We start from the raw sequence: 60,166 nt of genomic DNA on the forward strand, positions 1-60,166 counted from the left end.
CAGCATTAAACTGCATCTGCCAATCCTTTGACCATTTCAAAACCCTATCTAGATCAACTTGAAGTGATAGTGAGTCCTCCTCCGAATTAATTTCCCTACCGATTTTCGTATCATCGGCAAATTTGCAAATGTTGCTACTCAAACCTGAATCTAAATCATTTATATATATTATAAACAACAGAGGTCCCAGGACAGAGCCTTGAGGCACTCCACTTACAACATTTTCCCACTCTGACTTGATTCCATTTATACTAACTCTCTGTTTCCTTTGGTATAGCCATGCCCTAATCCAGCTTAATATAGCACCCCCAATACCATGAGACTCTATCTTTTTAATCAGTCTTTCATGTGGCACTGTATCAAAAGCTTTGCTAAAGTCAAGGTATACAACATCGCAATCCTTACCACTATCAACTGCCTCAACAATGCTAGAATAAAAAGATAACAAATTTGTTAAACATGAACGGCCATTTATAAAACCATGTTGCGACTCAATTATTAATTTATGTTTTTCAAGATGAAGACGAATTTTATTTGCTATTATAGATTGTGTGTGGGAAAAATTTGAGTAGTCGTAGCAGTCTAAATGATCACATGTTAATGCATACTGGAGAAAAACCTTTCAAGTGTGATGAGTGTGGAAAAAGTTTCAGGTATCGTAGCCATATAGTTAGGCACATGATAGAGCATTCTGGTGAGAAACCTTACGAGTGTCTAGAGTGTTGTAAAAAATTCTTTCGAAATGAACATTTGAAGAGCCACCGAATAGTGCATACTAGAGAAAAATGTCAGACTGAGAAAAAGATTCATTCAACTTGGAGCTATGAAAACACACAGGATTATGCATACAAGTTTGGTCAGTTTATGATAAGATTTCTCTTAATTTCGAGTGAAATAGATTTTCATTTTATTGCACAATATGTTTATAATTACTAGATCATAATATGTATTTTATTGGTGTAAGTAATAATTTTTTTATCCCACTATCAAAGCTTCTTTTTTCTTCCTACTCTTGGTGATATTGTTTCTATGAAAACAGGTTAAATTTAAGACTTAAAATATAGGTCCTTAAATTTAACCTTAATTTAGGTTAAATATTGCTAAGGAAATTTAATCCTCAAAATTAAGCATTCAAAATGGATTTTATGATGACTTACCTTTTAACTGCCAAAAAATACTGTTACAAAATTAAGAGAAAACTAATAAAATCATATGAAACTTCAAGTGAACTATTTGGATAGAACTTGATCTCTCAAATGCCAGAGATAGGGGGAACAAGTTAAGTGTTTGCTATCCAGGAGCTTGAATTGGTGATATTGTTAACAATATCACCAATCCCGTGGATGAATGTAGAAAATAGAGAACTATTAGCTGAATATCAAATAAATGGATTTAAACTATTTCACACAGATAGATATATTAGATGAGGAGGTGGAGTAGCCATATATGTTAGGGACAATTTGAAATGTAATCTCAAAGAGGGAATCAAAATTGAGCCACACACAGAAACTATTGATATTGTTAACAATATCACCCTCCCGCCTCCCACCCCACACACAAAACACATAATATGCTACCAAAACACATAACGTATTACGCACCCGCCGCGAATAACCCGGAAAATACAAAAACAAAAACTGCAAAACATCACCCCGACAACCCGGACCACAAAACACCTCCAGGACATCCCGAAACCAGTCCACCAACCCCAGCAACCGGACACAAAAAAAATACATGCACCTGCGATTCACTTAAACCCTCACAATGAACACATGCCTCAGAATCACGCAAGCCAAGAATACACAACCGCTCATTCGTTGCCAGCGACAAATGCAGAAACTGAAAAAGCAATTCACGCTGCTGAGGCGCCAAGAACCGTTCCCCCAAACACTACCAGATACCACCCCAATCCCAACACGGGTATAAGCCATCCACTCGAGGCCGCACCCAGGGCAATAACACCCCATACACAGCCTTGCACGAGATTGACAGAAACCCAGGATGGCGGCAGAGCTCCCGAAGAATCCCCACGGCCGAAGAACAACCAGGGGGGAGGGGGGGTAAACAAGGCCACCTCCCGACAAACCCCCAAATCAACCAAATAAGTGAAGTGAAGTGAGCAGAAAAAAAACAGCCAGTGTATTCAACCCCCCGCAGAGAACCAGCCCCTGATGCAACGAGACCCAGAAGAGGGCCTTGGCCTTCGTGAAGACGTCAAGAATGCCAACACCCCCCCTCTCTCACCAACGTCGAACGGCACACCGGTTGTTAACGCCCACACCATACATATATGTACACCATATACTCAAAATCCAAGGCCTTCCGACGATCCAACGGGAAACATCGAGCCACAAACCAGACACACGACAAGACCTTACATGCAACAAGCAGTCCCCGCTGATAAATCGTCAAAGGACGATGCGACAAGAGGCCAACCGCAACCCCCAACCGACCGAGAGACAGCACCCCAATTCCACTCCAAGAAGTGGTCATAGGAGGCAAACCAAGTAACCCCAAGAACCCGAATCGAGGAGACCACCGGAAACCACGACCTATCCCACACCAAGCGGGAGGCCCACACACCGATCCCCATCAACCCCGACTTCGCCAGATTAAGAACGGCCCCCGTGGCGGACTCAAACCGCAGGAGAACGTCCTTGACAGCTCCAACAGAACCCTCCGAAGCTACAAACAGAACGGTGTCGTCAGCATACCCACAAATGCTGAGGGTATGCAGACAAGGAGGCACAATCAAGGAACACGCTTTCACCGCCCGAAAGAGAGGTTCCTGAAAAATCACATACAAAAGCATTAACAAGGGACACCCCTGACGAACGGAACGACAAATAGGAAAAAATGAACTAAAAAACCCATTCACACAAACGCGACTGCGACTCCGGACGTACAACAAATGGACCCAACCCACAAACACCGCCGGAAACCCTAGCTGCTCCATAGCACTAAAAACAAACTCCAAAGACACCCGATGAAAGGCCTTTGACCAGTCCAAGCTGATCGTAGCTGCCGAAAGCCCATACTCGGACGCATAGAGAAGCACGTCACGAAATAAAGCATTGCAATGCATAGGGCACGGCCAGGCACACCACATAACTGCTCCATAGAGACCACCGACACAACGACACCGCAACAGCGACGCGCTAAAACTTAGACAGAATTTTATAGTCAACATTCAAGAGCGTAATAGGCCTCCAATTCGAAAACAACTGCAAATCGCCCGGATTTGGGAGCAGCCGTACGATCCCGTCTCAAAAGGAATGAGAATCGAAGCGAATTTTGGTTGTGTACCCAGGTCAGGTATTTAGACAGAACGTTTTGTGCCAGAGATAGGGGGAACAGATTAAGGGTTTGCTATCCGGGAGCTGGAATTGGTGATATTGTTGGAAACATGAATGATATTATGACGGGAAATGGGAACAAACCCATTATTTGTATTAGTGCAGGGGGTAATGATGTTGGGCGAGTTAGGAGTGAGGAACTAATACAGAGACTTAGGACAGCCATTGAATTAGTTAGGAGCAAGGGAGGAATCCTGATCATATGTGGCATTCTTCCAAGAAAGGGAGTGGGAAATGAATGGATGTCGAGGGCACTTGGTGTCAATTGCCGGCTGGAAAGATATTGCAAATCAAATGCAATATCTTTCATAGACAACTGGGAACACTTCTATGGAAGAAATGAAATGTATGCTCGTGATGGGGTGCATCTATCGAGGGCTGGGGTTGTTGCTGTTGTGAACTCGTTGGAAGAAGTGGTTAGAGGTGTTTGTTTGGGTTTAAACTGTTAGTAGATAGTGGTATGGGAATTGATTTGGAGGAAGGAGGTAATAAAAGTATGTGTTCGTGGGAGAAAAGAACTGGCAAAATGATCAGGGAAAGAAAAGGGCCTCAAAATAACAATTCTTCTTCTTCTTGATAGTAGGTGCAGTTTGCATGAAGGGTTTGTCCTCCCGATGACTGCACCAGTACAGATGTTGGTAGAGGCGTTTATGTTGAAGATGATAAGAGTTTCAAAAGTGCTTGTTGCGTTGTGCTGTAGACAGAGGAGCGGCGACTAAAACAGAGGTGGATGTTAGAGGGAGACTTGCCGCACCGTAGGGCGGTGTGTTGTGTTTATGGCGTCAGCTGATCCTTGGTGTTGCGACGAAACATTTGTTTTCTGTGTTTAGCTGTTGGTGGCGCCAGGTATAAATGTGGCGCGGGTCAGATGTGACCCAATTTGTTGGTCGATTGGAGATATTTAGCCAGTGCTTTGACTATTTGGTATTTTTCTTGTAACGAGTGGTCACCGCCTCCTAATATATGCTCGATGGTAAAGGGTATTTTAAGTGAGATAAGTTCTTGTTTGAAATTTACTCTGGCACTATAGTGTCGGAAGCAATGTAGGAGATAGTGTTCGATTGTTTCAGGCACCTGACAGTGGATGCAGAGTTCGTTGATGTCTGTTCTGTACTTAGAGCTTTGTGCTGCTAGTTTGGTGTGTCCCAGCCTTAATCTGGTCATCGCTATATCAATTTCTCTGCTTTTATATCTGACATGTTTCCAAGTTTCCCATTTCTTTTTAATGGACCCATAGTACAAAGGTGAGCATGACGTTTTCCATTTCGTCGCAAAATCTTGGGTGATGGTATTTTTGAAGGCTCCTTTACGTGCAACATGGGGAATTGGATGACGGGTAATGTGAGGTGTGTTGTGCATTGCTTTGGCTAGTTGATCTACTAGTTCATTATGGAGAATACCACAATGCGCTGGGACCCATTGGATAGAGGTATCATAACCGTTCAATCGATGTTCATGAAGAAGTTGAAGACATGGGTAAACAAACTCCTTGCACGTTTTTGAAGAGTACGTAATTGCTTGAATCGCACTCTTGGAGTCACTGCAGATTGTATATGTCCCGACTGGTAATGTTGTGATTATTTGGAGAGCTTGATATAAGGCATATAATTCAGCTGTGAAAACAGATAGTTGGTTTGGTAACCGCCATCCCTGCTTGAGATGGTATTCCGGTATCCATACAGCGCTAGTGACCGAGGGTACGTTGTTCTTGATGATGCGAGATCCATCTGTATAAATCGCTGTGGTATTTGGGTAGCAATTTTTCATTGTTGAGAGAAAGACTGAGGCTATGGCTGAGTTTGGTGCAGACTTTGGAATGTTGTCTTCGAGTTGTATTGCTGTATTAGGAGTTGTATAAAGCCAGGGTGGAATAGGGGGAACAGTAAGTTGGGTTTCCGAGTTTTGGAGTAGAGAGAGGTCTATATTGAGGTTATTTGTAGCCCGTGTGAGGAAAGGTTGTGAGTGATTGGTTGGGAAGCGGGGGTTATGTGGGTTAACTGTTGGGTTAATTTTTGATCTGTATGGGTGTGTCTGGTGAGCAGTGGTACAGAGTGACAGATAGTTGGCACACATTATGTCTCGTCTGGTGGCTAGGCTTGTGAGGCCCGTTTCCCTGTAAAGTCCGAGGATAGGAGTGGAACGCATTGCGCCACATATAAGTCGCATGGCATTGTTTTGGATGACCTCTAGGCTCTGTAGGTTAGTAGGCGCAGCCGATGCATATGCTTGGCAACAATAGTCTATTTGGCTGCGAATGTAGGTTGTATAGAAACGGAGCAGGATTTTATGGTGTGCTCCCCAGGTGGTGCCAGTGAGGGCTTTCAGTATGGCGAGTCGGGGTTGTGTCGTCTGTTTAAGGTGTTGAATGTGTGCTGTCCAGGTAAGTGAGGGCGAGTCTAAGTGCATGCCAAGGTATTTATGTTCTCGTACGTGTTGGATGGGAGTGTTGTGTATTGTGAGGGTGGGTAGATGAACGAGTCTTTTTTTAGTGAAAATTTGATAATAGGTTTTGGTAGTACTAACTTGAAGGCCCCATTGTTGTGTCCAATCTATGAGGTGATCAAGTGCTGTTTGCATTGTTGAGACTGTATTAGGTAAGGCGTTGTCTGAATAATACAGTGTTAAGTCGTCGGCGTACGCCGAGAGGTTAACAGGATGGGTGTTAGGCAAATCTGCTAAGAATGCAGCAAAAAGGGTTGGGCTTAATATGGAGCCTTGTGGGACACCCGTTTGTACTGGGATGTCATCGGAAAACTCGCCTTGTATATAGACTTTAGAGGTCCTGTTCGTAAGATAAGATTTTAACCATAAAAGTAATCTTCCCTGTACGCCTAAACGCGCAAGCTTTGCGAGGAGGCAAGTATGAGGAATGCTATCAAAAGCTCCTTTGAGGTCTAGGTAGACAACAAGACAATATTTACTGCTTCTGAGAGAGGTGCGGATTTCATGTTCAAGGCAGAGTATCTGATCGAGTGTGGAGCATTGCGGTCGAAATCCAGCTTGGAGTGACGGTATAATATTATTATATTCTAGATACCATTGGAGGCGAGTATGTACTAGTCTTTCCATGACTTTACTGAGGCATGATAGTAGGGAAATAGGCCTATATGACGCAGGTTGGGATGGGTCTTTTCCTGGTTTAAGGAACAGAAGAATAATACTGGTCTGCCATTGTGAGGGAATATTTCCGTGAGTCCAGCATAGGTTGTAATAGTTTAGGAGAGTACTATGTGCAGTTGATGGGAGATGTTTTATGAGTTCATATGGAATTCCATCCTCTCCAGGTGCCTTGCCAAGAGGTAGGCGGGTTAAGGCTAATTGTAGCTCGCTTAAGGTGTATATGTTGTCGACGCCAGGCATGGGTAGCAGTATGGCACGGTCAATTTCTTGTCTAAGGGGGAGTTCTTGGGCATGAAAGAAGGGTGTTGAGAGGGTAACTTTAAGACATTCAGCAAGAACATTTGCACGCTCCTGAGGTGTTTGACAGAGTGAACCGTTGATCGTCAGGGGGAACGAAGGGAATGTTGGGTGACCATTAATGCTGTTAAATGTAGCCCAGACTTTTGAATGTGGCGTAGTGGGTGTGAGGCTATCACAAAATTTTGCCCATGATGCTCGCTTTGCTGACAGTATGGTTTTTTTGGCTTCTGCTGTAGCCCGCCGGAGATTAACCCAGTTCTGTAGGGAGGGTTGACGTCTTTGTTTTTGTATGGCTCGTCGGCGTAAAGCGACTGTTCGTGCACATTCCGCGTTCCACCACGGTTTAAGTGGTTTGTTGGACCTATGTCCTGAAGTTTTCTTGAGCATTTGGGTGGCTGCACAATTTATGGCCGAGGTGATTGTGGACAGTCGCGTGTTGGGGTCTACATCGTCTGTATCTGGGAGACAGACAGTATCAGCCCATTTTTTCTTATCTAGTTTCTTAATGTTCCACTTGGGGAGCGTTAGGGGGTGGGTTGGTGGCTGAAAGTTAGTAAATTTTATAATGAGGGGTTTGTGGTCACTTCCAATATCTGGTCCAGTATGAAACTGTAGTTCTTGTTGAAAGTGTGCAGAGCCAAAGCAGATGTCCAATGAGGCTTCATAATTGGTTCTGTAGTTAAAGTAGGTTGCAAGGTAGGGCGGCGAAAGAAGAATATATGGTGTAGTGTCTAAGTAGTTATATAAATCGGTGCCTGCAGTATTTTGGGTACCTCTACTCCATGTGGGGTGGTTTGCATTGAGATCACCTGTAACAATGATCGGTTGCCGTAGTTGGTTTAGATAGAATTCTAGTTCATTTAAATTTATTGTGCCACCAGGGTTGTATATACCCAGAAAGGATATGTGTGTACCATTGTAGGGTATTAGGCATGCTAAAATTTCTAGCTTACCATTTACAAAATGTGTAAGCGTTACAGGTTTACATGTCATGTTACTCCGTGTTAGGAGGAAAATACCACCACCCATACGGTTTGGTCTGTCCAGTCTCTGCATCTGAAAGTTTTTAAAAATAGGATTTTGTTTAGGGGTGAGCCAGGATTCGGTTATGAAAGCTAAGTCCGGTTTGGATGAGTAAAGGAATTGTTTAAGTTCTGTGAGAGATGTTTTAATGCTTTTTGCGTTCCAAGTCATGAATGTTAGGGGAGCCATTTAGGATGTGTGGGTTATGGATGTGTCTGTTTTCCTTGGCATGCCAGTAGTAGTACGTGTTGGATACCTAGATGTGGATGTGGGCTGTGCCTTACTCTTGGTACTGGCGGTTTGGGTTTGTGGCAAGTCAGCCTGTGGAATGATTTTGGTAAGGCGTGCTAGGGAGTTATTTATTAGTTTTTCTATCATCTGTTCAAACAATGTGTGTCCAGCAATGGTGGCTTTGTTTGGGCGGATGTCAGTGTCTGTAGCTGTTGATGGGATGTCTTTTGGGTCAGCCTCAGGAGTGGGTTGTGTTACTTGTGTAAAGAATTTAGTTAGCAGTCGGTCCAGCGTCTTTTCTAGTGCATTTTCAATGCGCGTGACAACAGTTTCAACAAGATCATTTTCAATGCGAGTGACAAGAGTTTCAACAAGATCAGGATTCAGTTGTGCACTTTGTGAGGGATGGTTGGACCCTGGGGTTGTGGGAGTGTCGGTGACAGATATATCAGGTACAGGCAAAGGCTGTGTTTGAGTGTGAGGTAGTGTTTGATGATGGGCTGTGTTTGGTTGTTTCAGTGCACTACTGTATAGCAGGTTGTTGGTAGGGAGAACCTTAGTTTTTGCTGCTGCTGCTATGTATGAGGGACATTGTTTGAATGTAATGTCGTGGTCGCCACCACAGTTTGAGCAGGTAAGTGTATCTGATGTACAATCTTGCGTGTAATGGGAACCAGAGCATTTCCCACATTTAATGTCTTTGGTGCAGCCTTTCCAGGTATGGTTAAAACCTTTACATTTAAAACACTGAGTGGGACGTGGTATATACACCTCTAGTTTATGGAGGAAGCCATTTAACCAAATCCTCTCAGGGGGGATGTAGTCTAGAAAGGTGAGCAGAGCAGTGCCTGTATCACTCAGTTCTCCGTCTGTTCTTCGCATAAATTTTTTTATTCCATGGATCGGGATGTCATGTGTCTCAAGTTGTGCTTTGATGTCGTCTACACTGATGTCTACCACATGTCGGATTACATATTTTGTTAATCGGTCCCCAAGTGGTTTGTAGCACTTGACTTTGTGGCCACAGATGTCAGTAATGTCTGAAAGCTTTAGTTCTTTGCCATGTTTGTGGTCCACTGCGATCAGGTTTTTCTGTTTATTTGGTCTCATATTGTGCACATCGATCCCGAATATCTTGGGAATGGCATTATATAAGATACTTTGTGCTCGGCTATTTCTGAACACATTTTCCTCTTCGCCATCAAAGGCAATGATGAAAGTTTGCAAATAAGAAGAACTTAGCCTACCTTGGTTGAGCTGTGGAGGTTGATACTGAGGCCGCGTGGTGCCGGCATGGTCTCTGTTTACCTCTGTAAGTTGGCGGCGTTTCGCCTCCAATCTGTTTGCCTTGCTGTGATGTTTGCTGTCTAGGAAAACTCCATCTAGATCCTCTTCTAAGACCGGGTGATGTTCATGATCTAAATGTGTGGTATGCAACAGTGGTTCCCCAGTGTCCTCTAAGGTATCGACAATATTTGCAGGAGAGACGCTGCGCGAACCTCCACCAGACGCCATGACGCTCACCTCAAATAACAATTCACTTAGGATATATTACACTAACAGTAAAAGTCTAAAAAATAAAATTAATGAATTAAATGCTCTTGTCTGCACAGAAAAAATAGATATTATTGCACTTACCGAAACGTGGATGAATGTAGAAAATAGAGAACTATTAGCTGAATATCAGATAAATGGATTTAAACTATTTCCCACAGATAGATATATTAGACGAGGAGGGGGAGTAGCCATATATGTTAGGGACAATTTGAAATGTAGTCTCAAAGAGGGAATGAAAACTGAGCAACACACAGAAACTATTTGGATAGAATTAAACGAAAAAGCAAATAATATTATAATAGGAGTTATATATAGGCCACCAAATTTAGACAGAATGGAAGCAAAGCATCTATGGGATGAAATATCTAGAGCATCTAGATCTAACAGTATTTATGTCATGGGTGACTTTAATTTTAGTGGAATAAACTGGGTGAACAAAACAGGGAATAGGGAAGCAGAAGATTTTCTAGAATTAATTGACGATTGCTTTCTTACGCAACACATTAAGGAACCAACGCGGGAAAATAATATTTTAGATTTAGTGTTAACTAACAGGGAAACACAAATTAATGACATCGAAATAGGGAGTGAGCTAGGGAACAGTGATCACAAAGTAATCAGATTTAGCATAGAATGGAATAGACCTGTAGGAGAAAATTCTGTTAAAGTGCCAGATTTTCGAAAAGCTGATTTTAATAGCCTAAGAAATTTTTTGGGTCATATTGATTGGAAAGTCTTGGGTATGGGGTGTGGGCCGGTCTTGGAGCGAGACATGAACCCAGCGATAAATGGGGATTTCGATGTGGATTCAATATATAACTTATTTAAGAATATTCTAAACAAAGCACAGGAACGTAGTATACCATACAAATTGAATAGATCGAATATTAATGACCCAAAGTGGATAAAAAATAATTTAAAGAACCTTATAGGTAAAAAGAGAGCTTGGTACAAAAGGATCAAGTATGGGGAAGTCAGGTTAGAACAGGAATTCATACAACTGGTTTGAAATGTTAAAAAAGAGATTAGGAAAGCAAAAAGAAACTATGAAGTTCGCATAGCAGAGCAAGCAAAGTCAAATCCTAAAGGGTTTCTTCAGTTATATCGAACTAAGACTAGGGAAAGGATAGGTCCATTAAAATCTGAGACAGGTCAAATAACGGATAATGACAAGGAGATGAGTAGTATTTTTAACAAATATTTTATATCTGTATTTACTAAAGAAAAACTTAATAATATGCCTTCAGCCGAGCAAGTCTATGTGGGTGGGGATGAGGACAGGTTGACTAGTTTAGCAGCTACCAGGGAGGATGTAATTAAACAATTAGAAAAACTAAAACCAAACAAATCGCCAGGGCCGGATGAAGTGTTTGCCAGGGTGCTTAAAGAATGCAAAGAGGAGCTTTCCGAGCCACTGTCTACCATATTTAATAAATCAATAGAGTCAGGCAGAGTGCCAGAGTCATGGAAGGTAGCTAATGTGGTACCAATTTTTAAGAAAGGAGATAGATCACTTGCGTCAAACTATCGGCCAATTAGCCTAACGTCTATTGTGGGAAAGTTACTTGAATCAATAATTGCAAATACAATTCGTCTCCATCTAGAAAAACATAAATTAATAAATGAGTTGCAACATGGTTTTACAAATGGCCGTTCATGTTTAACAAATTTGCTAACTTTTTATTCCAGCAGTTGATAGTGGTAAGGATTGTGATGTTGTATACCTTGACTTTAGCAAAGCTTCTGATACAGTGCCACATGAAAGACTAATTAAAAAAATAGAAGCTCATGGTATTGGGGGTGCTATATTAAGTTGGATTAGAGCATGGCTATTCCAAAGGAAACAGAGAGTTAGTATAAATGGGGTTAAGTCAGAGTGGGATAATGTTGTTAGTGGAGTACCACAGGGCTCTGTCCTGGGACCTCTGTTGTTTATAATATATATAAATGATTTAGATTCAGGTTTGAGTAGCAACATTTGCAAATTTGCCATTGATACGAAAATCGGTAGTGAAATTAATTCGGAGGAGGACTCACTATCACTTCAAGTTGATCTAGATAGGGTTTTGAAATGGTCGAAGGATTGGCAGATGCAGTTTAATGCTGATAAATGTAAAGTTCTGAGGTTAGGTAATGATGATAGGGTTACAAAATACGAGCTAGATGGTGTTGAGATTGCGAAGTCGAATTGCGAAAGGGATCTGGGAGTTATGATTAGCAAGAATTTAAAACAAAAGGATCAATGCATAAATGTTCGTAATAAGGCAAATCGGACACTTGGATTTATTAATCGCAACGTTAGTAACAAGACACCTGGTGTGGTTCTCAAGCTATATCTTGCTCTAGTTAGGCCCTATTTAGATTATGCAGTTCAGTTTTGGTCGCCATATTATAGAATGGATAAAAATTCACTTGAACGTGTCCAGCGTAGGATGACTAAGTTAATTCCCCAAATTAGAAATCGTTCAAATGAAGAAAGGTTAACAAAGCTTAAGTTGCATTCACTGGAAAGGCGAAGACTTAGGGGTGACATGATAGAGTTTTACAAGTGGGTGAATGGACATAACAAAGGGGATATTAATAGGGTGTTAAAAGTATCAACACAAGACAGAACACGAAACAATGGGTATAAATTGGATAAGTTTTAGATTTAGGAAAGACTTGGGTAAATACTGGTTCAGTAACAGGGTTGTTGATTTGTGGAACCAATTGCCGCGTAACATTGTGGAGGTGGGGTCCCTCGATTGTTTCAAGCACGGGTTGGACATGTATATGAGTGGGATTGGGTGGTTATAAATAGGAGCTGCCTCGTATGGGCCAACAGGCCTTCTGCAGTTACCTTTGTTCTTATGTTCTAGGTTTTCAAGTGGGTGAATGGACATAACAGGGGGGATATTAATAGGGTATTAAAAATATCAACACAAGACAGAACACGAAACAATGGGTATAAATTGGATAAGTTTAGATTTAGGAAAGACTTGAGTAAATATGATACGAAACGATGATACGAAAATCGGTAGGGAAATTCATTCTGAGGAGGACTCACTATCACTTCAAGTTGATCTAGATAGGGTTTTGAAATAGTCGAAGGATTGGCAGATGCAGTTTAATGCTGATAAATGTAAAGTTCTGAGGTTAGGTAATGATGATAGGGTTACAAGATACGAGCTAGATGGTGTTGAGATTGCGAAGTCGAATTGCGAAAGGGATCTGGGAGTTATGATTAGTAAGAATTTAAAACAAAAGGATCAATGCATAAATGTTCGTAATAAGGCAAATCGGACACTTGGATTTATTAATCGCAGCGTTAGTAACAAGACACCTGGTGTGGTTCTCAAGCTATATCTTGCTCTAGTTAGGCCCCATTTAGATTATGCAGTTCAGTTTTGGTCGCTATATTATAGAATGGATATAAATTCACTTGAACGTGTCCAGCGTAGGATGACTAAGTTAATTCCCCAAATTAGAAATCTTTCATATGAAGAAAGATTAACAAAGCTTAAGTTGCATTCACTGGAAAGGCGAAGAGTTAGGGGTGACATGATAGAGGTTTACAAGTGGATGAATGGACATAACAGAGGTGATATTAATAGGGTATTATAAATATCAACACAAGACAGAACACGAAACAATGGGTATAAATTGGATAAGTTTAGATTGAGGAAAGACTTGGGTAAATACTGGTTCAGTAACAGGGTTGTTGATTTGTGGAACCGATTGCCGCATAACGTGGTCGAGGTGGGGTCCCTCGATTGTTTCAAGCGCGGGTTGGACAAGTATATGAGTGGGATTGGGTGGTTATAGATAGGAGCTGCCTCGTATGGGCCAATAGGCCTTCTGCAGTTACCTTTGTTCTTATGTTCTTATTACCAGTTAAAAAATCAGCATGTGACCCGCAAATGGCTCAAGGAAGTAATAGAGCAACAAATGGAAAAACAACAACAACAACAGTCAGCTAACATGTCACCTACTATCTGGCGACTCCACATAAATACGTGAACAACATTATCACCCCTCAATCGGCTTTAAACAAGCAATAAGAGAATATCATCCCTTCTCTTAGCCTTTACCTCTGGAAGGGTTTCGACCCAAGCAGCAGAATCAATACCTCATTATCTTCTTAATGAGTGATTAACTCTACGAGTGTCAAGCGTGTTGGAAAACATTTAGTCGTCTTGGAAATATGAAGAACCACAAAATGGTGCATACTGATCTTAAACCTCGCACTTGTCTCGAATATGGTGAAAGTTTCTGCCAAACTGGAACTCTGAAAAAACTCAAGAGGGCAAATTTGGGTAGTAAATCATATGAGTGTTTTGAGTGCGGAGAAACGTTCAGCCGAATAAAAAATTTAAAGAAACACAAAATGATGCACAAAGGTGAAAAGCCCTTCAGCTGTGATGTTTGTGGAAAGAATTTCAGTACCCGTCGAAATATAATTAGGCACTTGTTAGTACACTCTGGTGAGAAATCCCACGAGTGTTCAGAGTGTGGGAAAAGATTCTCTCGATATGACCTTTTGAAGAAACACAGAATTGTGCATACGAGAGATAAACCCGAGTGTCCAGAGTGTGGGAAAAAAATCGGTGCACTTGGAACTATGAAGAAACACATGATGGTGCACACGGGTGAAAAGCCTCATAGGTGTAATGTGTGTGGGAAAAATTTGAGTAGTCGTAGCAGTCTAAATGATCACATGTTAATGCATACTGGAGAAAAACCTTTCAAGTGTGATGAGTGTGGAAAAAGTTTCAGGTATCGTAGCCATATAGTTAGGCACATAATAGAGCATTCTGGTGAGAAACCTTACGAGTGTCTAGAGTGTTGTAAAAAATTCTTTCGAAACGGACATTTGAAGAGCCACCGAAGAGTGCATACTAGAGAAAAATTTCAAGACTGAGAAAAAGATTCATTCAACTTGGAGCTATGAAAACACACAGGATTATGCAAACAAGTTTGGTCAGTTTATGATAAGAAATTCTCATAATTTCGAGTGAAATAGATTTTATTTTATTGCAAATTGTTTATAATTACTAGAACATAATATGTATTTTATTGGTGTAAGTAATAAAATTTTTATCCCACTATCAAAGCTTCTTTTTTCTTCCTACTCTTGGTGGTATTGTTTCTATGACAAATCTATGAGTGGGATTGGGTGGTTATAAATAGGAGCTGCCTCGTATGGGCCAACAGGCCTTCTGCAGTTACCTTTGTTCTTATGTTCTAGGTTTTCAAGTGGGTGAATGGATGGTAGATAAATCTATGAAAACAGGTTAAATTTAAGACTTAAAATATAGGTCCTTAAATTTAACCTTAATTTAGGTTAAATATTGCTAAGGAAATTTAATCCTCAAAATGGATTTTATGATGAATCTTACCTATGATTTTATGATGAATCTAATCTTTATGATGATGACTTACCTTTTAACTGCCAAAAAATACTGTAACAAAATAAAGAGAAAACTAATAAGATCACATGAAACTTCAAGTGAACTATTTGGATAGAACTTTTGTGCCAGAGATAGGAGGAACAAGTTAAGTGTTTGCTATCCAGGAGCTTGAATTGGTGATATTGTTAACAACATGAATGATATTATGACTGGAAATGGGAACAAACGTGAACCCATTATCTGTATCAGTGCCGGTGGAAATGATGTTTGACGAGTTAGCAGTAAGACACTGTATCAGTGCCGGTGGAAATAATGTTTGACGAGTTAGGAGTAAGACATTGATACAGAGGTTTAAGACAGCTACAGAATTAGTTAGAAGCAAAGGAATCCTTATCATAAGTGGCATTCTTCCAAGAGATCGAGTTAAAAATAAATGATTGTCGAAGGCACTTGCCGACTGGACAAATATTGCAAATCAAATGGATAACAGGAAACATCTATGGAAGGAAAGACATGTGTGCATCTATCTAGGGCTGGGGTTGCTGTTGCGAGCTCATTGGAACATTGTCATAGGGTTGTTTAGGTTTAAATAGTTACTAGATAGTGATAGGGAATTGATATGGAGATAGGAGGTAATAAATATATGAGTTTATGAGGAAAACAAATTGCCAAATGAACCTGGAAAGAGAATTGCCTCAAAATAAAAATTCAATTAGTCATATATTACTTGAACAATGTGAGTCAAAGCAGAAGATTTTCTAGAATTAATTGACGATTGCTTTCTTACGCAACACGTAAAGTAACCAACGCGGGAAAATAATATTTTAGATTTAGTGTTAACTAACAGGGAAACTCAAATTAAGGACAGCGAAATAGGGAGTGAGCTAGGGAACAGTGGTCATAAAGAAATCAGATTTAGCATAGAATGGAATAGATCTGTAGGAGAAAATTATGTTAAAGTACCTGATTTTCGAAAAGCTAATTTCAATAACCTAAGAAATTTATTGGGTGAAATAGATTGGAAAGTCTTGGGTATGGGGTGTGGGCCGGTCTTGGAGCTAGACGTGAACCCAGCGATAGGTGACGTAAAAGGGTTTTTCGATGTGGATTCAAAATATAACCTATTTAAAAATATTCTAAGCAAAGCCCAGGAACGTAGTATACCATATAAATTGAATAGATCTGTTACTGACCCGAGTCCAGCATCCGAGCACGGAGCAGTGACGACAACGCCATCTGTGGGTCAGCTCCCGAAACCCCCTCCAAATGGACGACGCCATCTAGCGAGGGCGGGATATACCGGCCACAGGGGCTGGTTTTCCGTCTTAATCAGCTGCTGACCTCTGGTGAGGTGACGCTTAGACAGCAACGCCATCTATGGAGTGGCGTTGCTGTCTACGTTGCTCCGTTGATCAATCAGAGCTGTCAATCAGCTCCGCGTAGCAACGGAGCTGATTGGATCATGCCAGCTACAGGCAGGATTTGTGGTTGAAGGCCTCCACGACGGTGCATCCAGTGGGACTGTGATTGGGCTGGCCTGTTGCCAGGGTAGATAAATCCTAGAGAATCAAAGGATTCATCATGAGGCCACGAGAAGAGAACCAGGGCTACTCATCTTGAGCACCGTAGAGCATCCTGTGTCTTCGGAGGAAGACAAGTTATTGTATATAAGTGTAGTTACAGCCCCAGCGAGTGACTGTGAGATATTTATGGTGGTGGTTAATATATATATTTAAATTAGTGTATTTGTATCCCTTCCCCTTTAATTTCACTTGCGTTACGGAACACACCCCTTGAAAGCCACTACTAACTTGGGGCCGGATACCCAAACTCCAATAACATCAGAGAAGAACCCCAGTTGCGACCCAATAGGATTCGTAACAAGATCGAATACTAATGATCCAAAGTGGATAACAAAGGATCTGAAGAACCTTATAAGTAAAAAGATAATGTGGTACAAAAGGATTAGGAATGGGGAAGTCAGTTTAGAACAGGAATTCATACAACTGGTTAGAAATACTAAAAGAGAGATAAGGAAAGCAAAAAGAAACTATGAAGTTCGCATAGCAGAGCAAGCATAGACAAATCCTAAAGGATTTTTCCAGGTATACCGGACATAGATTAGGGAAAGGATAGGTCCATTAAAAACTGACACAGATCAAATAACAGATAATGATGAAGAGATGTAATTTTAGTAATTTTAAAAAATATTTTATATCTGTATTTACTAAAGAGGAACTATGCCTTCAGCCGAACAAGTCTATGTGGGTGGGGACGAGGACAGGTTGACTAGTTTAGCATTTGCCAGGGAGGATGTAATTAAAGAAATAGTTAAACTCAAACCAAACAAATCCCCAGGGCCGGATGAAGTGTTTGCCAGGGTGCTTAAAGAATGCAAAGAGGAGCTTTCCGATCCACTGTCTACCATATTTAATAAATCAATAGAGTTAGGCAAAGTGCTAGAGTTATGGAAAGTTGCTAATGTGATACCAATTTTTAAGAAAGGAGATCACTTGCGTCTAACTATCGACCAATTAGCCTAGCGTCTAACGTGGGAAAGTTACTTGAATCGATAATTGCAAATAAAATTCGTCTTCATCTTGAAAAACACAAATTAATAAATGAGTCGCAATATGGTTTTACAAATGGCCGTTTAACAAATTTGCTATCTTTTTAAGAACATAAGAACAAAGGTAACTGCAGAAGGCCTATTGGCCCATACGAGGCAGCTCCTATTTATAACCACCCAATCTCACTCATATACATGTCCAACCCATGCTTGAAACAATCGAGGTACCCCACCTCCACCACGTTACGCGGCAACTGGTTTCACAAATCAACAACCCTGTTACTGAACCAGTATTTACCCAAGTCTTTCCTAAATCTAAACTTATCCAATTTATACCCATTGTTTCCTGTTCTGTCTTGTGTTGATACTTTTAATACCCTAATAATATCCCCTTTGTTATGTCCATTCATCCACTTGTAAACCTCTATCATGTCACCCCTAACTCTTCGCCTTTCCAGTGAATGCAAATTAAGCTTTGTTAATCTTTCTTCATATGAAAGATTTCTAATTTGGGGAATTAACTTAGTCATCCTACGCTGGACACGTTCAAGTGAATTTATATCCATTCTATAGTACAGCGACCAAAACTGAACTGCATAATCTAAATGGGGCCTAACCAGAGCTAGATATAGCTGAAGAACCACACCAGGTGTCTTGTTACTAACGCTTCGATTAATAAACCCCAGTGTCCTATTTGCCTTATTACGAACATTTATGCATTGATCCTTTTGTTTTAAATTCTTACTAATCAAAACTCCCAGATCCCTTTCGCAATCTCAACACCATCTAGATCGTATCTTGTAACTCTATCATCATTACCTAACCTCAGAACTTTACATTTATCAGCATTAAACTGCATCTGCCAATCCTTTGACCATTTCAAAACCCTATTTAGATCAACTTGAAGAGATAGTGAGTCCTCGTCCGAATAAATATCCCTACCGATTTTTGTATCATCGGCAAATTTGCAAATGTTGCTACTCAAACCTGAATCTAAATCATTTATATATATTATAAATGCACAACTAGCCTAAACATGCAAGAGAGATTATACAACCTTAGAACACTCCCACCAGGAGATTCGAACCCTAACCAGCACAGAAGCCTGAAGTCGTGGAGTGGCCTACGCGGCGGAGCTGATTGGATCCTGCCAGCTACAGGCAGGATTTGTGGTTGAAGGTCTCCACGACGGTGCACCCAGTGGGACTGTGATTGGGCTGGCCTGTGGCCAGGGTAGATAAATCCTAGAGAATCAAAGGATTCATCATGAGGCCACGAGAAGAGAACCAGGGCTACTCATCTTGAGCACCGTAGAGCATCCTGTGTCTTCGGAGGAAGACAAGTTATTGTATATAAGTGTAGTTACAGCCCCAGCGAGTGACTGTGAGATATTTATGGTGGTGGTTAATATATATATTTAAATTAGTGTATTTGTATCCCTTCCCCTTTAATTTCACTTGCGTTACGGAACACACCCCTTGAAAGCCACTACTAACTTGGGGCCGGATACCCAAACTCCAATAACATCAGAGAAGAACCCCAGTTGCGACCCAATAGGGCCGTAACAAGATCGAATACTAATGATCCAAAGTGGATAACAAAGGATCTGAAGAACCTTATAAGTAAAAAGATAATGTGGTACAAAAGGATTAGGAATGGGGAAGTCAGTTTAGAACAGGAATTCATACAACTGGTTAGAAATACTAAAAGAGAGATAAGGAAAGCAAAAAGAAACTATGAAGTTCGCATAGCAGAGCAAGCATAGACAAATCCTAAAGGATTTTTCCAGGTATACCGGACATAGATTAGGGAAAGGATAGGTCCATTAAAAACTGACACAGATCAAATAACAGATAATGATGAAGAGATGTAATTTTAGTAATTTTAAAAAATATTTTATATCTGTATTTACTAAAGAGGAACTATGCCTTCAGCCGAACAAGTCTATGTGGGTGGGGACGAGGACAGGTTGACTAGTTTAGCATTTGCCAGGGAGGATGTAATTAAAGAAATAGTTAAACTCAAACCAAACAAATCCCCAGGGCCGGATGAAGTGTTTGCCAGGGTGCTTAAAGAATGCAAAGAGGAGCTTTCCGATCCACTGTCTACCATATTTAATAAATCAATAGAGTTAGGCAAAGTGCTAGAGTTATGGAAAGTTGCTAATGTGATACCAATTTTTAAGAAAGGAGATCACTTGCGTCTAACTATCGACCAATTAGCCTAGCGTCTAACGTGGGAAAGTTACTTGAATCGATAATTGCAAATAAAATTCGTCTTCATCTTGAAAAACACAAATTAATAAATGAGTCGCAATATGGTTTTACAAATGGCCGTTTAACAAATTTGCTATCTTTTTAAGAACATAAGAACAAAGGTAACTGCAGAAGGCCTATTGGCCCATACGAGGCAGCTCCTATTTATAACCACCCAATCTCACTCATATACATGTCCAACCCATGCTTGAAACAATCGAGGTACCCCACCTCCACCACGTTACGCGGCAACTGGTTTCACAAATCAACAACCCTGTTACTGAACCAGTATTTACCCAAGTCTTTCCTAAATCTAAACTTATCCAATTTATACCCATTGTTTCCTGTTCTGTCTTGTGTTGATACTTTTAATACCCTAATAATATCCCCTTTGTTATGTCCATTCATCCACTTGTAAACCTCTATCATGTCACCCCTAACTCTTCGCCTTTCCAGTGAATGCAAATTAAGCTTTGTTAATCTTTCTTCATATGAAAGATTTCTAATTTGGGGAATTAACTTAGTCATCCTACGCTGGACACGTTCAAGTGAATTTATATCCATTCTATAGTACAGCGACCAAAACTGAACTGCATAATCTAAATAGGGCCTAACCAGAGCTAGATATAGCTGAAGAACCACACCTGGTGTCTTGTTACTAACGCTTCGATTAATAAACCCCAGTGTCCTATTTGCCTTATTATGAACATTTATGCATTGATCCTTTTGTTTTAAATTCTTACTAATCAAAACTCCCAGATCCCTTTCGCAATCTCAACACCATCTAGATCGTATCTTGTAACTCTATCATCATTACCTAACCTCAGAACTTTACATTTATCAGCATTAAACTGCATCTGCCAATCCTTTGACCATTTCAAAACCCTATTTAGATAAACTTGAAGAGATAGTGAGTCCTCGTCCGAATAAATATCCCTACCGATTTTTGTATCATCGGCAAATTTGCAAATGTTGCTACTCAAACCTGAATCTAAATCATTTATATATATTATAAATGCACAACTAGCCTAAACATGCAAGAGAGATTATACAACCTTAGAACACTCCCACCAGGAGATTCGAACCCTAACCAGCACAGAAGCCTGAAGTCGTGGAGTGGCCTACGCGGCGGAGCTGATTGGATCCTGCCAGCTACAGGCAGGATTTGTGGTTGAAGGTCTCCACGACGGTGCACCCAGTGGGACTGTGATTGGGCTGGCCTGTGGCCAGGGTAGATAAATCCTAGAGAATCAAAGGATTCATCATGAGGCCACGAGAAGAGAACCAGGGCTACTCATCTTGAGCACCGTAGAGCATCCTGTGTCTTCGGAGGAAGACAAGTTATTGTATATAAGTGTAGTTACAGCCCCAGCGAGTGACTGTGAGATATTTATGGTGGTGGTTAATATATATATTTAAATTAGTGTATTTGTATCCCTTCCCCTTTAATTTCACTTGCGTTACGGAACACACCCCTTGAAAGCCACTACTAACTTGGGGCCGGATACCCAAACTCCAATAACATCAGAGAAGAACCCCAGTTGCGACCCAATAGGGCCGTAACAAGATCGAATACTAATGATCCAAAGTGGATAACAAAGGATCTGAAGAACCTTATAAGTAAAAAGATAATGTGGTACAAAAGGATTAGGAATGGGGAAGTCAGTTTAGAACAGGAATTCATACAACTGGTTAGAAATACTAAAAGAGAGATAAGGAAAGCAAAAAGAAACTATGAAGTTCGCATAGCAGAGCAAGCATAGACAAATCCTAAAGGATTTTTCCAGGTATACCGGACATAGATTAGGGAAAGGATAGGTCCATTAAAAACTGACACAGATCAAATAACAGATAATGATGAAGAGATGTAATTTTAGTAATTTTAAAAAATATTTTATATCTGTATTTACTAAAGAGGAACTATGCCTTCAGCCGAACAAGTCTATGTGGGTGGGGACGAGGACAGGTTGACTAGTTTAGCATTTGCCAGGGAGGATGTAATTAAAGAAATAGTTAAACTCAAACCAAACAAATCCCCAGGGCCGGATGAAGTGTTTGCCAGGGTGCTTAAAGAATGCAAAGAGGAGCTTTCCGATCCACTGTCTACCATATTTAATAAATCAATAGAGTTAGGCAAAGTGCTAGAGTTATGGAAAGTTGCTAATGTGATACCAATTTTTAAGAAAGGAGATCACTTGCGTCTAACTATCGACCAATTAGCCTAGCGTCTAACGTGGGAAAGTTACTTGAATCGATAATTGCAAATAAAATTCGTCTTCATCTTGAAAAACACAAATTAATAAATGAGTCGCAATATGGTTTTACAAATGGCCGTTTAACAAATTTGCTATCTTTTTAAGAACATAAGAACAAAGGTAACTGCAGAAGGCCTATTGGCCCATACGAGGCAGCTCCTATTTATAACCACCCAATCTCACTCATATACATGTCCAACCCATGCTTGAAACAATCGAGGGACCCCACCTCCACCACGTTACGCGGCAACTGGTTTCACAAATCAACAACCCTGTTACTGAACCAGTATTTACCCAAGTCTTTCCTAAATCTAAACTTATCCAATTTATACCCATTGTTTCCTGTTCTGTCTTGTGTTGATACTTTTAATACCCTAATAATATCCCCTTTGTTATGTCCATTCATCCACTTGTAAACCTCTATCATGTCACCCCTAACTCTTCGCCTTTCCAGTGAATGCAAATTAAGCTTTGTTAATCTTTCTTCATATGAAAGATTTCTAATTTGGGGAATTAACTTAGTCATCCTACGCTGGACACGTTCAAGTGAATTTATATCCATTCTATAGTACAGCGACCAAAACTGAACTGCATAATCTAAATGGGGCCTAACCAGAGCTAGATATAGCTGAAGAACCACACCAGGTGTCTTAAGAACATAAGAACATAAGAACAAAGGTAACTGCAGAAGGCCTATTGGCCCATACGATGCAGCTCCTATTCTATAACCACCCAATCCCACTCATATACTTGTCCAACCCGTGCTTGAAACAATCGAGGGACCCCACCTCCACAATGTTACGCGGCAATTGGTTCCACAAATCAACAACCCTGTTACTGAACCAGTATTTACCCAAGTCTTTCCTAAATCTAAACTTATCCAATTTATATCCATTGTTTCGTGTTCTGTCCTGTGTTGATACTTTTAATACCCTATTAATATCCCCCCCGGTTATGTCCATTCATCCACTTGTAAACCTCTATCATGTCACCCCTAACTCTTCGCCTTTCCAGTGAATGCAACTTAAGCTTTGTTAATCTTTTTTCATATGAAAGATTTCTAATTTGGGGAATTAACTTAGTCATCCTACGCTGGACACGTTCAAGTGAATTTATATCCATTCTATAATATGGCGACCAAAACTGAACTGCATAATCTAAATGGGGCCTAACTAGAGCAAGATATAGCTTGAGAACCACACCAGGTGTCTTGTTACTAACGCTGCGATTAATAAATCCAAGTGTCCGATTTGCCTTATTACGAACATTTATGCATTGATCCTTTTGTTTTAAATTCTTACTAATCATAACTCCCAGATCCCTTTCGCAATCTGACTTCGCAATCACAACACCATCTAGCTCGTATCTTGTAACTCTATCATCATTACCTAACCTCAGAACTTTACATTTATCAGCATTAAACTGCATCTGCCAATCCTTTGACCATTTCAAAACCCTATCTAGATCAACTTGAAGTGATAGTGAGTCCTCCTCCGAATTAATTTCCCTACCGATTTTCGTATCATCGGCAAATTTGCAAATGTTGCTACTCAAACCTGAATCTAAATCATTTATATATATTATAAACAACAGAGGTCCCAGGACAGAGCCTTGAGGCACTCCACTTACAACATTTTCCCACTCTGACTTGATTCCATTTATACTAACTCTCTGTTTCCTTTGGTATAGCCATGCCCTAATCCAGCTTAATATAGCACCCCCAATACCATGAGACTCTATTTTTTTAATCAGTCTTTCATGTGGCACTGTATCAAAAGCTTTGCTAAAGTCAAGGTATACAACATCGCAATCCTTACCACTATCAACTGCCTCAACAATGCTAGAATAAAAAGATAACAAATTTGTTAAACATGAACGGCCATTTATAAAACCATGTTGCGACTCAATTATTAATTTATGTTTTTCAAGATGAAGACGAATTTTATTTGCTATTATAGATTCGAGTAACTTTCCCACAATAGACGTTAGGCTAATTGGTCGATAGTTAGACGCAAGTGATCTATCTCCTTTCTTAAAAACTGGTATCACATTAGCAACTTTCCAAAACTCTGGCACTCTGCCTGACTCTATTGATTTATTAAATATGGTTGACAGTGGGTCACAAAGCTCCTCTTTGCATTCTTTAAGCACCCTAGCAAACACTTCATCCGGCCCTGGGGATTTGTTTGGTTTGAGTTTTACTATTTGTTTAAGAACATCATCCCTGGTAACTGCTAAACTCGTCAACCTGTCCTCGTCCCCACCCACATAGACTTGTTCGGCTGAAGGCATATTGTTAAGTTCCTCTTTAGTAAATACAGATACAAAATATTTATTAAAAATACTACTCATCTCTTCATCACTATCTGTTATTTGACCTGTCTCAGTTTTTAATGGACCTATCCTTTCCCTAGTCTTAGTACGATATAACTGAAAAAACCCTTTAGGATTTGTCTTTGCTTGCCCTGCTATGCGAACTTCATAGTTTCTTTTTGCTTTCCTTATCTCTTTTTTAACATTTCTAACCAGTTGTACGAATTCCTGTTCTAAAGTGACCTCCCCATTTTTAATCCTTTTGTACCAAGCTCTCTTTTTACCTATAAGGTTCTTCAAATTCTTTGTTATCCACTTTGGGTCATTAGTATACGATCTATTCAATTTGTATGGTATACTACGTTCCTGTGCTTTGTTTAGAATATTCTTAAATAAGTTATATATTGAATCCACATCGAAATCCCCATTAAGTCACCTATCGCTGGGTTCATGTCTCGCTCCAAGACCGGCCCACACCCCATACCCAAGCCTTTCCAATCAATTTGACCCAAAAAATTTCTTAGGCTATTAAAATCAGCTTTTCGAAAATCTGGCACTTTAACAGAATTTTCTCCTACTGGTCTATTCCATTCTATGCTAAATCTGATTTCTTTGTGATCACTGCTCCCTAGCTCACTCCCTATTTCGATGTCATTAATTTGCGTTTCCCTGTTAGTTAACACTAAATCTAAAATATTATTTTCCCGTGTTGGTTCCTTAATGTGTTGCGTAAGAACACATTAAGGAACCCTCACTCGATTTTTGATTCCCTCTTGTTACTAACGCTTCGATTAATAAACCCCAGTGTCCTATTTGCCTTATTACGAACATTTATGCATTGATCCTTTTGTTTTAAATTCTTACTAATCAAAACTCCCAGATCCCTTTCGCAATCTCAACACCATCTAGATCGTATCTTGTAACTCTATCATCATTACCTAACCTCAGAACTTTACATTTATCAGCATTAAACTGCATCTGCCAATCCTTTGACCATTTCAAAACCCTATTTAGATCAACTTGAAGAGATAGTGAGTCCTCGTCCGAATAAATATCCCTACCGATTTTTGTATCATCGGCAAATTTGCAAATGTTGCTACTCAAACCTGAATCTAAATCATTTATATATATTATAAATGCACAACTAGCCTAAACATGCAAGAGAGATTATACAACCTTAGAACACTCCCACCAGGAGATTCGAACCCTAACCAGCACAGAAGCCTGAAGTCGTGGAGTGGCCTACGCGGCGGAGCTGATTGGATCCTGCCAGCTACAGGCAGGATTTGTGGTTGAAGGTCTCCACGACGGTGCACCCAGTGGGACTGTGATTGGGCTGGCCTGTGGCCAGGGTAGATAAATCCTAGAGAATCAAAGGATTCATCATGAGGCCACGAGAAGAGAACCAGGGCTACTCATCTTGAGCACCGTAGAGCATCCTGTGTCTTCGGAGGAAGACAAGTTATTGTATATAAGTGTAGTTACAGCCCCAGCGAGTGACTGTGAGATATTTATGGTGGTGGTTAATATATATATTTAAATTAGTGTATTTGTATCCCTTCCCCTTTAATTTCACTTGCGTTACGGAACACACCCCTTGCAAGCCACTACTAACTTGGGGCCGGATACCCAAACTCCAATAACATCAGAGAAGAACCCCAGTTGCGACCCAATAGGGCCGTAACAAGATCGAATACTAATGATCCAAAGTGGATAACAAAGGATCTGAAGAACCTTATAGGTAAAAAGATAGCGTGGTACAAAAGGATTAGGATTGGGAAAGTCAGTTTAGAACAGGAATTCTTACAACTGGTTAGAAATACTAAAAAAGAGATAAGGAAAGCAAAAGAAACTATGAAGTTCGCATAGCAGAGCAAGCAAAGACAAATCCTAAAGGATTTTTCCAGTTATACCGGACATAGATTAGGGAAAGGATAGGTCCATAAAAACTGAGACAGATCAATTAACAGATAATGATGAAGAGATGAGTAGTATTTTTAAAAAATATTTTATATCTGTATTTACTAAAGAGGAACTTAACAATATGCCTTCAGCCGAACAAGTCTATGTGGGTGGGGACGAGGACAGGTTGACTAGTTTAGCAGTTGCCAGGGAGGATGTAATTAAACAAATAGTTAAACTCAAACCAAACAAATCCCCAGGGCCGGATGAAGTGTTTGCCAGGGTGCTTAAAGAATGCAAATAGGAGCTTTCCGAGCCACTGTCTATTATATTTAATAAATCAATAGAGTTAGGCAAAGTGCCAGAGTTACGGAAAGTTGCTAATGTGATACCAATTTTTAAGAAAGGAGATTACTTGCGTCTAACTATCGACCAATTAGCCTAGCGTATAGTGTGGGAAAGTTACTTGAATCGATAATTGCAAATAAAATTCATCTTCATCTTGAAAAACACAAATTAATAAATGAGTCGCAACATGGTTTTACAAATGGCCGTTCATGTTTAACAAATTTGCTATCTTTTTAAGAACATAAGAACAAAGGTAACTGCAGAAGGCCTATTGGCCCATACGAGGCAGCTCCTATTTATAACCACCCAATCTCACTCATATACATGTCCAACCCAAGCTTGAAACAATCGAGGTACCTCAACTCCACCACGTTACGCGGCAACTGGTTTCACAAATCAACAACCCTGTTACTGAACCAGTATTTACCCAAGTCTTTCCTAAATCTAAACTTATCCAATTTATGCCCATTGTTTCCTGTTCTGTCTTGTGTTGATACTTTTAATACTCTAATAATATCCCCTTTGTTATGTCCATTCATCCACTTGTAAACCTCTATCATGTCACCCCTAACTCTTCGCCTTTCCAGTGAATGCAAATTAAGCTTTGTTAATCTTTCTTCATATGAAAGATTTCTAATTTGGGGAATTAACTTAGTCATCCTACGCTGGACACGTTCAAGTGAATTTATATCCATTCTATAGTACAGCGACCAAAACTGAACTGCATAATCTAAATGGGGCCTAACCAGAGCTAGATATAGCTGAAGAACCACACCAGGTGTCTTGTTACTAACGCTTCGATTAATAAACCCCCGTGTCCTATTTGCCTTATTACGAACATTTATGCATTGATCCTTTTGTTTTAAATTCTTACTAATCAAAACTCCCAGATCCCTTTCGCAATCTCAACACCATCTAGATCGTATCTTGTAACTCTATCATCATTACCTAACCTCAGAACTTTACATTTATCAGCATTAAACTGCATCTGCCAATCCTTTGACCATTTCAAAACCCTATTTAGATCAACTTGAAGAGATAGTGAGTCCTCGTCCGAATAAATATCCCTACCGATTTTTGTATCATCGGCAAATTTGCAAATGTTGCTACTCAAACCTGAATCTAAATCATTTATATATATTATAAATGCACAACTAGCCTAAACATGCAAGAGAGATTATACAACCTTAGAACACTCCCACCAGGAGATTCGAATCCTAACCAGCACAGAAGCCTGAAGTCGTGGAGTGGCCTACGCGGCGGAGCTGATTGGATCCTGCCAGCTACAGGCAGGATTTGTGGTTGAAGGTCTCCACGACGGTGCACCCAGTGGGACTGTGATTGGGCTGGCCTGTGGCCAGGGTAGATAAATCCTAGAGAATCAAAGGATTCATCATGAGGCCACGAGAAGAGAACCAGGGCTACTCATCTTGAGCACCGTAGAGCATCCTGTGTCTTCGGAGGAAGACAAGTTATTGTATATAAGTGTAGTTACAGCCCCAGCGAGTGACTGTGAGATATTTATGGTGGTGGTTAATATATATATTTAAATTAGTGTATTTGTATCCCTTCCCCTTTAATTTCACTTGCGTTACGGAACACACCCCTTGAAAGCCACTACTAACTTGGGGCCGGATACCCAAACTCCAATAACATCAGAGAAGAACCCCAGTTGCGACCCAATAGGGCCGTAACAAGATCGAATACTAATGATCCAAAGTGGATAACAAAGGATCTGAAGAACCTTATAGGTAAAAAGATTGCGTGGTACAAAAGGATTAGGATTGGGAAAGTCAGTTTAGAACAGGAATTCTTACAACTGGTTAGAAATACTAAAAAAGAGATAAGGAAAGCAAAAGAAACTATGAAGTTCGCATAGCAGAGCAAGCAAAGACAAATCCTAAAGGATTTTTCCAGTTATACCGGACATAGATTAGGGAAAGGATAGGTCCATAAAAACTGAGACAGATCAAATAACAGATAATGATGAAGAGATGAGTAGTATTTTTAAAAAATATTTTATATCTGTATTTACTAAAGAGGAACTTAACAATATGCCTTCAGCCGAACAAGTCTATGTGGGTGGGGACGAGGACAGGTTGACTAGTTTAGCAGTTGCCAGGGAGGATGTAATTAAACAAATAGTTAAACTCAAACCAAACAAATCCCCAGGGCCGGATGAAGTGTTTGCCAGGGTGCTTAAAGAATGCAAATAGGAGCTTTCCGAGCCACTGTCTATTATATTTAATAAATCAATAGAGTTAGGCAAAGTGCCAGAGTTACGGAAAGTTGCTAATGTGATACCAATTTTTAAGAAAGGAGATTACTTGCGTCTAACTATCGACCAATTAGCCTAGCGTATAGTGTGGGAAAGTTACTTGAATCGATAATTGCAAATAAAATTCATCTTCATCTTGAAAAACACAAATTAATAAATGAGTCGCAACATGGTTTTACAAATGGCCGTTCATGTTTAACAAATTTGCTATCTTTTTAAGAACATAAGAACAAAGGTAACTGCAGAAGGCCTATTGGCCCATACGAGGCAGCTCCTATTTATAACCACCCAATCTCACTCATATACATGTCCAACCCAAGCTTGAAACAATCGAGGTACCTCAACTCCACCACGTTACGCGGCAACTGGTTTCACAAATCAACAACCCTGTTACTGAACCAGTATTTACCCAAGTCTTTCCTAAATCTAAACTTAGCCCATTGTTTCCTGTTCTGTCTTGTGTTGATACTTTTAATACCCTAATAATATCCCCTTTGTTATGTCCATTCATCCACTTGTAAACCTCTATCATGTCACCCCTAACTCTTCGCCTTTCCAGTGAATGCAAATTAAGCTTTGTTAATCTTTCTTCATATGAAAGATTTCTAATTTGGGGAATTAACTTAGTCATCCTACGCTGGACACGTTCAAGTGAATTTATATCCATTCTATAGTACAGCGACCAAAACTGAACTGCATAATCTAAATGGGGCCTAACCAGAGCTAGATATAGCTGAAGAACCACACCAGGTGTCTTGTTACTAACGCTTCGATTAATAAACCCCAGTGTCCTATTTGCCTTATTACGAACATTTATGCATTGATCCTTTTGTTTTAAATTCTTACTAATCAAAACTCCCAGATCCCTTTCGCAATCTCAACACCATCTAGATCGTATCTTGTAACTCTATCATCATTACCTAACCTCAGAACTTTACATTTATCAGCATTAAACTGCATCTGCCAATCCTTTGACCATTTCAAAACCCTATTTAGATCAACTTGAAGAGATAGTGAGTCCTCGTCCGAATAAATATCCCTACCGATTTTTGTATCATCGGCAAATTTGCAAATGTTGCTACTCAAACCTGAATCTAAATCATTTATATATATTATAAATGCACAACTAGCCTAAACATGCAAGAGAGATTATACAACCTTAGAACACTCCCACCAGGAGATTCGAACCCTAACCAGCACAGAAGCCTGAAGTCGTGGGGTGGCCTACGCGGCGGAGCTGATTGGATCCTGCCAGCTACAGGCAGAATTTGTGGTTGAAGGTCTCCACGACGGTGCACCCAGTGGGACTGTGATTGGGCTGGCCTGTGGCCAGGGTAGATAAATCCTAGAGAATCAAAGGATTCATCATGAGGCCACGAGAAGAGAACCAGGGCTACTCATCTTGAGCACCGTAGAGCATCCTGTGTCTTCGGAGGAAGACAAGTTATTGTATATAAGTGTAGTTACAGCCCCAGCGAGTGACTGTGAGATATTTATGGTGGTGGTTAATATATATATTTAAATTAGTGTATTTGTATCCCTTCCCCTTTAATTTCACTTGCGTTACGGAACACACCCCTTGAAAGCCACTACTAACTTGGGGCCGGATACCCAAACTCCAATAACATCAGAGAAGAACCCCAGTTGCGACCCAATAGGGCCGTAACAAGATCGAATACTAATGATCCAAAGTGGATAACAAAGGATCTGAAGAACCTTATAGGTAAAAAGATAGCATGGTACAAAAGGATTAGGATTGGGAAAGTCAGTTTAGAACAGGAATTCTTACAACTGGTTAGAAATACTAAAAAAGAGATAAGGAAAGCAAAAGAAACTATGAAGTTCGCATGGCAGAGCAAGCAAAGACAAATCCTAAAGGATTTTTCCAGTTATACCGGACATAGATTAGGGAAAGGATAGGTCCATAAAAACTGAGACAGATCAAATAACAGATAATGATGAAGAGATGAGTAGTATTTTTAAAAAATATTTTATATCTGTATTTACTAAAGAGGAACTTAACAATATGCCTTCAGCCGAACAAGTCTATGTGGGTGGGGACGAGGACAGGTTGACTAGTTTAGCAGTTGCCAGGGAGGATGTAATTAAACAAATAGTTAAACTCAAACCAAACAAATCCCCAGGGCCGGATGAAGTGTTTGCCAGGGTGCTTAAAGAATGCAAATAGGAGCTTTCCGAGCCACTGTCTATTATATTTAATAAATCAATAGAGTTAGGCAAAGTGCCAGAGTTACGGAAAGTTGCTAATGTGATACCAATTTTTAAGAAAGGAGATTACTTGCGTCTAACTATCGACCAATTAGCCTAGCGTATAGTGTGGGAAAGTTACTTGAATCGATAATTGCAAATAAAATTCATCTTCATCTTGAAAAACACAAATTAATAAATGAGTCGCAACATGGTTTTACAAATGGCCGTTCATGTTTAACAAATTTGCTATCTTTTTAAGAACATAAGAACAAAGGTAACTGCAGAAGGCCTATTGGCCCATACGAGGCAGCTCCTATTTATAACCACCCAATCTCACTCATATACATGTCCAACCCAAGCTTGAAACAATCGAGGTACCTCAACTCCACCACGTTACGCGGCAACTGGATTCACAAATCAACAACCCTGTTACTGAACCAGTATTTACCCAAGTCTTTCCTAAATCTAAACTTATCCAATTTATGCCCATTGTTTCCTGTTCTGTCTTGTGTTGATACTTTTAATACCCTAATAATATCCCCTTTGTTATGTCCATTCATCCACTTGTAAACCTATATCATGTCACCCCTAACTCTTCGCCTTTCCAGTGAATGCAAATTAAGCTTTGTTAATCTTTCTTCATATGAAAGATTTCTAATTTGGGGAATTAACTTAGTCATCCTACGCTGGACACGTTCAAGTGAATTTATATCCATTCTATAGTACAGCGACCAAAACTGAACTGCATAATCTAAATGGGGCCTAACCAGAGCTAGATATAGCTGAAGAACCACACCAGGTGTCTTGTTACTAACGCTTCGATTAATAAACCCGTGTCCTATTTGCCTTATTACGAACATTTATGCATTGATCCTTTTGTTTTAAATTCTTACTAATCAAAACTCCCAGATCCCTTTCGCAATCTCAACACCATCTAGATCGTATCTTGTAACTCTATCATCATTACCTAACCTCAGAACTTTACATTTATCAGCATTAAACTGCATCTGCCAATCCTTTGACCATTTCAAAACCCTATTTAGATCAACTTGAAGAGATAGTGAGTCCTCGTCCGAATAAATATCCCTACCGATTTTTGTATCATCGGCAAATTTGCAAATGTTGCTACTCAAACCTGAATCTAAATCATTTATATATATTATAAATGCACAACTAGCCTAAACATGCAAGAGAGATTATACAACCTTAGAACACTCCCACCAGGAGATTCGAACCCTAACCAGCACAGAAGCCTGAAGTCGTGGAGTGGCCTACGCGGCGGAGCTGATTGGATCCTGCCAGCTACAGGCAGGATTTGTGGTTGAAGGTCTCCACGACGGTGCACCCAGTGGGACTGTGATTGGGCTGGCCTGTGGCCAGGGTAGATAAATCCTAGAGAATCAAAGGATTCATCATGAGGCCACGAGAAGAGAACCAGGGCTACTCATCTTGAGCACCGTAGAGCATCCTGTGTCTTCGGAGGAAGACAAGTTATTGTATATAAGTGTAGTTACAGCCCCAGCGAGTGACTGTGAGATATTTATGGTGGTGGTTAATATATATATTTAAATTAGTGTATTTGTATCCCTTCCCCTTTAATTTCACTTGCGTTACGGAACACACCCCTTGAAAGCCACTACTAACTTGGGGCCGGATACCCAAACTCCAATAACATCAGAGAAGAACCCCAGTTGCGACCCAATAGGGCCGTAACAAGATCGAATACTAATGATCCAAAGTGGATAACAAAGGATCTGAAGAACCTTATAGGTAAAAAGATAGCGTGGTACAAAAGGATTAGGATTGGGAAAGTCAGTTTAGAACAGGAATTCTTACAACTGGTTAGAAATACTAAAAAAGAGATAAGGAAAGCAAAAGAAACTATGAAGTTCGCATAGCAGAGCAAGCAAAGACAAATCCTAAAGGATTTTTCCAGTTATACCGGACATAGATTAGGGAAAGGATAGGTCCATAAAAACTGAGACAGATCAAATAACAGATAATGATGAAGAGATGAGTAGTATTTTTAAAAAATATTTTATATCTGTATTTACTAAAGAGGAACTTAACAATATGCCATCAGCCGAACAAGTCTATGTGGGTGGGGACGAGGACAGGTTGACTAGTTTAGCAGTTGCCAGGGAGGATGTAATTAAACAAATAGTTAAACTCAAACCAAACAAATCCCCAGGGCCGGATGAAGTGTTTGCCAGGGTGCTTAAAGAATGCAAATAGGAGCTTTCCGAGCCACTGTCTATTATATTTAATAAATCAATAGAGTTAGGCAAAGTGCCAGAGTTACGGAAAGTTGCTAATGTGATACCAATTTTTAAGAAAGGAGATTACTTGCGTCTAACTATCGACCAATTAGCCTAGCGTATAGTGTGGGAAAGTTACTTGAATCGATAATTGCAAATAAAATTCATCTTCATCTTGAAAAACACAAATTAATAAATGAGTCGCAACATGGTTTTACAAATGGCCGTTCATGTTTAACAAATTTGCTATCTTTTTAAGAACATAAGAACAAAGGTAACTGCAGAAGGCCTATTGGCCCATACGAGGCAGCTCCTATTTATAACCACCCAATCTCACTCATATACATGTCCAACCCAAGCTTGAAACAATCGAGGTACCTCAACTCCACCACGTTACGCGGCAACTGGTTTCACAAATCAACAACCCTGTTACTGAACCAGTATTTACCCAAGTCTTTCCTAAATCTAAACTTATCCAATTTATACCCATTGTTTCGTGTTCTGTCTTGTGTTGATACTTTTAATACCCTAATAATATCCCCTTTGGTATGTCCATTCATCCACTTGTAAACCTCTATCATGTCACCCCTAACTCTTCGCCTTTGCAGTGAATGCAACTTAAGCTTTGTTAATCTTTCTTCATATGAAAGATTTCTAATTTGGGGAATTAACTTAGTCATCCTACGCTGGACACGTTCAAGTGAATTTATATCCATTCTATAATATGGCGACCAAAACTGAACTGCATAATCTAAATGGGGCCTAACTAGAGCAAGATATAGCTTGAGAACCACACCAGGTGTCTTGTTACTAACGCTGCGATTAATAAATCCAAGTGTCCGATTTGCCTTATTACGAACATTTATGCATTGATCCTTTTGTTTTAAATTCTTACTAATCATAACTCCCAGATCCCTTTCGCAATCCGACTTCGCAATCTCAACACCATCTAGCTCGTATCTTGTAACTCTATCATCATTACCTAACCTCAGAACTTTACATTTATCAGCATTAAACTGCATCTGCCAATCCTTTGACCATTTCAAAACCCTATTTAGATCAACTTGAAGAGATAGTGAGTCCTCGTCCGAATAAATATCCCTACCGATTTTTGTATCATCGGCAAATTTGCAAATGTTGCTACTCAAACCTGAATCTAAATCATTTATATATATTATAAATGCACAACTAGCCTAAACATGCAAGAGAGATTATACAACCTTAGAACACTCCCACCAGGAGATTCGAACCCTAACCAGCACAGAAGCCTGAAGTCGTGGAGTGGCCTACGCGGCGGAGCTGATTGGATCCTGCCAGCTACAGGCAGGATTTGTGGTTGAAGGTCTCCACGACGGTGCACCCAGTGGGACTGTGATTGGGCTGGCCTGTGGCCAGGGTAGATAAATCCTAGAGAATCAAAGGATTCATCATGAGGCCACGAGAAGAGAACCAGGGCTACTCATCTTGAGCACCGTAGAGCATCCTGTGTCTTCGGAGGAAGACAAGTTATTGTATATAAGTGTAGTTACAGCCCCAGCGAGTGACTGTGAGATATTTATGGTGGTGGTTAATATATATATTTAAATTAGTGTATTTGTATCCCTTCCCCTTTAATTTCACTTGCGTTACGGAACACACCCCTTGAAAGCCACTACTAACTTGGGGCCGGATACCCAAACTCCAATAACATCAGAGAAGAACCCCAGTTGCGACCCAATAGGGCCGTAACAAGATCGAATACTAATGATCCAAAGTGGATAACAAAGGATCTGAAGAACCTTATAGGTAAAAAGATTGCGTGGTACAAAAGGATTAGGATTGGGAAAGTCAGTTTAGAACAGGAATTCTTACAACTGGTTAGAAATACTAAAAAAGAGATAAGGAAAGCAAAAGAAACTATGAAGTTCGCATAGCAGAGCAAGCAAAGACAAATCCTAAAGGATTTTTCCAGTTATACCGGACATAGATTAGGGAAAGGATAGGTCCATAAAAACTGAGACAGATCAAATAACAGATAATGATGAAGAGATGAGTAGTATTTTTAAAAAATATTTTATATCTGTATTTACTAAAGAGGAACTTAACAATATGCCTTCAGCCGAACAAGTCTATGTGGGTGGGGACGAGGACAGGTTGACTAGTTTAGCAGTTGCCAGGGAGGATGTAATTAAACAAATAGTTAAACTCAAACCAAACAAATCCCCAGGGCCGGATGAAGTGTTTGCCAGGGTGCTTAAAGAATGCAAATAGGAGCTTTCCGAGCCACTGTCTATTATATTTAATAAATCAATAGAGTTAGGCAAAGTGCCAGAGTTACGGAAAGTTGCTAATGTGATACCAATTTTTAAGAAAGGAGATTACTTGCGTCTAACTATCGACCAATTAGCCTAGCGTATAGTGTGGGAAAGTTACTTGAATCGATAATTGCAAATAAAATTCATCTTCATCTTGAAAAACACAAATTAATAAATGAGTCGCAACATGGTTTTACAAATGGCCGTTCATGTTTAACAAATTTGCTATCTTTTTAAGAACATAAGAACAAAGGTAACTGCAGAAGGCCTATTGGCCCAAACGAGGCAGCTCCTATTTATAACCACCCAATCTCACTCATATACATGTCCAACCCAAGCTTGAAACAATCGAGGTACCTCAACTCCACCACGTTACGCGGCAACTGGTTTCACAAATCAACAACCCTGTTACTGAACCAGTATTTACCCAAGTCTTTCCTAAATCTAAACTTATCCAATTTATGCCCATTGTTTCCTGTTCTGTCCTGTGTTGATACTTTTAATACCCTAATAATATCCCCTTTGTTATGTCCATTCATCCACTTGTAAACCTCTATCATGTCACCCCTAACTCTTCGCCTTTCCAGTGAATGCAAATTAAGCTTTGTTAATCTTTCTTCATATGAAAGATTTCTAATTTGGGGAATTAACTTAGTCATCCTACGCTGGACACGTTCAAGTGAATTTATATCCATTCTATAGTACAGCGACCAAAACTGAACTGCATAATCTAAATGGGGCCTAACCAGAGCTAGATATAGCTGAAGAACCACACCAGGTGTCTTGTTACTAACGCTTCGATTAATAAACCCGTGTCCTATTTGCCTTATTACGAACATTTATGCATTGATCCTTTTGTTTTAAATTCTTACTAATCAAAATTCCCAGATCCCTTTCGCAATCTCAACACCATCTAGATCGTATCTTGTAACTCTATCATCATTACCTAACCTCAGAACTTTACATTTATCAGCATTAAACTGCATCTGCCAATCCTTTGACCATTTCAAAACCCTATTTAGATCAACTTGAAGAGATAGTGAGTCCTCGTCCGAATAAATATCCCTACCGATTTTTGTATCATCGGCAAATTTGCAAATGTTGCTACTCAAACCTGAATCTAAATCATTTATATATATTATAAATGCACAACTAGCCTAAACATGCAAGAGAGATTATACAACCTTAGAACACTCCCACCAGGAGATTCGAACCCTAACCAGCACAGAAGCCTGAAGTCGTGGAGTGGCCTACGCGGCGGAGCTGATTGGATCCTGCCAGCTACAGGCAGGATTTGTGGTTGAAGGTCTCCACGACGGTGCACCCAGTGGGACTGTGATTGGGCTGGCCTGTGGCCAGGGTAGATAAATCCTAGAGAATCAAAGGATTCATCATGAGGCCACGAGAAGAGAACCAGGGCTACTCATCTTGAGCACCGTAGAGCATCCTGTGTCTTCGGAGGAAGACAAGTTATTGTATATAAGTGTAGTTACAGCCCCAGCGAGTGACTGTGAGATATTTATGGTGGTGGTTAATATATATATTTAAATTAGTGTATTTGTATCCCTTCCCCTTTAATTTCACTTGCGTTACGGAACACACCCCTTGAAAGCCACTACTAACTTGGGGCCGGATACCCAAACTCCAATAACATCAGAGAAGAACCCCAGTTGCGACCCAATAGGGCCGTAACAAGATCGAATACTAATGATCCAAAGTGGATAACAAAGGATCTGAAGAATCTTATAGGTAAAAAGATAGCGTGGTACAAAAGGATTAGGATTGGGAAAGTCAGTTTAGAACAGGAATTCTTACAACTGGTTAGAAATACTAAAAAAGAGATAAGGAAAGCAAAAGAAACTATGAAGTTCGCATAGCAGAGCAAGCAAAGACAAATCCTAAAGGATTTTTCCAGTTATACCGGACATAGATTAGGGAAAGGATAGGTCCATAAAAACTGAGACAGATCAAATAACAGATAATGATGAAGAGATGAGTAGTATTTTTAAAAAATATTTTATATCTGTATTTACTAAAGAGGAACTTAACAATATGCCTTCAGCCGAACAAGTCTATGTGGGTGGGGACGAGGACAGGTTGACTAGTTTAGCAGTTGCCAGGGAGGATGTAATTAAACAAATAGTTAAACTCAAACCAAACAAATCCCCAGGGCCGGATGAAGTGTTTGCCAGGGTGCTTAAAGAATGCAAATAGGAGCTTTCCGAGCCACTGTCTATTATATTTAATAAATCAATAGAGTTAGGCAAAGTGCCAGAGTTACGGAAAGTTGCTAATGTGATACCAATTTTTAAGAAAGGAGATTACTTGCGTCTAACTATCGACCAATTAGCCTAGCGTATAGTGTGGGAAAGTTACTTGAATCGATAATTGCAAATAAAATTCATCTTCATCTTGAAAAACACAAATTAATAAATGAGTCGCAACATGGTTTTACAAATGGCCGTTCATGTTTAACAAATTTGCTATCTTTTTAAGAACATAAGAACAAAGGTAACTGCAGAAGGCCTATTGGCCCATACGAGGCAGCTCCTATTTATAACAACCCAATCTCACTCATATACATGTCCAACCCAAGCTTGAAACAATCGAGGTACCTCAACTCCACCACGTTACGCGGCAACTGGTTTCACAAATCAACAACCCTGTTACTGAACCAGTATTTACCCAAGTCTTTCCTAAATCTAAACTTATCCAATTTAAGAACATAAGAACATAAGAACAAAGGTAACTGCAGAAGGCCTATTGGCCCATACGAGGCAGCTCCTATTCTATAACCACCCAATCCCACTCATATACTTGTCCAACCCGTGCTTGAAACAATCGAGGGACCCCACCTCCACAATGTTACGCGGCAATTGGTTCCACAAATCAACAACCCTGTTACTGAACCAGTATTTACCCAAGTCTTTCCTAAATCTAAACTTATCCAATTTATATCCATTGTTTCGTGTTCTGTCCTGTGTTGATACTTTTAATACCCTATTAATATCCCCCCGGTTATGTCCATTCATCCACTTGTAAACCTCTATCATGTCACCCCTAACTCTTCGCCTTTCCAGTGAATGCAACTTAAGCTTTGTTAATCTTTCTTCATATGAAAGATTTCTAATTTGGGGAATTAACTTAGTCATCCTACGCTGGACACGTTCAAGTGAATTTATATCCATTCTATAATATGGCGACCAAAACTGAACTGCATAATCTAAATGGGGCCTAACTAGAGCAAGATATAGCTTGAGAACCACACCAGGTGTCTTGTTACTAACGCTGCGATTAATAAATCCAAGTGTCCGATTTGCCTTATTACGAACATTTATGCATTGATCCTTTTGTTTTAAATTCTTACTAATCATAACTCCCAGATCCCTTTCGCAATCCGACTTCGCAATCACAACACCATCTAGCTCGTATCTTGTAACTCTATCATCATTACCTAACCTCAGAACTTTACATTTATCAGCATTAAACTGCATCTGCCAATCCTTTGACCATTTCAAAACCCTATCTAGATCAACTTGAAGTGATAGTGAGTCCTCCTCCGAATTAATTTCCCTACCGATTTTCGTATCATCGGCAAATTTGCAAATGTTGCTACTCAAACCTGAATCTAAATCATTTATATATATTATAAACAACAGAGGTCCCAGGACAGAGCCTTGAGGCACTCCACTTACAACATTTTCCCACTCTGACTTGATTCCATTTATACTAACTCTCTGTTTCCTTTGGTATAGCCATGCCCTAATCCAGCTTAATATAGCACCCCCAATACCATGAGACTCTATTTTTTTAATCAGTCTTTCATGTGGCACTGTATCAAAAGCTTTGCTAAAGTCAAGGTATACAACATCGCAATCCTTACCACTATCAACTGCCTCAACAATGCTAGAATAAAAAGATAACAAATTTGTTAAACATGAACGGCCATTTATAAAACCATGTTGCGACTCAATTATTAATTTATGTTTTTCAAGATGAAGACGAATTTTATTTGCTATTATAGATTCGAGTAACTTTCCCACAATAGACGTTAGGCTAATTGGTCGATAGTTAGACGCAAGTGATCTATCTCCTTTCTTAAAAACTGGTATCACATTAGCAACTTTCCAAAACTCTGGCACTCTGCCTGACTCTATTGATTTATTAAATATGGTTGACAGTGGGTCACAAAGCTCCTCTTTGCATTCTTTAAGCACCCTAGCAAACACTTCATCCGGCCCTGGGGATTTGTTTGGTTTGAGTTTTACTATTTGTTTAAGAACATCCTCCCTGGTAACTGCTAAACTCGTCAACCTGTCCTCGTCCCCACCCACATAGACTTGTTCGGCTGAAGGCATATTGTTAAGTTCCTCTTTAGTAAATACAGATACAAAATATTTATTAAAAATACTACTCATCTCTTCATCACTATCTGTTATTTGACCTGTCTCAGTTTTTAATGGACCTATCCTTTCCCTAGTCTTAGTACGATATAACTGAAAAAACCCTTTAGGATTTGTCTTTGCTTGCCCTGCTATGCGAACTTCATAGTTTCTTTTTGCTTTCCTTATCTCTTTTTTAACATTTCTAACCAGTTGTACGAATTCCTGTTCTAAAGTGACCTCCCCATTTTTAATCCTTTTGTACCAAGCTCTCTTTTTACCTATAAGGTTCTTCAAATTCTTTGTTATCCACTTTGGGTCATTAGTATACGATCTATTCAATTTGTATGGTATACTACGTTCCTGTGCTTTGTTTAGAATATTCTTAAATAAGTTATATATTGAATCCACATCGAAATCCCCATTTAAGTCACCTATCGCTGGGTTCATGTCTCGCTCCAAGACCGGCCCACACCCCATACCCAAGCCTTTCCAATCAATTTGACCCAAAAAATTTCTTAGGCTATTAAAATCAGCTTTTCGAAAATCTGGCACTTTAACAGAATTTTCTCCTACTGGTCTATTCCATTCTATGCTAAATCTGATTTCTTTGTGATCACTGCCCCCTAGCTCACTCCCTATTTCGATGTCATTAATTTGCGTTTCCCTGTTAGTTAACACTAAATCTAAAATATTATTTTCCCGTGTTGGTTCCTTAATGTGTTGCGTAAGAAAGCAATCGTCAATTAATTCTAGAAAATCTTCTGCTTCACTATTCCCTGTTTTGTTCAACCAGTTTATTCCGCTAAAATTAAAGTCACCCATGACATAAATACTGTTAGATCTAGATGCTCTAGATATTTCATCCCATAGATGCTTTGCTTCCATTCTGTCTAAATTTGGTGGCCTATATATTACTCCTATTATAATATTATTAGCTTTTTCGTTTAATTCAATCCAAATAGTTTCTGTGTGTGGCTCTGTTTTGATTCCCTCTTTGAGACTACATTTCAAATTGTCCCTAACATATATGGCTACTCCACCTCCTCGTCTAATATATCTATCTGTGTGAAATAGTTTAAATCCATATATTTGATATTCAGCTAATAGTTCTCTATTTTCTACATTCATCCACGTTTCGGTAAGTGCAATAATATCTATTTTTTCTGTGCAGACAAGAGCATTTAATTCGTTAATTTTATTTCTTAGACTTCTACTGTTAGTGTAATATACCCTAAGTGAATTGTTATTTTGCGGACCTTCTCTTTCCCTGATCGTTTTGCCAATTCCTTTCTCCCACAAACACATACTTTTATTACCTCCTTCCTCCAAATCAATTCCCATACCTCTATCTACTAACAGTTTAAACCCAAACAAACACCTCTAACCACTTCTTCTAGCGAGTTCGCAACAGCAACAACCCCAGCTCTCGATAGATGCACCCCATCACGAGCATACATTTCATTTCTTCCATAGAAGTGTTCCCAGTTGTCTATGAAAGATATTGCATTTGATTTGCAATATCTTTCCAGCCGGCAATTGACACCAAGTGCCCTCGATATCCATTCATTTCCCACTCCCTTTCTTGGAAGAATGCCACATATGATCGGGATTCCTCCCTTGCTCCTAACTAACTCTATGGCTGTTTTATACCTCTGAATCAGTTCCTCACTCCTGACTCGACCAACATCATTTCCTCCCACGCTAATGCAAATAATGGGATTGTTCCCATTACCAGCCATAATATCATTCATGTTGTTTATAATATCACCAATGCCAGCTCCGGGATAGCAAACCCTTAACCTGTTCCCCCTATCTCTAGCACAAAACGTTCTATCCAAATACCTTATCTGGGAATCTCCCACAACTAATGTTTGCTTAGGTACTTCCTTTACTTTCTGAGGGGCCTGCGCTTCCTTTCTCTTCGTTGCTTTCCCTTTTGCGCGATCCACAGTCTCTCCACAGCACTCGTCCTCCAAAACGTCAAATGAATTTGAAGTTGCTATGGCGTTTGAAGGCGGCTTTATCAAAGTCTTCTTAAGGCCCCTGTCTTTCGCAACTCTCCAAGACGAGGTCCCTTTACTGCTGGTCTCCTCCTTCGTTACTTCTCGTTGTTTTTTAAGCTGACGCACCTCCTCCCGCAGAGAGTCCAACTCTGTCCTCAGGGCTCCCACTAGAGTCACCAGGTCCTTCACTACAACTTCCATATTGCTATGATAATATAACAACACTCAGGAGCTCCGGTTAACACAACCTCTCACTGTGACTTCACCTGACCGACCCATTTATACCCATTGTTTCCTGTTCTGTCTTGTGTTGATACTTTTAATACCCTAATAATATCCCCTTTGTTATGTCCATTCATCCACTTGTAAACCTCTATCATGTCACCCCTAACTCTTCGCCTTTGCAGTGAATGCAACTTAAGCTTTGTTAATCTTTCTTCATATGAAAGATTTCTAATTTTCGGAATTAACTTAGTCATCCTACGCTGGACACGTTCAAGTGAATTTATATCCATTCTATAATATGGCGACCAAAACTGAACTGAATAATCTAAATGGGGCCTAACTATAGCAAGATATAGCTTGAGAACCACACCAGGTGTCTTGTTACTAACGCTGCGATTAATAAATCCAAGTGTCCGATATGCCTTATTACGAACATTCATGCATTGATCTTTTTGTTTTAAATTCTTACTAATCATAACTCCCAGATCCCTTTCGGAATCCGACTTCGCAATCCCAACACCATCTAGCTCGTATCTTGTAACTCTATCATCATTACCTAGCTTCAGAACTTTACATTTATCAGCATTAAACTGCATTTGCCAATCATTTGACCATTTCAAAACCCTATCTAGATCAACTTGAAGTGATAGTGAGTCCTCCTCCGAATTAATTTCCCTACCGATTTTCGTATCATCGGCAAATTTGCAAATGTTGCTACTCAATCCTGAATCTAAATCATTTATATATATTATAAACAACAGAGGTCCCAGGACAGAGCCCTGAGGTACTCCACTAACAACATTATCCCACTCTGACTTGATTCCATTTAAACTGGATCCCATCCCATATTGGAATCCCATTAAATGAAAAAGCTGATGAAATTGCTAAATTGGCAACTCGTCATCCAGTGATACATAAAACAATTCAACCCAGCCTAGAGAACATAAAAAACATCATCACCAAAAAACTCTCACATCTCAACAAAGCCGACCTGCACCAGAGAATAGCTGAAGGTTCGCCATCTAAGAAATAAGTCTAAGAAGTCTAAGAAATAAAATTAACGAATTAAATGCTCTTGTCTGCACAGAAAAAATAGATATTATTGCACTTACCGAAACGTGGATGAATGTAGAAAATAGAGAACTATTAGCTGAATATCAAATATATGGATTTAAACTATTTCACACAGATAGATATATTAGACGAGGTGGTGGAGTAGCCATATATGTTAGGGACAATTTGAAATGTAGTCTCAAAGAGGGAATCAAAACAGAGCCACACACAGAAACTATTTGGATTGAATTAAACGAAAAAGCTAATAATATTATAATAGGAGTAATATATAGGCCACCAAATTTAGACAGAATGGAAGCAAAGCATCTATGGGATGAAATATCTAGAGCATCTAGATCTAACAGTATTTATGTCATGGGTGACTTTAATTTTAGCGGAATAAACTGGTTGAACAAAACAGGGAATAGTGAAGCAGAAGATTTTCTAGAATTAATTGACGATTGCTTTCTTACGCAACACATTAAGGAACCAACACGGGAAAATAATATTTTAGATTTAGTGTTAACTAACAGGGAAACGCAAATTAATGACATCGAAATAGGGAGTGAGCTAGGGAGCAGTGATCACAAAGAAATCAGATTTAGCATAGAATGGAATAGACCAGTAGGAGAAAATTCTGTTAAAGTGCCAGATTTTCGAAAAGCTGATTTTAATAGCCTAAGAAATTTTTTGGGTCAAATTGATTGGAAAGGCTTGGGTATGGGGTGTGGGCCGGTCTTGGAGCGAGACATGAACCCAGCGATAGGTGACTTAAATGGGGATTTCGATGTGGATTCAATATATAACTTATTTAAGAATATTCTAAACAAAGCACAGGAACGTAGTATACCATACAAATTGAATAGATCGTATACTAATGACCCAAAGTGGATAACAAAGAATTTGAAGAACCTTATAGTTAAAAAGAGAGCTTGATACAAAAGGATTAAAAATGGGGAGGTCACTTTAGAACAGGAATTCGTACAACTGGTTAGAAATGTTAAAAAAGAGATAAGGAAAGCAAAAAGAAACTATGAAGTTCGCATAGCAGGGCAAGCAAAGACAAATCCTAAAGGGTTTTTTCAGTTATATCGTACTAAGACTAGGGAAAGGATAGGTCCATTAAAAACTGAGACAGGTCAAATAACAGATAGTGATGAAGAGATGAGTAGTATTTTTAATAAATATTTTGTATCTGTATTTACTAAAGAGGAACTTAACAATATGCCTTCAGCCGAACAAGTCTATGTGGGTGGGGACGAGGACAGGTTGACGAGTTTAGCAGTTACCAGGGAGGATGTTCTTAAACAAATAGTAAAACTCAAACCAAACAAATCCCCAGGGCCGGATGAAGTGTTTGCTAGGGTGCTTAAAGAATGCAAAGAGGAGCTTTGTGACCCACTGTCAACCATATTTAATAAATCAATAGAGTCAGGCAGAGTGCCAGAGTTTTGGAAAGTTGCTAATGTGATACCAGTTTTTAAGAAAGGAGATAGATCACTTGCGTCTAACTATCGACCAATTAGCCTAACGTCTATTGTGGGAAAGTTACTCGAATCTATAATAGCAAATAAAATTCGTCTTCATCTTGAAAAACATAAATTAATAATTGAGTCGCAACATGGTTTTATAAATGGCCGTTCATGTTTAACAAATTTGTTATCTTTTTATTCTAGCATTGTTGAGGCAGTTGATAGTGGTAAGGATTGCGATGTTGTATACCTTGACTTTAGCAAAGCTTTTGATACAGTGCCACATGAAAGACTGATTAAAAAAATAGAGTCTCATGGTATTGGGGGTGCTATATTAAGCTGGATTAGGGCATGGCTATACCAAAGGAAACAGAGAGTTAGTATAAATGGAATCAAGTCAGAGTGGGAAAATGTTGTAAGTGGAGTGCCTCAAGGCTCTGTCCTGGGACCTCTGTTGTTTATAATATATATAAATGATTTAGATTCAGGTTTGAGTAGCAACATTTGCAAATTTGCCGATGATACGAAAATCGGTAGGGAAATTAATTCGGAGGAGGACTCACTATCACTTCAAGTTGATCTAGATAGGGTTTTGAAATGGTCAAAGGATTGGCAGATGCAGTTTAATGCTGATAAATGTAAAGTTCTGAGGTTAGGTAATGATGATAGAGTTACAAGATACGAGCTAGATGGTGTTGTGATTGCGAAGTCGGATTGCGAAAGGGATCTGGGAGTTATGATTAGTAAGAATTTAAAACAAAAGGATCAATGCATAAATGTTCGTAATAAGGCAAATCGGACACTTGGATTTATTAATCGCAGCGTTAGTAACAAGACACCTGGTGTGGTTCTCAAGCTATATCTTGCTCTAGTTAGGCCCCATTTAGATTATGCAGTTCAGTTTTGGTCGCCATATTATAGAATGGATATAAATTCACTTGAACGTGTCCAGCGTAGGATGACTAAGTTAATTCCCCAAATTAGAAATCTTTCATATGAAGAAAGATTAACAAAGCTTAAGTTGCATTCACTGGAAAGGCGAAGAGTTAGGGGTGACATGATAGAGGTTTACAAGTGGATGAATGGACATAACCGGGGGGATATTAATAGGGTATTAAAAGTATCAACACAGGACAGAACACGAAACAATGGATATAAATTGGATAAGTTTAGATTTAGGAAAGACTTGGGTAAATACTGGTTCAGTAACAGGGTTGTTGATTTGTGGAACCAATTGTCGCGTAACATTGTGGAGGTGGGGTCCCTCGATTGTTTCAAGCACGGGTTGGACAAGTATATGAGTGGGATTGGGTGGTTATAGAATAGGAGCTGCCTCGTATGGGCCAATAGGCCTTCTGCAGTTACCTTTGTTCTTATGTTCTTATGTTCTTATCTGCAACATGGTATCTTCAGGCAACCAAATTAGAAAGGTTAAATATCCCAAAAGGAATCCACAGTGAGATAGCAGATAGGTTATATAGACTACGTCTAGGTTACAGATGCAACTGGGAGATTGGTGAACCCCGACAGAGAGAGTGCATCTTCTGCCAAACTGTCACAGAAAAGCCATTACTTCACTATCTACTGGAATGTGAAGCAACCAATGACCTTAGAAGAGCTTTAAGAGTTCCTGAATCATGCAGCGGCCACCCTGAAGCCATCAACACAGCCACTCTCCTGGTCAACAAAGGTGTCCAGCAGCTGGACACCCTCATAAAGACTGTGAAGCAGTATCCTCCCCCGCGATAACAGCTTGATGGTTAAAAGCAACCTCAGAATACTGAGAAAAAAAAATTGTACCACTTACGGGCTATTCATGCCCGTGCCACCTCTTGGGTGGCTTAATCTTTATCAATCAATCTATCACCCCTCAATCGGCTTTAAACAAGCAATAAGAGAATATTTATCATCCCTTCTCTTAGCCTTTACCTCTGGAAGGGTTTCGACCCAAGCAGAATCAATCAATACCTCATTATCTTCTTAATATGAGTGATAAACTCTACGAGTGTCAAGCGTGTGGGAAAACATTTAGTCGTCTTGGAAATATGAAGAACCACAAAATGGTGCATACTGATCTTAAACCTCGCACTTGTCTCGAATATGGTGAAAGTTTCTGCCAAACTGGAACTCTGAAAAAACTCAAGAGGGCAAATTTGGGTAGTAAATCATATGAGTGTTTTGAGTGCGGAGAAACGTTCAGCCGAATAAAAAATTTAAAGAAACACAAAATGATGCACAAAGGTGAAAAGCCCTTCAGCTGTGATGTTTGTGGAAAGAATTTCAGTACCCGTCGAAATATAATTAGGCACTTATTAGTACACTCTGGTGAGAAATCCCACGAGTGTTCAGAGTGTGGGAAAAGATTCTCTCGATATGACTTTTTGAAGAAACACAGAATTGTGCATACGAGAGATAAACCCGAGTGTCCAGAGTGTGGGAAAAAAATCGGTGCACTTGGAACTATGAAGAAACACATGATGGTGCACACGGGTGAAAAGCCTCATAGGTGTAATGTGTGTGGGAAAAATTTGAGTAGTCGTAGCTGTCTAAATGATCACATGTTAATGCATACTGGAGAAAAACCTTTCAAGTGTGATGAGTGTGGAAAAAGTTTCAGGTATCGTAGCCATATAGTTAGGCACATGATAGAGCATTCTGGTGAGAAACCTTACGAGTGTCTAGAATGTTGTAAAAAATTCTTTCGAAATGAACATTTGAAGAACCACCGAATAGTGCATACTAGAGAAAAATGTCAGACTGAGAAAAAGATTCATTCAACTTGGAGCTATGAAAACACACAGGATTATGCATACAAGTTTGGTCAGTTTATGATAAGATTTCTCATAATTTCGAGTGAAATAGATTTTCATTTTATTGCACAATATGTTTATAATTACTAGATCATAATATGTATTTTATTGGTGTAAGTAATAATTTTTTTATCCCACTATCAAAGCTTCTTTTTTCTTCCTACTCTTGGTGATATTGTTTCTATGAAAACAGGTTAAATTTAAGACTTAAAATATAGGTCCTTAAATTTAACCTTAATTTAGGTTAAATATTGCTAAGGAAATTTAATCCTCAAAATTAAGCATTCAAAATGGATTTTATGATGACTTACCTTTTAACTGCCAAAAAATACTGTTACAAAATTAAGAGAAAACTAATAAAATCATATGAAACTTCAAGTGAACTATTTGGATAGAACTTGATCTCTCAAATGCCAGAGATAGGGGGAACAAGTTAAGTGTTTGCTATCCAGGAGCTTGAATTGGTGATATTGTTAACAATATCACCAATCCCGTGGATGAATGTAGAAAATAGAGAACTATTAGCTGAATATCAAATAAATGGATTTAAACTATTTCACACAGATAGATATATTAGACGAGGAGGTGGAGTAGCCATATATGTTAGGGACAATTTGAAATGTAATCTCAAAGAGGGAATCAAAACTGAGCCACACAAAGAAACTATTGATATTGTTGACAATATCACCCTCCCGCCTCCCACCCCACACACAAAACACATAATATGCTACCAAAACACATAACGTATTACGCACCCGCCGCGAATAACCCGGAAAATACAAAAACAAAAACTGCAAAACATCACCCCGACAACCCGGACCACAAAACACCTCCAGGACATCCCGAAACCAGTCCACCAACCCCAGCAACCGGACACAAAAAAAAATACATGCACCTGCGATTCACTTAAACCCTCACAATGAACACATGCCTCAGAATCACGCAAGCCAAGCATACACAACCGCTCATTCGTTGCCAGCGACAAATGCAGAAACTGAAAAAACAATTCACGCTGCTGAGGCGCCAAGAACCGTTCCCCCAAACACTACCAGATACCACCCCAATCCCAACACGGGTATAAGCCATCCACTCGAGGCCGCACCCAGGGCAATAACACCCCATACACAGCCTTGCACGAGATTGACAGAAACCCAGGATGGCGGCAGAGCTCCCGAAGAATCCCCACGGCCGAAGAACAACCAGGGGGGAGGGGGGGGGGGGTAAACAAGGCCACCTCCCGACAAACCCCCAAATCAACCAAATAAGTGAAGTGAAGTGAGCAGAAAAAAAACAGCCAGTGTATTCAACCCCCCACAGAGAACCAGCCCCTGATGCAACGAGACCCAGAAGAGGGCCTTGGCCTTCGTGAAGACGTCAAGAATGCCAACACCCCCCCTCTCTCACCAACGTCGAACGGCACACCGGTTGTTAACGCCCACACCATACATATATGTACACCATATACTCAAAATCCAAGGCCTTCCGACGATCCAACGGGAAACATCGAGCCACAAACCAGACACGCGACAAGACCTTACATGCAACAAGCAGTCCCCGCTGATAAATCGTCAAAGGACGATGCGACAAGAGGCCAACCGCAACCCCCAACCGACCGAGAGACAGCACCCCAATTCCACTCCAAGAAGTGGTCATAGGAGGCAAACCAAGTAACCCCAAGAACCCGAATCGAGGAGACCACCGGAAACCACGACCTATCCCACACCAAGCGGGAGGCCCACACACCGATCCCCATCAACCCCGACTTCGCCAGATTAAGAACGGCCCCCGTGGCGGACTCAAACCGCAGGAGAACGTCCTTGACAGCTCCAACAGAACCCTCCGAAGCTACAAACAGAACGGTGTCGTCAGCATACCCACAAATGCTGAGGGTATGCAGACAAGGAGGCACAATCAAGGAACACGCTTTCACCGCCCGAAAGAGAGGTTCCTGAAAAATCACATACAAAAGCATTAACAAGGGACACCCCTGACGAACGGAACGACAAATAGGAAAAAATGAACTAAAAAACCCATTCACACAAACGCGACTGCGACTCCGGACGTACAACAAATGGACCCAACCCACAAACACCGCCGGAAACCCTAGCTGCTCCATAGCACTAAAAACAAACTCCAAAGACACCCGATGAAAGGCCTTTGACCAGTCCAAGCTGATCGTAGCCGCCGAAAGCCCATACTCGGACGCATAGAGAAGCACGTCACGAAATAAAGCATTGCAATGCATAGGGCACGGCCAGGCACACCACATAACTGCTCCATAGAGACCACCGACACAACGACACCGCAACAGCGACGCGCTAAAACTTAGACAGAATTTTATAGTCAACATTCAAGAGCGTAATAGGCCTCCAATTCGAAAACAACTGCAAATCGCCCGGATTTGGGAGCAGCCGTACGATCCCGTCTCAAAAGGAATGAGAATCGAAGCGAATTTTGGTTGTGGGAGATTCCCAGGTGAGGTATTTAGACAGAACGTTTTGTGCCAGAGATAGGGGGAACAGATTAAGGGTTTGCTATCCGGGAGCTGGAATTGGTGATATTGTTGGAAACATGAATGATATTATGACGGGAAATGGGAACAAACCCATTATTTGTATTAGTGCAGGGGGTAATGATGTTGGGCGAGTTAGGAGTGAGGAACTAATACAGAGACTTAGGACAGCCATTGAATTAGTTAGGAGCAAGGGAGGAATCCTGATCATATGTGGCATTCTTCCAAGAAAGGGAGTGGGAAATGAATGGATGTCGAGGGCACTTGGTGTCAATTGCCGGCTGGAAAGATATTGCAAATCAAATGCAATATCTTTCATAGACAACTGGGAACACTTCTATGGAAGAAATGAAATGTATGCTCGTGATGGGGTGCATCTATCGAGGGCTGGGGTTGTTGCTGTTGTGAACTCGTTGGAAGAAGTGGTTAGAGGTGTTTGTTTGGGTTTAAACTGTTAGTAGATAGTGGTATGGGAATTGATTTGGAGGAAGGAGGTAATAAAAGTATGTGTTCGTGGGAGAAAAGAACTGGCAAAATGATCAGGGAAAGAAAAGGGCCTCAAAATAACAATTCACTTAGGATATATTACACTAACAGTAAAAGTCTAAAAAATAAAATTAATGAATTAAATGCTCTTGTCTGCACAGAAAAAATAGATATTATTGCACTTACCGAAACGTGGATGAATGTAGAAAATAGAGAACTATTAGCTGAATATCAGATAAATGGATTTAAACTATTTCCCACAGATAGATATATTAGACGAGGAGGGGGAGTAGCCATATACGTTAGGGACAATTTGAAATGTAGTCTCAAAGAGGGAATCAAAACTGAGCAACACACAGAAACTATTTGGATAGAATTAAACGAAAAAGCAAATAATATTATAATAGGAGTTATATATAGGCCACCAAATTTAGACAGAATGGAAGCAAAGCATCTATGGGATGAAATATCTAGAGCATCAAGATCTAACAGTATTTATGTCATGGGTGACTTTAATTTTAGTGGAATAAACTGGGTGAACAAAACAGGGAATAGTGAAGCAGAAGATTTTCTAGAATTAATTGACGATTGCTTTCTTACGCAACACATTAAGGAACCAACGCGGGAAAATAATATTTTAGATTTAGTGTTAACTAACAGGGAAACACAAATTAATGACATCGAAATAGGGAGTGAGCTAGGGAACAGTGATCACAAAGTAATCAGATTTAGCATAGAATGGAATAGACCTGTAGGAGAAAATTCTGTTAAAGTGCCAGATTTTCGAAAAGCTGATTTTAATAGCCTAAGAAATTTTTTGGGTCATATTGATTGGAAAGTCTTGGGTATGGGGTGTGGGCCGGTCTTGAAGCGAGACATGAACCCAGCGATAAATGGGGATTTCGATGTGGATTCAATATATAACTTATTTAAGAATATTCTAAACAAAGCACAGGAACGTAGTATACCATACAAATTGAATAGATCGAATATTAATGACCCAAAGTGGATAAAAAATAATTTAAAGAACCTTATAAAAAAATAGATATTATTGCACTTACCGAAACGTGGATGAATGTAGAAAATAGAGAACTATTAGCTGAATATTTTTTTATAATATCTATTTTTTTATAAAAATATCTATTTTTTTATAAGGTTCTTTAAATTATTTTTTATCCACTTTGGGTCATTAATATTCGATCTATTCAATTTGTATGGTATACTACGTTCCTGTGCTTTGTTTATCATAGCAATATGGAAGTTGTAGTGAAGGATTCACTACAATACCGGCTGGAAAGATATTGCAAATCAAATGCAATATCTTTCATAGACAACTGGGAACACTTCTATGGAAGAAATGAAATGTATGCTCGTGATGGGGTGCATCTATCGAGAGCTGGGGTTGTTGTTGTTGCGAACTCGCTAGAAGAAGTGGTTAGAGGTGTTTGTTTGGGTTTAAACTGTTAGTAGATAGAGGTATGGGAATTGATTTGGAGGAAGGAGGTAATAAAAGTATGTGTTTGTGGGAGAAAGGAATTGGCAAAACGATCAGGGAAAGAGAAGGTCCGCAAAATAACAATTCACTTAGGGTATATTACACTAACAGTAGAAGTCTAAGAAATAAAATTAACGAATTAAATGCTCTTGTCTGCACAGAAAAAATAGATATTATTGCACTTACCGAAACGTGGATGAATGTAGAAAATAGAGAACTATTAGCTGAATATCAAATATATGGATTTAAACTATTTCACACAGATAGATATATTAGACGAGGAGGTGGAGTAGCCATATATGTTAGGGACAATTTGAAATGTAGTCTCAAAGAGGGAATCAAAACAGAGCCACACACAGAAACTATTTGGATTGAATTAAACGAAAAAGCTAATAATATTATAATAGGAGTAATATATAGGCCACCAAATTTAGACAGAATGGAAGCAAAGCATCTATGGGATGAAATATCTGGAGCATCTAGATCTAGCAGTGTTTGTGTCGTGGGTGACTTTAATTTTAGCGGAATAGACTGGTTGAACAAAACAGGGAATAGTGAAGCAGAAGATTTTCTAGAATTAATTGACGATTGCTTTCTTACGCAACACATTAAGGAACCAACACGGGAAAATAATATTTTAGATTTAGTGTTAACTAACAGGGAAACGCAAATTAATGACATCGAAATAGGGAGTGAGCTAGGGAGCAGTGATCACAAAGAAATCAGATTTAGCATAGAATGGAATAGACCAGTAGGAGAAAATTCTGTTAAAGTGCCAGATTTTCGAAAAGCTGATTTTAATAGCCTAAGAAATTTTTTGGGTCAAATTGATTGGAAAGGCTTGGGTATGGGGTGTGGGCCGGTCTTGGAGCGAGACATGAACCCAGCGATAGGTGACTTAAATGGGGATTTCGATGTGGATTCAATATATAACTTATTTAAGAATATTCTAAACAAAGCACAGGAACGTAGTATACCATACAAATTGAATAGATCGTATACTAATGACCCAAAGTGGATAACAAAGAATTTGAAGAACCTTATAGGTAAAAAGAGAGCTTGGTACAAAAGGATTAAAAATGGGGAGGTCACTTTAGAACAGGAATTCGTACAACTGGTTAGAAATGTTAAAAAAGAGATAAGGAAAGCAAAAAGAAACTATGAAGTTCGCATAGCAGGGCAAGCAAAGACAAATCCTAAAGGGTTTTTTCAGTTATATCGTACTAAGACTAGGGAAAGGATAGGTCCATTAAAAACTGAGACAGGTCAAATAACAGATAGTGATGAAGAGATGAGTAGTATTTTTAATAAATATTTTGTATCTGTATTTACTAAAGAGGAACTTAACAATATGCCTTCAGCCGAACAAGTCTATGTGGGTGGGGACGAGGACAGGTTGACGAGTTTAGCAGTTACCAGGGATGATGTTCTTAAACAAATAGTAAAACTCAAATCAAACAAATCCCCAGGGCCGGATGAAGTGTTTGCTAGGGTGCTTAAAGAATGCAAAGAGGAGCTTTGTGACCCACTGTCAACCATATTTAATAAATCAATAGAGTCAGGCAGAGTGCCAGAGTTTTGGAAAGTTGCTAATGTGATACCAGTTTTTAAGAAAGGAGATAGATCACTTGCGTCTAACTATCGACCAATTAGCCTAACGTCTATTGTGGGAAAGTTACTCGAATCTATAATAGCAAATAAAATTCGTCTTCATCTTGAAAAACATAAATTAATAATTGAGTCGCAACATGGTTTTATAAATGGCCGTTCATGTTTAACAAATTTGTTATCTTTTTATTCTAGCATTGTTGAGGCAGTTGATAGTGGTAAGGATTGCGATGTTGTATACCTTGACTTTAGCAAAGCTTTTGATACAGTGCCACATGAAAGACTGATTAAAAAAAATAGAGTCTCATGGTATTGGGGGTGCTATATTAAGCTGGATTAGGGCACGGCTATACCAAAGGAAACAGAGAGTTAGTATAAATGGAATCAAGTCAGAGTGGGAAAATGTTGTAAGTGGAGTGCCTCAAGGCTCTGTCCTGGGACCTCTGTTGTTTATAATATATATAAATGATTTAGATTCAGGTTTGAGTAGCAACATTTGTAAATTTGCCGATGATACGAAAATCGGTAGGGAAATTAATTCGGAGGAGGACTCACTATCACTTCAAGTTGATCTAGATAGGGTTTTGAAATGGTCAAAGGATTGGCAGATGCAGTTTAATGCTGATAAATGTAAAGTTCTGAGGTTAGGTAATGATGATAGAGTTACAAGATACGAGCTAGATGGTGTTGTGATTGCGAAGTCGGATTGCGAAAGGGATCTGGGAGTTATGATTAGTAAGAATTTAAAACAAAAGGATCAATGCATAAATGTTCGTAATAAGGCAAATCGGACACTTGGATTTATTAATCGCAGCGTTAGTAACAAGACACCTGGTGTGGTTCTCAAGCTATATCTTGCTCTAGTTAGGCCCCATTTAGATTATGCAGTTCAGTTTTGGTCGCCATATTATAGAATGGATATAAATTCACTTGAACGTGTCCAGCGTAGGATGACTAAGTTAATTCCCCAAATTAGAAATCTTTCATATGAAGAAAGATTAACAAAGCTTAAGTTGCATTCACTGGAAAGGCGAAGAGTTAGGGGTGACATGATAGAGGTTTACAAGTGGATGAATGGACATAACCGGGGGGATATTAATAGGGTATTAAAAGTATCAACACAGGACAGAACACGAAACAATGGATATAAATTGGATAAGTTTAGATTTAGGAAAGACTTGGGTAAATACTGGTTCAGTAACAGGGTTGTTGATTTGTGGAACCAATTGCCGCGTAACATTGTGGAGGTGGGGTCCCTCGATTGTTTCAAGCACGGGTTGGACAAGTATATGAGTGGGATTGGGTGGTTATAGAATAGGAGCTGCCTCGTATGGGCCAATAGGCCTTCTGCAGTTACCTTTGTTCTTATGTTCTTATGTTCTTATGTAATGGCTTTTCTGTGACAGTTTGGCAGAAGATGCACTCTCTCTGTCGGGGTTCACCAATCTCCCAGTTGCATCTGTAACCTAGACGTAGTCTATATAACCTATCTGCTATTTCCCTGTGGATTCCTTTTGGGATATTTAACCTTTCTAATTTGGTTGCCTGAAGATACCATGTTGCAGATGGCGAACCTTCAGCTATTCTCTGGTGCAGGTAGGCTTTGTTGAGATGTGAGAGTTTTTTGGTGATGATGTTTTTTATGTTCTCTAGGCTGGGTTGAATTGTTTTATGTATCACTGGATGACGAGTTGCCAATTTAGCAATTTCATCAGCTTTTTCATTTAATGGGATTCCAATATGGGATGGGATCCAGTTTAAATGGAATCAAGTCAGAGTGGGATAATGTTGTTAGTGGAGTACCTCAGGGCTCTGTCCTGGGACCTCTGTTGTTTATAATATATATAAATGATTTAGATTCAGGATTGAGTAGCAACATTTGCAAATTTGCCGATGATACGAAAATCGGTAGGGAAATTAATTCGGAGGAGGACTCACTATCACTTCAAGTTGATCTAGATAGGGTTTTGAAACGGTCAAATGATTGGCAAATGCAGTTTAATGCTGATAAATGTAAAGTTCTGAAGCTAGGTAATGATGATAGAGTTACAAGATACGAGCTAGATGGTGTTGGGATTGCGAAGTCGGATTCCGAAAGGGATCTGGGAGTTATGATTAGTAAGAATTTAAAACAAAAAGATCAATGCATGAATGTTCGTAATAAGGCATATCGGACACTTGGATTTATTAATCGCAGCGTTAGTAACAAGACACCTGGTGTGGTTCTCAAGCTATATCTTGCTCTAGTTAGGCCCCATTTAGATTATTCAGTTCAGTTTTGGTCGCCATATTATAGAATGGATATAAATTCACTTGAACGTGTCCAGCGTAGGATGACTAAGTTAATTCCCCAAATTAGAAATCTTTCATATGAAGAAAGATTAACAAAGCTTAAGTTGCATTCACTGGAAAGGCGAAGAGTTAGGGGTGACATGATAGAGGTTTACAAGTGGATGAATGGACATAACAAAGGGGATATTAATAGGGTGTTAAAAGTATCAACACAAGACAGAACACGAAACAATGGGTATAAATTGGATAAGTTTTAGATTTAGGAAAGACTTGGGTAAATACTGGTTCAGTAACAGGGTTGTTGATTTGTGGAACCAATTGCCGCGTAACATTGTGGAGGTGGGGTCCCTCGATTGTTTCAAGCATGGGTTGGACATGTATATGAGTGGGATTGGGTGGTTATAAATAGGAGCTGCCTCGTATGGGCCAACAGGCCTTCTGCAGTTACCTTTGTTCTTATGTTCTAGGTTTTCAAGTGGGTGAATGGACATAACAGGGGGGATATTAATAGGGTATTAAAAATATCAACACAAGACAGAACACGAAACAATGGGTATAAATTGGATAAGTTTAGATTTAGGAAAGACTTGGGTAAATATGATACGAAACGATGATACGAAAATCGGTAGGGAAATTCATTCTGAGGAGGAATCACTATCACTTCAAGTTGATCTAGATAGGGTTTTGAAATAGTCGAAGGATTGGCAGATGCAGTTTAATGCTGATAAATGTAAAGTTCTGAGGTTAGGTAATGATGATAGGGTTACAAGATACGAGCTAGATGGTGTTGAGATTGCGAAGTCGAATTGCGAAAGGGATCTGGGAGTTATGATTAGTAAGAATTTAAAACAAAAGGATCAATGCATAAATGTTCGTAATAAGGCAAATCGGACACTTGGATTTATTAATCGCAGCGTTAGTAACAAGACACCTGGTGTGGTTCTCAAGCTATATCTTGCTCTAGTTAGGCCCCATTTAGATTATGCAGTTCAGTTTTGGTCGCTATATTATAGAATGGATATAAATTCACTTGAACGTGTCCAGCGTAGGATGACTAAGTTAATTCCCCAAATTAGAAATCTTTCATATGAAGAAAGATTAACAAAGCTTAAGTTGCATTCACTGGAGAGGCGAAGAGTTAGGGGTGACATGATAGAGGTTTACAAGTGGATGAATGGACATAACAGAGGTGATATTAATAGGGTATTATAAATATCAACACAAGACGGAACACGAAACAATGGGTATAAATTGGATAAGTTTAGATTGAGGAAAGACTTGGGTAAATACTGGTTCAGTAACAGGGTTGTTGATTTGTGGAACCGATTGCCGCATAACGTGGTCGAGGTGGGGTCCCTCGATTGTTTCAAGCGCGGGTTGGACAAGTATATGAGTGGGATTGGGTGGTTATAGATAGGAGCTGCCTCGTATGGGCCAATAGGCCTTCTGCAGTTACCTTTGTTCTTATGTTCTTATTACCAGTTAAAAAATCAGCATGTGACCCGCAAATGGCTCAAGGAAGTAATAGAGCAACAAATGGAAAAACAACAACAACAACAGTCAGCTAACATGTCACCTACTATCTGGCGACTCCACATAAATACGTGAACAACATTATCACCCCTCAATCGGCTTTAAACAAGCAATAAGAGAATATCATCCCTTCTCTTAGCCTTTACCTCTGGAAGGGTTTCGACCCAAGCAGCAGAATCAATACCTCATTATCTTCTTAATGAGTGATAAACTCTACGAGTGTCAAGCGTGTGGGAAAACATTTAGTCGTCTTGGAAATATGAAGAACCACAAAATGGTGCATACTGATCTTAAACCTCGCACTTGTCTCGAATATGGTGAAAGTTTCTGCCAAACTGGAACTCTGAAAAAACTCAAGATGGCAAATTTGGGTAGTAAATCATATGAGTGTTTTGAGTGCGGAGAAACGTTCAGCCGAATAAAAAATTTAAAGAAACACAAAATGATGCACAAAGGTGAAAAGCCCTTCAGCTGTGATGTTTGTGGAAAGAATTTCAGTACCCGTCGAAATATAATTAGGCACTTGTTAGTACACTCTGGTGAGAAATCCCACGAGTGTTCAGAGTGTGGGAAAAGATTCTCTCGATATGACCTTTTGAAGAAACACAGAATTGTGCATACGAGAGATAAACCCGAGTGTCCAGAGTGTGGGAAAAAAATCGGTGCACTTGGAACTATGAAGAAACACATGATGGTGCACACGGGTGAAAAGCCTCATAGGTGTAATGTGTGTGGGAAAAATTTGAGTAGTCGTAGCTGTCTAAATGATCACATGTTAATGCATACTGGAGAAAAACCTTTCAAGTGTGATGAGTGTGGAAAAAGTTTCAGGTATCGTAGCCATATAGTTAGGCACATAATAGAGCATTCTGGTGAGAAACCTTACGAGTGTCTAGAGTGTTGTAAAAAATTCTTTCGAAACGGACATTTGAAGAGCCACCGAAGAGTGCATACTAGAGAAAAATTTCAAGACTGAGAAAAAGATTCATTCAACTTGGAGCTATGAAAACACACAGGATTATGCAAACAAGTTTGGTCAGTTTATGATAAGAAATTCTCATAATTTTCCAGTGAAATAGATTTTATTTTATTGCACAATGTTTATAATTACTAGAACATAATATGTATTTTATTGGTGTAAGTAATAAAAATTTTATCCCACTATCAAAGCTTCTTTTTTCTTCCTACTCTTGGTGGTATTGTTTCTATGACAAATCTATGAGTGGGATTGGGTGGTTATAAATAGGAGCTGCCTCGTATGGGCCAACAGGCCTTCTGCAGTTACCTTTGTTCTTATGTTCTAGGTTTTCAAGTGGGTGAATGGATGGTAGATAAATCTATGAAAACAGGTTAAATTTAAGACTTAAAATATAGGTCCTTAAATTTAACCTTAATTTAGGTTAAATATTGCTAAGGAAATTTAATCCTCAAAATTAAGCACTCAAAATGGATTTTATGATGACTTACCTTTTAACTGCCAAAAAATACTGTAATAAAATAAAGAGAAAACTAATAAGATCACATGAAACTTCAAGTGAACTATTTTGATAGAACTTTTGTGCCAGAGATAGGAGGAACAAGTTAAGTGTTTGCTATCCAGGAGCTTGAATTGGTGATATTGTTAACAACATGAATGATATTATGACTGGAAATGGGAACAAACCCATTATCTGTATCAGTGCCGGTGGAAATAATGTTTGACGAGTTAGGAGTAAGACACTGTATCAGTGCCGGTGGAAATAATGTTTGACGAGTTAGGAGTAAGACATTGATACAGAGGTTTAAGACAGCTACAGAATTAGTTAGAAGCAAAGGAATCCTTATCATAAGTGGCATTCTTCCAAGAGATCGAGTTAAAAATGAATGATTGTCGAAGGCACTTGCCGACTGGACAAATATTGCAAATCAAATGGATAACAGGAAACATCTATGGAAGGAAAGACATGTGTGCATCTATCTAGGGCTGGGGTTGCTGTTGCGAGCTCATTGGAACCTCATTGGAACATTGTCATAGGGTTGTTTAGGTTTAAATAGTTACTAGATAGTGATAGGGAATTGATATGGAGATAGGAGGTAATAAATATATGAGTTTATGAGGAATGTCATAGGGTTGTTTAGGTTTAAATAGTTACTAGATAGTGATAGGGAATTGATATGGAGATAGGAGGTAATAAATATATGAGTTTATGAGGAAAACAAATTGGCAAATGAACCTGGAAAGAGAATTGCCTCAAAATAAAAATTCAATTAGTCATATGTTAAAGTTATGGTTATAACAGTAATAACACACTCAGTTATGTTAAACTGAGTGTGTTATTACTGGTTTCGTTTGATTCATTTTCTAAAGTCTTCTGGAAAATATGTTTGGAAGCATAAAAGTCTTCATCATCATTATCGAGGCATAGTCATATATTACTTGAACAATGTGAGTCAAAGCAGAAGATTTTCTAGAATTAATTGACGATTGCTTTCTTACGCAACACGTAAAGTAACCAACGCGGGAAAATAATATTTTAGATTTAGTGTTAACTAACAGGGAAACTCAAATTAAGGACATCGAAATAGGGAGTGAGCTAGGGAACAGTGATCATAAAGAAATCAGATTTAGCATAGAATGGAATAGATCTGTAGG

At 39.4% G+C, this 60,166-nt stretch overlaps 2 protein-coding genes across 2 annotated transcripts; both read left to right on the forward strand.

Moving 5' to 3' along the window:
• The first annotated feature begins 13,770 nt into the window (after positions 1 to 13,770).
• Positions 13,771 to 14,487, forward strand: LOC123756968 (zinc finger protein 436-like). Its single transcript, XM_045740376.2, has one exon. It carries the CDS (start codon positions 13,771 to 13,773, stop codon positions 14,485 to 14,487), a length of 717 nt encoding a protein of 238 aa, XP_045596332.2.
• A 32,296-nt stretch (positions 14,488 to 46,783) lies between these two features.
• LOC138368960 (zinc finger protein 91-like) lies at positions 46,784 to 58,510 on the forward strand. Its single transcript, XM_069331686.1, has 2 exons — positions 46,784 to 47,618; positions 57,690 to 58,510. The coding sequence occupies exons 1-2, from the start codon at positions 46,784 to 46,786 to the stop codon at positions 58,508 to 58,510; spliced, it is 1,656 nt and encodes a 551-aa protein (XP_069187787.1).
• The last annotated feature ends 1,656 nt before the right edge of the window (positions 58,511 to 60,166 follow it).

The sequence above is a fragment of the Procambarus clarkii genome, chromosome 26, assembly GCF_040958095.1.
Source record: "Procambarus clarkii isolate CNS0578487 chromosome 26, FALCON_Pclarkii_2.0, whole genome shotgun sequence".
Classification (NCBI taxonomy): domain Eukaryota; kingdom Metazoa; phylum Arthropoda; class Malacostraca; order Decapoda; family Cambaridae; genus Procambarus; species Procambarus clarkii.

What these genes read in the sequence shown, in the direction of transcription:
- LOC123756968 (XM_045740376.2), top strand. Translation starts at nt 13,771, where the DNA reads ATGAAGAACCACAAAATGGTGCATACTGATCTTAAACCTCGCACTTGT.
- LOC138368960 (XM_069331686.1), top strand. Translation starts at nt 46,784, where the DNA reads ATGAGTGATAAACTCTACGAGTGTCAAGCGTGTGGGAAAACATTTAGT. An exon ending in GGATTATGCATACAAGTTTG is followed by an intron (nt 47,619 to 57,689) that starts GTCAGTTTATGA and finishes TACCTCTGGAAG; the next exon opens with GGTTTCGACCCAAGCAGCAG.